Source organism: Rhinatrema bivittatum, chromosome 19, assembly GCF_901001135.1.
Source record: "Rhinatrema bivittatum chromosome 19, aRhiBiv1.1, whole genome shotgun sequence".
In the NCBI taxonomy this organism is placed as follows: Eukaryota; Metazoa; Chordata; class Amphibia; order Gymnophiona; family Rhinatrematidae; genus Rhinatrema; species Rhinatrema bivittatum.
The window spans coordinates 31218101-31280342 of record NC_042633.1 but is presented as its reverse complement, the minus strand read 5'-3'; the positions used below and the strand labels follow the sequence as shown (position 1 = coordinate 31280342).

Sequence of the window (62242 nt, the reverse complement as noted above, 5' to 3'; positions counted from 1 at the left end):
GGCAGTGGAATTTGAAGCCTGGCTTTCCCACTTTATAGCCTGCTGCTCTAACCACTAAGCTACTTCTGTTGGTCTTGTAAGGACCATCGAGGAAGATGACAAGGTCTAAAATGGTCTACCTGAGGACATGGCAAAGGCCAGAACTTTAGCAGAATATCGTAAGGCTTGTGACTGATTTTATTCAAGTTGTTATTATTTGGATTTATTACCCACCTTTTTGAATAAGAAATCTACTCAAGATGTGGGTACGACATAATAGAATACAACTTATCAGCAGCAGGTTAACAATAGAGTAAGATGCACAGTAAGCACTGAACTAGTATATAAATGACTAAACTTAAAAGAAATATACAACATCCCAATGGTAGCAGCTTATCAATAGAAAGAAAGTGAAAACAGTAAGGAAATAGACTAGAAATAAATCAGCAATAATGACTACCTTAAACAATAATCTATAAGCTTAGCATAAATACACAAACATCTGTGCAAACGAATAGGTTATTTCAGTAGGTTCAAGGCAACCAGAATTGGTGTCAGGCAGTTTATCGCAATCAGTTTGATTCAATGCATGATTTCTAGGGTGGAGGAAGGAGGGATGGAAGAGGAGAGGTAGATGAAAGTTGAGAGAGGAGGAGGAAGAATGGGAAGGGAGGAGGGTTTCAGAGAGCAAGAGTGAAGGCCCAGATAGATGGATATAGTAAAGGAAGCAAAACAAAGGAATAGATGGGTGGAGGTGCTGAGAAAGCACAATAGAGGAGAGTTTGGGAAAGTATAGAGTTTGGCTATAGAAACATAGAAATGATGGCAGAAGAAGACCAAATGACCCATCCAGTCTGCCCAGCAAGCTTTCACACTTTTTTTCTCTCTCTCTCTCTCTCATGCTTGTCTGTTACCCTTGGCATTTAGTAACCTTTTGGTTCTATTTCCCATCCACCCCCGCCATTAATGTAGAGAGCAGTGCTGGAACTGCTTCTAAGTGAAGTATCTAGCTTAATTAGTTAGGGGTAGTAAACGTCACAATAAGCAAGCTACTCCCACGTTTGTTTACCCAGCCTGTGCAATTTAGTCCTTGTTGGATGTTATCTGAATATAAATCCACTTTTCATCATTCCCCCTGCCATTGAAGCAGAGAGCTACTCTGGATATGTATTTCAAGTGAAGTATCAGGCTTAATTGATTCGGGGTAGTAACCACCGTAACAAGCAAGCTACACCCATGTTTATTTGTTTACCCAGACTGTGTAATTCAGTCCTTGTTGGTTGTTGTCTGAATATAAAATCATCTTTTCTTCATTCCCCCCTGCCATTGAAGCAGAGAGCTACTCTGGATATGCATTGAAAGTGAAGTATCAGGCTTGTTTGGTTTGGGGTAGTACCCGCCATAACAAGCAAGCTACTCCCCGCTTTTTTGTGAACGCAAATCCTTTTATCCACATTTCCTCTTGCAATTTAAGCATAGAGCACTGTCGTAGTCACATTAACCGTGTGTATGTCTATTGAATAAGGGTATTATCTCCAGGTAGTAGCAGTCTTTCCCACAAGCCTCCCTCTCTTCATTCACATCCTCTAGACTTTATGGATCCACAGTGTTTATCCCATGCCCCTTTGAAGTCCTTCACAGTTTTGGTCTTCACTGCTTCCTCCGGAAGGGCATTCCAGGCATCCACCACCCTCTCTGTGAAGAAATACTTCCTGACATTGGTTCTGAGTCTTCCTCCCTGGAGTTTTAAATCGTGACCCCTGGTTCTGCTGATTATTTTCCAACGGAAAACATGATGAAGAGATGGAGGGATAAAATCTAGCTATAAGTTTATAGGTTGATGCAGTTTCTTTAAAATGCTGCTGCTCGCTTGATTTCAGGTCTCTCTATTTGAGGGCACATTACAGTCAATGCTGTTTGACCTCCACTGACTTTCCATCCAGTGGAGGATCAAATATGAAGCTGCTTTGCTGGTAGATAAACTGCTTGCTCTTCCGTTGGCTCTCTGGACAAATGACCTGCCCAAGCCTTATAATCCATCAAGAACACTGCATTCATCTCAGAAAGCTCATTTGGAAGTTCCATCTAAATGATGTGTGCATTTGTCTGAAATTGATCAGCGTGCTTTTTCTGTGGCTGCTCCTGAATTATGGAACAGCTTCCTCTGGAGATGCATTCCCTCCATTGTTCAAAGACATTTAGAAAACAGCTTAAGACCATTTTATTTCAACAAGCATATTGTTAGACTTTTGCTTGTTTTATTTTTCTTTATTAATGTTAATTTATCTGTGAATTATTGACTTTTACCATGTAATTTTAAATATGTATTTGTTTTTTAAGCTACTGAGAATCTCCATGCATAGGTGGGATATAAAAAAACTAACCATAACCATATTGTGAGGAAGATAAAAAAATGAGATGACAGGGGAAGAGCAATGTCAGAGATGTAAGGGAAGAACTGAAGAACACCGGAAGAGAGAGAACAAATGGAAAATGGACAAGAGACCATGGAAAAGATGGAGGATCAAAATGATTAGAAAATATCAAGACAAAGATAGAAAGATGCATTTTATTTTTCGTATAGTGAATGGAATGTCAACTTTGCATGTGTGTCTACTTATAAGTCATATATAACAATGGCATTATATTTTAAATTTAGAAACATTTAACTGAGTCTCTCAGCATGTTACATTGCTCACTTTCCCACATGGCCATAGGTGCCAAATTATCTGGGTATGGCTCTGGTGCCTCCTAGAGGTCTCAATATATAACCACACAAAAGGACTCACCAGATGAGTGAAAAGGATTTAAACCATATAACATTCTTTTAGGAACAGGGTCCATATTAATGTAAAGGCACCTGGTCACCTGTGTTGGAGGCTACACTAGGACTATGGGACTGGACTCTCCATGAAATTAACTGTAGCAAATTTAAAACAAATTTAAGAAGGTATATTTTTCATCCAGTGTAGAATTTGTTGCCAGAAAATGTGATCATCTAGTAGTATACTTGAGTTAAAATAGATTTTATCAAGTGTAACCTTGCAATAGATATAGAACTGGGATTTATTATGTGGCAACAGTCAGACTGTATAATGTTCAGGATGTACGATAGCTTTCATTTTCAGTCACAAACCCAGCTGTAGGCCTGTGCAGACTTAAAAAAATAGTAATTACAACTGAAAGGGACATTTTTCTTTCCCCAAAACAATGCAAATACAAATAAAATGAACCAAACCCTCTTAGTTTAATAGCCTCCTTTCTCCCTTGTCAGCCCTGACCCTTAAAACCTCGCCAATCTATCTATTTGTCTTTATTGTTTAACTTGCCCGTCATCCATAGCAGAAGTACAATTACGCGGCTGGGGACCCCGGCGCTTACCTGTGCGTGTAAGTCTTTACAGGTTAATTTCAATGTGAAACCCAGGAATGCCCATGTCCCTCCCAGACTGCACCCACATCCCACCCTTTTTTGGAGCTTTTCATTTGTGCGCATAGTGGCACACACATGCATACTCGGGCAGGTATGATCCCAGCATGCTCAAAGGCAGCAGGAGCAGTGAAGAGTGATAGATTGAAGATGGGACAGGTGGAAGGGATGACTACAATGAGAGCTGAAGAACTGGGTGGGAATAGAATCAGAGGAACAAGTAGTGAGTTTGGAGGAAGAGAGACGATGAGCAGTTTCCTCCACTGTGACTGCAGGAAAGGAGGAGAGAGTGGGTGGAGGCTAGGGGAAGGGTAGAGGAAAGAACTGGGAGAGAGGGAGGTAAAGGTGATCTGGCTGAGAACTCAATCTTGCTGGGTGCTTGCTTCTATCTTTACTTGCTTCTATCTTTACTTCTTTAGAGCTTTTCAAGAGACCACATAAGTTAGCAGCCCTGTATTGTTATGAGTAACAGAATTCACATAATTTCATTGTCTTTTACTAAATGTGGATTTCACAAGTTTCTAGAGGACAGGTCCATTAACAATTATTAGCCAAGTAGACTTAGGGATTATAACAGGAAATGGATATCTTCAAGTAAAGCTGCTAGGTACTACCAAGAAACTAACATTGCCATTGTCAGAGACAGGATGCTGGGCTTGATGGACTATTAGTCTGGCCCATTATGGCAATTCTTGTCTTCTTATTTCATGTATGTATGTATTCCTGTCCCCATTCCCTTAGCCATCCAGTTATAGAGGTGATAGATTATGTGTGAATGTGCCTGTCTCTTGAGATATCCGGCCATAGAGGTGACAAACTCTGCAATCATGCACCCAGAATCTGAGCCATCCATCCCCTTGTGTCCATCACCTGAGCCATCTAGGCTTAGTGGTGAACGGCTTTATGTCTTTATTCTCATCTCGTAAGCCATTCGGTCCTAGAGGTGACGGGATCTGTATCCTTGTACCCATCCCCTCAATGATCGGCAGGCAAAAGGCTTCATATCTCTGTACTAATCCCATGAGTTCTCTAATCCTGGAGATGATAGACTTTGTACTCTGTGCCCGTTTCTTAAACAGTTTAGTCCTGGATGTGAAAGGTTCTGTCTCCCTGTGCCAATCCCTTGAAACATTCAGTACAAGAGGTGACCAAGAATGTGAATTAATTTGCAAATGAAACAAAAAAATCCCATTTCTTTTGTTTCAGGAAATAGGGCAAGCTATTTCACTTAAAAAAAAGGAAACAAAAATAATGAATGGAAATCCCCAAATGAAATGAAATTTGGCTGGAAAAACTCCTGAATTGGAACAAAGGTTGTCAGCATGCACATCCCTAGAGATGACCTGCAGAACATTCTTGTACCCATTCCTTGAGTTATCCAGTTCCAGAGTTGACATGCTCTATATCTGTGTCCATCCTATAAACCATCCAATCCTACAGGTGAAACATTCTGTATCCTTGTGCCAATCTTATGAACCATGCAGTCCCAGAGGTGAAAGGCTCATAAGAATTTAAGGACATAAGAAATGTCATGCTGGGCTTGACCAAGGCCGATCGAGCCCAGCATTCAGTTTTGACTGTAGCCAGTCCAAGTCACAAGTACTCAGTAGTTGATCTATTTCTTGAATCTCATTCCCAGAGATAAGCACTGGCTTTCCCAAGTCTACCTGGCTAATAATTGTTCATGGACTTTTCCTTCATGAACTTGTCCAATCCCTCTTTTGAACTCCACTATGAGGTGAAACTTAAGACCCGCGCGAGGGTGCACGTAAGGCTCGCACACATGGACGCAGCAATTTTATAACATATGCGCATACATGTGCACACAATTTTATACTTTGGGGTGAATACCATCCAGTCCCAGTAAGGGTCGATAGGGGGATAGGAAAGTTCCCTCCCAGTACGCTCTTTAATTGGAAAGGACTGGGAGGGAACTGGGGTAGGCCCGATCGTGTCACCATGTGTTTTTTTACTTAAATCCCCCCCTTGTGTGCACGATTTGCAACCCGACTGCACATGCGTGCGCCAATATAAAATTGGCGTGTGCATTTGCGCGGTTATCGTATTAAATCAGGGCGTTCATGCATGCGTATCAGGAACCACACACACATGGATGCCAGCTCGGACGCTTTAAAATCTATCTTCAAGTGTATAAGGAGAAATAACAGATAGGGAGAGAGAGAGAGCCTGCTCCAGATATGATAGCACAGGCTGATCCTTTGGAAACATGTAAGCTTTTTATGTATATGTAGCAATTGTTATTATCTACCATTACTTCTTCTGTATGATCTGATTTTATTTGTTCTATCCTCCTATTGCTGAAATAAACTTACTTTCTTACCTGGAACTGTGATGTACTGAGTCAAAGTTTGTGTGTGGCTCTTTGTGTTGGGAATCTGCTCCTGGGTTCAAGCCCACAGGTATAATCCCAGTAATTGTGTGTGTTTATATTGGGTAAGCCCCCGAGGTAGTCCTGTGTGCATGCAGGTGATAAGCCCCTCAGGTAGCCCCCAGTGTAGACCTTGGTGAGATTAGCCCCCCAGGTCAGAGCCTTTGGGCAGAATGCCAGTGTGCACGGTCTGAATCTGGAACACTCCAACACCTGGAGTGCCCCTCCTTAATGCACATAAAAGTACTCAAGAAAAGTGGACATGAGCATACTTTTATGTGGCCCTGATTGATTTGTGAAATGCCTCTTACATGCATAAAACAGGGTTTAATGTGTGCAACTTGCCTTGAAAATCAAGCCCTAATTCTCTGGATCACAAGCAGATTGTGATAAATTGCAGGAAGACCTTGTGAGACTGGAAAATTGGGCATCCAAATGGCAGATGAAATTTAATGTGGATAAGTGCAAGGTGATGCATATAGGGAAAAATAACCCGTGCTATAATTACACAATGTTGGGTTCCATATTAGGTGCTACAACCCAAGAAAGAGATCTAGGCGTCATAGTGGATAACACATTGAAATCGTTGGCTCAGTGTGCTGCGGCAGTCAAAAAAGCAAACAGAATGTTGGGAATTATTAGAAAGGGCATGGTGAATAAAATGGAAAATGTCATAATGCCTCTGTATCGCTCCATGGTGAGACCCCACCTTGAATACTGTGTACAATTCTGGTCGCCGCATCTCAAAAAATATATAATTGCGATGGAGAAGGTACAGAGAAGGGCTACCAAAATGATAAGGGGAATGGAACAACTCCCCTATGAGGAAAGACTAAAGAGGTTAGGACTTTTCAGCTTGGAGAAGAGACGACTGAGGGGGGATATGATAGAGGTGTTTAAAATCATGAGAGGTCTAGAACGGGTAGATGTGAATCGGTTATTTACTCTTTCGGATAGTAGAAAGACTAGGGGGCACTCCATGAAGTTAGCATGGGGCACATTTAAAACTAATCGGAGAAAGTTCTTTTTTACTCAACGCACAATTAAACTCTGGAATTTGTTATCAGAGGATGTGGTTAGTGCAGTTAGTATAGCTGTGTTTAAAAAAGGATTGGATAAGTTCTTGGAGGAGAAGTCCATTACCTGCTATTAAGTTCACCTAGAGAATAGTCACTGCCATTAGCAATGGTAACATGGAATAGACTTAGTTTTTGGATACTTGCCAGGTTCTTATGGCCTGGATTGGCCACTGTTGGAAACAGGATGCTGGGCTTGATGGACCCTTGGTCTGACCCAGTATGGCATTTTCTTATGTTCTTATGTTCAGTATCTCCAATTGGACTCTTTCCATATCTCAGCGGTGGACTTATTCCTTTGTGAATGTAAAGAGTTAATCTTCCTATGTCTAAAATGAAAAAAAAATAAATTCTGAAATTAGAACAAATGTGTGTGCTTCCTCCCATACATCCCAGAAGATACGTCAGGCTGTGATTATCACCAGCACTCGTTAACTCACGCACCTACTCATCATGTAATGAGCGTAGGAAGGCACCTGAGTACCACACTGAATAATTGTCGCTGCACCACTGCAGGGTCAGTGAAACAACCCCCAGGCAGAGAAGATATAAACTCATTGCCTCTAGTCAGAGACAAGTTGCACAGTTATTTGTAAATGAGAATTTTTTCAGACTCCTCTTCTCTCCACATTGCAAACCATGTTTACTTAACCTTTCTCTTCTTCTTTCCTGGGGTTTCCTTCTCCAGATCCTGATCTCTGTGCTGAATCTTTCTAGAACTATTTTATTATCATACCACTCTTGCTTTCTTTATAGTTTTCATCTTTTTTGAGCCTTTTCCTTGTCTCTTCTCTTTTGATCTCACTTTGTGTATTTGATTTCTTTCTGCTTATGCATCAAATTGTTTAATTTACTCCAATCCCTTTTCTATGCTTCCCATAATCAAACTAGGGGCTTTGTGAATGAGGGCAAGGAAATGAGACCTTTTGATTGGTTGAGTTTTCTGCTGCTTTCTGCTGTCATGGGAAAAGCCTCAGTGCCAGGATGCAAGCTGGAGCTCCAGAAGATGACCCCGTTCACCATGGATGGAGACTTCGTCCTTGGAGTGATTGCTTTGGCTCATACTAGGGTGGATTATCCAAACCGTGACTTCAGAGAGACCCCTAAGCCAGCACGCTGTGAGGGGTAAGACACTCCAAATGGGAAATGAATGTTTTTATTTAATTGCCAAGCAGGAAAGAGACCTGGTATTTAATTGGTAATAAACTGGGGTCCAGTTCATAGAGCCAAGCAGCATATTATGAATATCTTCAGATGATTTTTAGTTTAGTTGTGTTTATATTATCAGATATAGCAGCATTTGGCACAACCAGATAATTCATTGAGCATGATTTAGAATTTATTTCAAGTAATATTCCTAGATTATCACATTGCCTATCCATTTTTTTTGCTTGCAAAAAAATATCTCCGGATTCACCCACTTTTTGTGTGGCTAGGTCTGTCCTAGAAAATTTACGTGTAGACTTTATAGATACACTCTACATGTATTATTTTCCTAAAACACCTTCCTGTGGATGTCTCCCTTAAATATGAATAAATGTGCACATAGATGGTAACTTTTAAACAGGCGTGCAGGTGCATATGTGTATGCATCTGCTGCCTCGCGTCCAGAGATGTATCCAATTTATAACATACGTGCATATATGCACACACATTATAAAATAGCCTGGATGCATGTACATATGCACACAATTTTAAATGGACGTACGCATGTGGACACAAGTGTCACTTCTACTGCGTAAGAGAGGGACTTTCATAAGGGACATGTGCCAATGCCATAGCTAGTTTTCCCAGTTCATTCCCACTTCAGCCAGCTAAGGGAAAGGTCTTTGGACCCCCCCCCCCCCCTACTTTAATAGGTTCCCTTCCCCCATCTCAGTCCTTGTTCTGATAGATATTTCTAAGGGGAGAATCGTCATTAACGGATTACCCATTAAAAGTTACTCTCCTAGCATTAGATACATCATGTCACATATTTTAACACATTCTGTCTCCTAAGAGTTGATGCATTTATTGAGCTCAGTTAATTATTATGAAATCAGAATCACTCCTATATAAACTAGACATATTCTCTAAAGAAGAATATATTTTATTTTACATGATAAATTTAATTAAGTGAGATCAATTCAGATAAATTCAGACTAAGTCTGTTTAAATCAAATTAATTCAGATCAAGTCAGTTAATATAAAAAAAAAAATATGACAAAGTGATTGCTTACCAAGAGTTAAAATTATTTGCCAAAGCCTCAGGCATGCTGTGATCAGAATAGAACAGCAGCAGCCCAAAATATCTTGAATGTATGGTAAATATTTTTGCTGTATACTTTTAACAGTTTATAATTAGTGTGTAATTGGCTAACATAGCAATTCTTTATCCTCGTGAGTTACTAACTACTAAATGTGCAGGAAAATATTGCTTATAAAATCAAATACACTACATCAAGACATCTGTGTGCTTTGATCTAGTATATTAATTCCATCTAGTTGACAAAAGAAACACTTGATTTTACTTTTCTAATTTTTAATATATATATATTTATATGTGTGAAGCTTCTAATACTTCTGTTTAAATATATTGTAATAAATGTAATAGTAAGGTACAGTATCTTTCTTCTTAGGTGAAAAAGGTTATAAGGAATTATTTATTTATCTAGGTCCGGTGTTAATTGTAAAGCAATGCCTAGAAACTCTCCTGTGCCTGGGACATAAATCACTCCTAAAGCACTGGCTGGCTTCCCAAATCTGACAACTGAAGAACAAAAACAAGATGTCTTTTAAACTAGAGCCTGCTTCACATTTAGGGACATTTTGTGCACTGGTCATTTTAGATTAAAAAATGATTCAAAACAATTTAAAATAATTCTGAATGGGTCAGAGTTTATTGGTTTTCATTTTTTTAAAGGTAAACGTAAACAGATACCATGTCATCCCCTCTTAGCCCCCAGTCCTTAAAACCCCACTGACTAGCCCAGATTTGTTTGTTTTTTGACTTACATGCCATCCATGGCAGTATACAGTATACAGTTACATGGCAGGGGACACTGGCGTGTGCCTGTGCATGTAAGCATTTACACGCAGATCTCTTGGTTTTACCCGACATGCCGGTGGCCCGCCCAGACCATGCCCACACCTGCCCTTTTAAAAAGCTTTTGACTTGTGCACATAGGAGATACGTGCATAGACAGGTGACTTATAAAATCAGCTCGACATGCACTGGCCTGGCTTGTGCACATATATCCTGGCTTTGGCACGTGCAGGGTTTTTAAAATCCACCTAAGATTGTAGAACCTCCACTAAATTGAGGTAAAGCAATTTTCAGACAACAAATTGATGCAGGTCAATCCCTACTAACCGATGAGCTCATAAACTACTACTTGCACATACACAGCAGTGACCAGACATGCACAAGTATATGATAGCAGAGGGGCTGATATTCACAGATGTAGCTGCATAATTTAAGGAGCTGGGTACCAAGAATTTCCTGAAAGAAAGTTATAAACACCTTTCTTTCACTTGGTTCCTACTTTTAGACACCTAAAAAATGAATGGAGAATCCAGTATGAAAACCAAATTGAAACTGGTCGAGAAGTACATGATCATTCATAAAATCATTTAGCTATTTTAATGCAGCTCTTCAGTCACTTTCACAAGAAATGGAAGCGAAGAGATGTTGGGGAGATACCCGTACTGGAGATTTTCATGAGTAATGATTCAGATGGACTGAACCAAATCACGGTGAACCTAGAAGATGTGGTAGGCCTGATTGACAAACTGAAGAGTAGTAAATCACCTGGTCCGGATGGTATACACTCCAGAGTTCTGAAGGAACTCAAAAACGAAATTTCAGATCTATTAGTTAAAATTATCCATTGTACCTGAAGACTGGAGGGTGGCCAATGTAACCCCAATATTTAAAAAGGGCTCCAGGGGCGATCTGGGAAACTATAGACCAGTTAGCCTGACTTCAGTGCCAGGAAAAATAGTGAAAAGTGTTCTAAAGATCAAAATCACAGAACATATAGAAAGACATGGTTTAATGGAACAAAGTCAGCATGGCTTTACCCAAGGCAAGTCTTGCCTCACAAATCTTCATTTTTTTTGAAGGGGTTAAAAAACATGTGATAAAGATGAACTGGTGGATGTAGTTTGTTTGGATTTTCAGAAGGCATTTGACAAAGTTCCTCATGAGAGGCTTCTAAGAAAAGTAAAAAGTCATGGGATAGGTGGCGATGTCCTTTCGTGGATTACAAACTGGTTAAAAAACAGGAAACAGAGAGTAGGATTAAATGGACAATTTTCTCAGTGGAAAAGGATATATAGTGGAGTGCCTCAAGCATCTGTGCTTTTCAATATATTTATAAATGATCTGGAAAGAAATACGATGATGAGGTAATCAAATTTGCAGATGATACAAAATTGTTAAATCACAAGCGGATTGTGATAAATTGCAGGAGGACCTTGTGAGACTGGAAAATTGAGGATCCAAATGGCAGATGAAATTTAATGTGGATAAGTGCAAGGTGATGCATATAGGGAAAAATAACCCATGCTATAGTTACACAATGTTAGGTTCCATATTAGGAGCTACCGCCCAGGAAAGAGATCTAGGTGTCATAGTGGATAATACTTTGAAATCATCGGCTCAGTGTGCTGTGTTGGTCAAAAAAGCAAACAGAATGTTAGGATTTATTAGTAAGGGAATGGTGAATAAAACGGAGGATATCTTTAAAATCATGAGAGGTCTAGAACGGGTAGATGTGAATCGGTTATTTACTCTTTTGGATAATAGAAGGACTAGGGGACATTCCATAAAGTTAGCATGTTACACATTTAAAACTAATCGTAGAAAATTCTTTTTCACTCAACACACAATTAAACTTTGGAATTTGTTGCCAGGGGATATGGTTAGTGGAGTTAGTGTAGCTGGGTTTAAAAAAGGATTGGATAAGTTCTTGGAGGAGATGTCCATTACCTGCTATTAATCAAGTTGACTTAGGGAATAACCACTGCTATTACTGGCATCAGTAGCATGAGATATACTTAGTTTTTGGGTACTTGTAGCCTGGATTGGCCACTGTTGGAAACAGGATGGTGGACTTGATTGACCCTTGGTCTGAACCAGTATGGCAATTACAAAAAAAAAAAAAAAGGCTATAACTAAGGCCAAACAGAAGGCCACACAAGACCAGAACACGAGTCACATGGAGGATCAGAATTAGGACCCAACTTGGACCCAAGCCAAAGCGAGTTGCATGATGTGAGGCAGGCTCTTAACTGTGGCAGTACTGGAAGAATATGGCTGCCAACAGGACTTCCAACCCAAAGAGCTTGGAGATTAGACAACATGTAAATATAACCCAATGAGGCCCTTGCTAATGGGAGGCAGGAACAGACATTCACAATTTGATGATTTGATTTATTTTTAATTGCGAACCACTTTGAGCCTTTCTGGGTAAGGCAGGATGAAAGTTAAAATAAATAAATAAATGGCAAAATAATATGATGACAGCAGGTTGATTTATTCCTAACAGATTTCAGATCAGGAATTACCGTGACATATTGGCCATCATGTTTGCCATTGAAAAAATTAACCAGAACCAGCATCTGTTGCCAAACCACACCCTAGGTTTCTGGTTCATGGACTCCTGTTTTTCAGAGGTAGTTGCTCTCCAGGACACTCTCCTGCTGCTGTCTGGTGGGAACCGAACACTCCCGAATTTTAAGTGTGAGGCTCACCTGACTCTTGGAGGAATCATTGGGGACCTCTACTCTTCAGTATCTGAAGTCATGGCCAGGATACTAGGAATTTACAGGATCCCACAGGTATGAAGTTTTCTGACTATGTTTCTCTTAAACAGCCATTGGGTTACCACTTGATTCCATCTCATCTTCACTATCCTAGATATTCCCTCATTGCATTCATGGATTTCCAATTCCTTCTTATCTTAGAAACTGGAATTACAAGTCCATATATCTAAGAAGAAAAATCACAGGACAGGCTCAGACTGCAGATGAAATGGAAACCTTTAAAATACTCTGAACATTACTTACCCAAGTCAATGGTATGTGTTATGCTGCCTGTATACATATATATGTATATATATGAGAGATATGATGGAAATCTTTCTTTTTAGATCAGCTTTGGAGCACAGCATCCAATGCTGAGTGATAAGCTCCACTTCCCATCTTTCCTACGTACCTACCCTGCAGCCAACCAGCTGCCCCGGGCTATTACCCAGCTGCTTCACCACTTCAACTGGACATGGGTGGGGATCTTGTTTTCCAATGCAGATATTACCAGCCTGCATTTTCAGAAGATTCGGCAGCAGGTGGTGGAGAATGGTGGTTGTGTGGCTTTTCTTGAGAAGATTGATGATCGCTACCCCAGTGAGAGGCTGGTGAAAGTGGCAGAAGTGATTCATCAGTCTTCAGCAAGGGTGATTGTGTGCCATTGCTATGAAATGCACCTCATGCCTATCCTGGAGCTCCTTTACCTCTGGAACACTACTGCCAAGGTCTGGGTCTTCTCAACTTCATTTACCATCAACCGTTATGTGTTCACCATGGAGTCCTGGAGGCTGCTCAATGGTAGTATGGCGTTCATTGGATCCACCAGTGACATCCCCCACTTCACTAATTTCCTCTACCATAGGGGATCTTCTGCATATTCATGGGGCATGTTCACCAAGCTCTTCTGGGAAAAGGCATTTGGGTGTCAATGGAAGGGACAGAACTTGACTCACGTGGTGACAGAGGATTACATCATTCCATGCACAGGTGAAGAGGACTTCAAAACATTGGACCCAGCGATCTTTCAGTTCAATGATTTAAGCATTTCCTATCATGCTTACCTGGCTGTTTATGCTTATGCACATGCTCTGCACAACATGATTTTGGTTGGATTCATGGATGACCCTTTTGGAATAGATGCCAACATTCATAATATCAAACCATGGCAGGTATTGATGATAATAATTTGATATTTATAATGTTAATGCAAACAAGATCCTGATGGTATTTAGAGGTTTGGAAATATATATGCAAATAATCGGATAATAAATTCTGTTTTCTTCACTGTCTGAAACTTTCAAAGGCCAGGGGAAAAGGCATAAAGTTACTATTTAATTATCAAATTATAAATTGGTAAAACTGTTAAAATATACTTGGTCAAGATCTTCCAGAGGATCACTGGCAAACATAAGAGCTAGAACACAGGAAAGCTAAGTGACTCCCCCATGATCACACAGACAGTCAATGAATAAACCAGGATTTGAACTGAGACACAGGGAAATTAAATGACTCTCCCAAGGTCACATAGGGGATGAATGGCGAATGCAATTTTTAAAAAGAAGCTCAGGGATTTGATCAAAGTCACACAGGGATTCAGTGGCTCAGTTGGGATTAGAACTGAAGAACAGAAGGATTAAGCGATTTGTCTAGGTCAGATTGTTGTAGCCATCTCAGTCAGCTCTTGGGGCAGATGGGAAGGGTCATAGACTATACAAGGCCCCATAACCTTGTAAATTACTAGGGAAGAACATACTGGGGCAGATTTTAAAACCTGCGCGCGGGTGCAGATTTGTTCGCGCAACCCGGTGCGAACAAATCTACTCCCGATTTTATAACATGCACGCATGTTATAAAATCCAGGGTTGGCGCACGCAAAGGGGTGCACAATTGTGCAGCTTATGAGCACTGAGCCACGCAGCCTGCCTCCGTTCCCTCCGAGGGCGGCTACGCGCGTATCTTATAAATCCAGCGTACTTTTGTTCGCGCGCGCGTAAATTTATAAAATCTACCCCCAAGTGATTTCAGACAGTGACCAATATAAAATAGATCTACATTTCTCAGAGAAATCAGGCATGCAGTGTGGCATAATCAGGACTGGATCAATTTGTTTGGGATGGTAAGTTGGAGGCAGAACAGAGGGAAAATGGACATCTGGTGGGGTAGAAGCAGAAGTGATTGTCTATAGGGAGATCCATAAAGGTAAAATAAAGTTGCAGAGATTATCTCTATTCAGCATAATGTTTTTATTTCATCACTGAATTCTACAGGTCCTCCATTATCTGAAGGCTGTGCGTTTCAGAACAGAGTCCAAAGAGGAAGTCTACTTTGATGAGAATGGGGATGTGCCTGCTGTCTTTGACATCATGAATATCCAGATACACCCGGATGACTCCTATAAAGTAATAAAAGTGGGTAGATATGATGCCAGGGATTCCCCGGGGGATGAAATCAGTCTGAATATCACTGCCATCTTATGGAACCAAAATAACCAGGTGAGGAGTGGCAACTAATGCAGTTGATGATGGCAGATGAAGACCAATTGGCTAACATTAGAAGGTACATTATCAGAATATCTGACATAAGAACATGCCATACTGGGTCAGACCAAGGGTCCATCAAGCCCAGCATCCTGTTTCCAACAGTGGCCAAACCAGGACATAAGAACCTGGCAAGTACCCAAAAACTAAGTCTATTCTATGTTACCGTTGCTAGTAATAGCAGTAGCTATTTTCTAAGTCAACTTAATTTATAGCAGGTAATGGACTTCTCCTCCAAGAACTTATCCAATCCTTTTTTAAACACAGCTATACTAACTGCACTAACCACATCCTCTGGCAAAAAATTCCAGAGTTTAAATGTGCGTTGAGTAAAAAAGAACTTTTTCCAATTAGTTTTAAATGTGCCACATGCTAACTTCATGGAGTGCCCCCTAGTCTTTCTATTATCTGAAAGTGTAAATAACCGATTCACATCTACCCGTTCTAGACCTCTCATGATTTTAAACACCTCTATCATATCCCCCCTCAGCCGTCTTTTCTCCAAGCTGAACAGTCCTAACCTCTTCAGCCTTTCCTCATAGGGGAGCTGTTCCATCCCCTTTATCATTTTGGTTGCCCTTCTCTGTACCTTCTCCATCGCAATTATATCTTTTTTGAGATGCGGCGACCAGAATTGTACACAGTATTCAAGGTGTGGTCTCACGATGGAGCGATACAGAGGCATTATGACATTTTCCGTTTTATTCACCATTCCCTTCCTAATAATTCCCAACATTGTTTGCTTTTCTGACTGTATCACTCACAGAGAGCACAGATAGATCCTCAACAAATATAGAATAAGTGACCAAAATTAGAGCGAGAAACATGCCAGCAGTAACTGAAATGGAAAACCAAGATTCTGTATGCAGAGCAACACCAGAGAAAAAGAAACAGAAACACATTTCCTCTTGTATTGTGAAAAATACAAACATATCAGAGTAGCACTTTTTGAAAGCTGACATATTCAATTCACCAAACTGAAAATAAAATGCTTTTCTTTTCCTATGTTGTTGGGCCATTTTATTTTTCTAATCCCATTGGTCCTCATCTCTTTTTTCTGCTTTCCTGTTATTGGTCTAATAATTCCTTTTTCCTGTCCATTTTCAACATCTTCTCTCTCCTCCTGCCCTTTTCACTTCCTTCTTACATCTTTCTCTCTCACTAATCTTTCCCTATCATCTCATTTTCTCTCTCTCTCTGCCTCACTAGAAAGTCATAGATAGATTTCATCCCTCATTTCCCCCCTCCACTTCTACGTCTCCCAAACCTACATTTCCATACTCTGCTTTTCTGAATCCTATAGCTTTCTCTTGTTGGGGTGCTTCCTTCAAGATCTCTGGCTATATGATGCCCTTGTCTTTACATTTATAGCTTCCTCCTTTCTTGCTCTCTGTTAGCCAGATTACAATCCCATCTTCTTGTCAACAGTTGTTCTCTCATCTGCACAGCTGTGCTGTTTGAACCAAACCACACAGGAAGGAGTGGAGATGGTGGAAGGAGGAGAAGGTTAGGAACACTAGCTGCTGCTTCCAATCTCCTGTGTATTGGGACACATGATAAGTGGGGATCACAACAGTTTATCTTCAGTCCTGCAGCATAGGCCATTTTGGGTGAGGGAACAGAAGTAGCAGGAGCAGCAAATTATTCTTTAGCCTTGTAGGCCACGAGAAAGCAGGCAGGGCCTTTTCTTTGGCCCAACAGGCCAGAAACGTCTATGACCATGGGGCTGCAGGAACTCCTTTGCCCTATGGACAGTATCAGAAAAAAGCGAGGCAGCTCTTTTGCAGCTGCATTGGCAGGGGTGCATCAGCGCTTCCTACTAGATGGCGCCCTGTGCCAATTGCACAGGTGGTACACCCCAATGACTGCTACTGGCAGCAGATAATGACCATGATAATGTTCCAATCCTCATGTAATTCACAGATGCCTCGCTCTATCTGCAGTGAGAGCTGCTCTGTTGGGTTCAGGAAATCTACCAGAATGGGGCAGCCCGCCTGTTGTTTCGACTGTGTCCCTTGCTCCACTGGAGAAATAGCCAACGAAACGGGTGAGCCACCTCTTAATTATTTATTTATTTGATTGATTTATATACTGCCGCCTATATTGATAACTATCATGCTAAGCAGATTACAGAAAGTGCAAAATACAATACACTACCACATAAAGAATAGAAAATATAAAACAATATACATTACAATCTAGATTTCGAATTAAACATTTTTAAATGCCTCAGTAAATAAAAATGTTTTTACAGCCTTTTGACATTCTGTGAGACTCTACCATGCAAAGGCTTTGACCAGGGGCGGACTGACCAGGCAGGTAGTTAGGCAGAGCCCAAGGGACCTCAGCACTCTCCCCTAGCCAGCGAACCTTATTGCCTGGGGGACCAGATTACTGTCAGTCCGTCCCTGGCTTTGACTTACTAAAGCTATGATGCAGTATATGCTGGACTTGTCATAAATGCACTTGCTTGATTCATTTGGATTCCATAATTGCTGCGTTTGCCGATGAACCAGTCCTCATTTTAAACTTATTGAATGCTAGGAATTGCAGTTCCAACTTCTGTAAGAAAGGAATGCAAACATAGAAGGTTCATAGTTACAATGGGTCAAGGACAGATAATTTAACCTGTCTGCAATTACATGAAGCATGTTGATCACCCTAGCTGACCATCAAAGTCCATGTCTCTCTGTTCCTACAGTCAGGACAGCCAACCACAGAAATGTCGAAAGAGGCCAAACTGGGCATTCAATTCTCACTGTTTTCTTTTATTAATTTGACTTAAGTTCCACCAACTCATTTTTATGGTCCATTATTGTATAATAGGGCATCTCTGCAGGCTGAGATACTTTTATAGGACCAACATAAGACATACACTGATATATTAGAAAGAACCTTGAGATTTTGGTATTTAATATACACGAGTATCTCAGGATAATTGTTAAGTTCTTTTAATAAAAGACATCTTAACAACTTTTATTCAAATACTAAAGGAAACCCAGAGTCACTATTTGGTGCTCCGGTTTTGTGGCATTGAATCTTGACCTCAAAGTTACATAATATTTATTTACGCGGCTTCCAGGCATGATATTTGTAATTCATATGGGACATGAGCAGGGCAATTTTCAAACAGCCTGCACAGGCTGAAGTCTGGGGGTGCTTTATATGCACAGACTTTAGCCAGAATTTTCAAAGCAGATTTACAGACTTAAATCAGCTTTGAAAATTCTTGGTTGCTCACAGGACCCCACACAGAGAGCAGGGGTAACTTTGTACATGTGGAATGAAAAGCATACTTTCAAAAATCACAAATATGCATGTAAATCTTGATTCCCCCCCAATCCGCCTCCTAGAACACCTATATGGAATGTATTTAAACGTTTGAGCAAAATCTGGTTCCGTGCATGCTTTTATGTGCATACCTGCAGGGATCTTTTTAAAGACCCACTTATGTGCATAAAATTGCTTTATGTGCATAAATGTCTTTGATAATTACTGCCTAAAAGCTTGGAAAAGTTATTACTTGGATGGACAGAATCTGTCCATAGCTTGGGCTTGTAAATGGAGTTATTTCTCTCTTCCAGATACAACCGAATGTTGGACGTGCCCAGAAGACCACTGGCCCAATGAGAGTAGAGAAAAGTGCCTTCCAAAAGTCATTGAGTTCCTTTCCTACCAGGAACCCTTGGGAGCAGCTTTGGCTGCTGTTGCTATCATATTGTCTTTGATCACCATCATTATCCTCTTCATCTTCTACCTGTTCCAGGAGACGCCGATTGTCAGAGCCAATAACCGAGGCCTCAGCTACCTTCTCCTCTGTACCCTCACACTCTGCTTCCTCTGCTCCTTGACATTTGTTGGATTTCCCACGAAGCTCACTTGCATGATCCGCCAGCCCGCCTTTGGACTCATCTTCACTATTAGTGTCTCTTGCATATTGGCAAAAACAGTTACGGTGATCATTGCCTTTAAGGCTGTCAACCCTCACAATCAGCTCAGAAAATGGGTTGGGCCAAAGATTCCCAACTTTATTGTTATTTTCTGCTCTCTCATCCAACTGTTTATCTGTATAATTTGGATTGCAATCCACCCTTCCTTTCCTGAGAACAACACCAGATCTGAAAGTGGGAAGATAATCGTTGAATGCAATGATGGTTTGACCATACTCTTCTACTGCATGCTGGGATATATGGGCTTCCTGGCCAGTATTAGCTTCTTGGTGGCCTTCCTTGCTAGGACATTGCCTGACAGCTTCAATGAGGCCAAGTTTATCACCTTCAGTATGCTGGTCTTTGTGAGCGTCTGGCTGTCTTTTATTCCCGCCTACCTCAGCACACAAGGGAAGTACATGGTTGCAGTGGAGATCTTCACTATCCTGTCCTCTGGTGCAGTGTTACTCTTCCTAATCTTTCTTCCAAAGTGTTATATTATTCTCCTGCAGCCAGAGTTGAACACCAAGGAGCACTTAGTAGGAAAAAACAGAGCATAGATACGCTCTGCCTGCTGCCTGCCTCGACCCCAGTTCGTCCCTGACTACGCTCTGCCTGCTGCCTGCCTCGACCCGGTTCGCCCCTGACTACGCTCTGCCTGCTGCCTCGACCCCGGTTCGTCCCTGACCACGCTCTGTTGCCGCCTGCCTTTGATCCCGGCTCGTCTCTGTTCCTGCTTCAGCCTTCAGCCTTGCCTTCACCTGCTGGCTGCGGACCCCGCTCCAGGTTTCTACTTGCTCCTACTCACGTCTGCTCATTTAGAGACTCTATTATCTTTGGACTTCCTGGTTCTCTATTGCTGGACTCTCTCTCTAGTACCCAAGTCCCAAGGTGCCAGAACCCTACGGGCCCCTCCTGGGGGGTTCTGTGTACCCGGGTGAAGATCTTGTGCTAGACTCAATTACATTTGGACTTCCTGGTTCTCTGTTACTGGACTCTCTCTCTGGTACCTAAGTCCCTAGGAGCCAGGACCCTACGGGCTCCTCCTGGGGGGTTCCTGGTTTCCGGGCAATCACCTGGTGAACACTTTGAGCCTTGGCTCCGCCTCCCGGCCTACCCCGCCTCTCGTGGTAGGTCGGCCCAAGGGTCCACTATTCCACAGCAGTACCCAACTGCAACAGTTGCTAACTTTTTAGCATATGAACTCATTCATTTTTACTGGAAGAGAACAAACTTATTAACTTGTTCACAAAACACATGTGTAAAAGGTTTGCAGATTCATACAACTGAGTTTATTTGCTATTTACAAAGAGAGCAGGCATGAACATGTGATGGGTGCTAGCCTGTAATTTTACAGATCTTAAAGACACCGAAGAGTTTGCAGCCCTGTATTCCCATGAGTAATACAGCTCACATAATTTCATTGCCTTTTCCAAAAAGTGGATTACACAAGTTTCTGGAAATCAGATCCATTAATAATTATTAGCCGGCTAGACCTAGGATTACTGCACTTAGATCTGGGTGCTAGTAGGAATCCCATATTGGCCATTGTCAGAGACAGAATGCTGGGTTTAATGGACTATTGGTCTGACTCAATATGTAATTATTGTTTTCTTATGTATTTATGTATCCCTGTCCCTATACCCTTAGCCATCTAGTTATAGAGGTGTTGTGTAACTCTGTATCCATGCACTCAGAATCTGAGCCACCCGTCCCTAGAGATAACAGGCTTTGAATGCTTGTGTTCATCATGTGAGCCATCCTGGCTTAGCGGTGAACAGCTCTGTGTTCCTATGCTCATCTCCTAAGCCATCCAGTCTTAGAGGTGATGGGATCTGTATCCTTGTACCCATCAACAAGCAACAGGTTTCATATCTCTATGCCAATCTCTTTAGCCATTCCAGGATTTCTAGACTGTGCCCATATTCTAACCCATCTAGTCTTCAAGGTGAAAAGTTCTATATCATTGTGCCAATCCCATGTGCTCTCTAATCCTGGAGATGATAGACTTTGTGCCTATTTCTTAAACAGTTTAATCCTAGATGTGAAAGGTTCAGTATCCCTGTGCCAATCTCTTGAATCATTCAGTACTAGAGGTGACCAGGTATATGAATTAATTTGGAAGTAAAAGAAAAAAAAATTCCATTTCTTCTGTTTCAGGAAATAGCGCATACTATTTATGAATAATGTACACTATTTCCCATAACAAATGAACATGTTATGCTACTCTTATACTATATACTATCTTCCTCAAACAAAAGCTTGTCCTAAAGTGGTTTACAACAAACAAATTAATAAAATAATCAAATATATCATGTAGTAATAATAATACATAACATCAATAAAATACAATACATCAAATATATAGGACACATTCCTAAAATATAAACACTGTTTCTCGTATGTTAATTGCTTATCATGGTTTAGTGAATGAGGTCCTAAATTTGATATAGGCATTAGATAAACATTGAATTATTCATTTGTTCTCTCTGAACACTACCAGAAAGCCCCAAAATGTGTGTTTGCTTCATTTTTTTTCTTTGTTAAATGTTTTATGTCATTTCAGTTCTAATGCACACTAATATATATTTTTTAAGTGCAAGCTGAAACCCATTTAGTACACATTAATTTGCTTTTTTAGTGTGTGATAATTTGTTTAATGCATACTAATTTGATGTAGCGCACAGTAAACCTTAGCATGCACTAGTCAAACAAATGACAGATCCCTATAAGGCTTACATCACTCGGCTTGCCTTGTGGGCACCCCATACAAAGAAGTTCCTCCTCAATTTTGCATGGTGAAAAACATTTTATAACAACCCACAGATAGACTTTACCAAGTGTTTTCAAAGTGGACTTAACGTGCAGAAGTTTGCTTTGAAAATCCTTGGGCAATTGGCCCAGTATGTGCACAGGGACGGTGACTTTTAAAAGTTGCACGGGCTCACATTGCACATGTGTTATAAAATACACTGGGCGCATGCTGCTTCTACTGCGAAAGTCAGAAATTTTAAAACGGCTGCGCGTCCACACCCTTGCCAGTTTCACCAGTTCATCAGCCAGTTCACCCGGTTATGAGTTAGGTCCTCCAAACCTCCCTGGTTTAATATCCTGCACAGCCCCCCGTTATCCCAGAACCTTTGAACCCCTCCGAAGTGGCTGTTTTCATTGACATTGTCTTCATTGACAGAAGACAATGTGTGATGGTAAATGGAACTCTCTCTGAAGAGAGAGCGGTGTTGAGCGGAGTGCCGCAAGGGTCGGTGTTGGGACCGGTCCTGTTCAATATCTTTGTGAGCGACATTGCGGACGGGATAGAAGGTAAGGTTTGTCTTTTTGTGGATGACACTAAGATCTGCAACAGAGTGGACACGCCGGAAGGAGTGGAGAGAATGAGACAGGATTTAAGGAAACTGGAAGAGTGGTCGAAGATATGGCAGCTGAGATTCAATGCCAAGAAGTGCAAGTCATGCATATGGGGAGTGGAAATCCGAATGAACTGTATTCAATGAGGGGAGAAAGGCTGATGTGCACAGGGCAGGAGAGGGACCTTGGGGTGATAGCGTCTAATGATCTGAAGTCAGCGAAACAATGTGACAAGGCGATAGCTAAAGCCAGAAGAATGCTGGGCTGCATAGAGAGAGGAATATCGAGTAAGAAAAGGGAAGTGATTATCCCCTTGTACAGGTCCTTGGTGAGGCCTCACCTGGAGTACTGTGTTCAGTTCTGGAGACCGTATCTCCGAAGAGACAGAGACAAGATGGAGGCGGTCCAGAGAAGGGCGACCAAAAAGGTGGAAGGTCTTCATCAAATGACTTATGAGGAGAGATTGAAGAATCTAAATATGTACACCCTGGAGGAAAGGATGCAGCTCCAGCACTGCTATCTACGATGGTGGGGGTGGAAGGGAAATAGAACCAAAAAACTTATTGAAAGGGACAAGAGTAACAGAAAAGTATGAAAAAAAAAGTGTGAAAGCTTGCTGGGCAGACTGGATGGACCGTTTGGTCTTCTTCTGCCGTCATATCTATGTTTCTATGTTTTTAACTTTCACCTCCTGCGCAGCAGAAGTAAATGTATGCAGCAGTGGACCTGGGTGTACGCCCAGGCATGTAGGTAGATACGTGCACCTCTTGGCCCTGTCCTGTCCTGGCATGCCCATGCCCTTTCTTGAAACTCAATGAGACGGCAAACAGCCTGAGATGCGCATGTATCGCTGAGTTTTGAAAATAGGGTGGGTGCACATCCCCTAACTGATGTGTGCTCTGGGCTTTTAAAATTCACCTAAAATTACCCCACGCAGTGTTCTGCCTGTTCCAAAGCTTAAGTTGCATGTGGTAACTTCTGCGAATTTTAAAATCAAAAAGCATTCTCGTATGTTATAACTCTGCCCCAGCACCATCATATGTCAACAGTGGACGTATTCTTTGTTGAACACAAAGACTTAATCTTCCTATTTCTAAAATGACAAGAAAAAAAAGAAAGAACCTGAAATTAGAACAAATGTGTGTGCTTCCTCCCATAGGTCTCAGAGGACACGTCAGGCTTTGGCACGCATAGGGCTTTTAAAACTTGTCTCTAATTCATTGGATCCTTGGTATCTCATTGTACTCTGTCCATATATCAGTGGTGGACTTATTTCTTGTTGAACTCAAGGAGTTAATCTTCCTATTACTAAAATTAAGACTCTGTAAGTAGAACAAATTCCCAGAGGACACGTCAGGCTGTGATTATCACCAGGACCCGTTATTATAAGTCGAGCACCTACTCATCGTGTAATGAGGGTAGGGGATGCACCTGAGTACCACCTTGTATAATTGTAGCTGCGCCACTGCAGGGTCAGTGAAACAACCCCCAGGCAGAGAAGATATAAACTCATTGCATCTAAACACAGTTCTTTGCATGTGTGGACAATTTTAGAATCCTCCTCTGTCCAAACCATCTTTATTGAACCTCTCTCTTCTGCTTTCCTGGGTCTTTCTTCTCCAGATCCTGCTCTCTGAGGTGGATCTCACTACAGCTATTTCATTGTCACTTCTCTCTTGCTTCACTTTGTTTTTCATCTTTTTTGGGCCTTTTCCTTGTCTCTTCTCTTTAGATCTCACTTCATGTGTTTGATTTCTCTCTGCTTATGTGTTAATTTGTTTAAGTTTTTCCCCTCCCTTTTTCTTTGTATCTTCTGTGCATCCTGTAAGCTTTGTGAATGAGGGCAAGGAAATGAGACCTTCTGATTGGCTGAATCTTCTGCTGCTGGCTGCTGTCATGGGAAAAGCCTCAGTGCCAGGATGCAAGCTGGAGCTCCAGAAGATGAGCCCTTTCACCATGGATGGAGACTTCGTCCTTGGAGTGATTGCCTTGGCTCATACTAGGGTGGTTTTCCCAGTCCTTGACTTCAGAGAGACCCCTAAGCCAGCACACTGTGAGGGGTAAGACAACCCAAATGGGTGTCAATTTGATTTCAATTTGATTTCTAACCAGGAAAGAGACCTGGTGATATTTAGTTGGTAAATACACTGGGACACAACCAAGCAGCATATTAATATGAATATACTCAAATGAATTTAGTTTGGTTGTGCTTTTGTCACAAGATATGGCAACATTTGGCACAACCAGATAAGTCACTGAGCGTGATTTAGAATTTTTTTCAAGTAACATACCCAGCTTATCACATTGCCTATCCATATTTTTGTTTGCATAAAATAACTCAAATAACACCTACTTTTGTGTGGCTACATCTATAATAGAAAATAACCTGTGTAGACTTGAATATACAATGTACCTGTGTTATTTACTACAACATACTAGCATGAGGATTGGCTCCTCCCCAAATGTAGCTACAAGTGTACACGTTATAGAGCACTGTTCAAATTTTAACTGGATTGAGGTAAAACAGTTTTCAGACAGCCAGTTGAATGTATATTAGTTTAAAAACTGTCCTCATAAACTACTAGTACTGTTACTACTACTACTTTTTATCATTTTTAAAACACTACTAAACATACAGAGACATACATACTGTAAGTATATGATAGCAGAGGGGCTGATCCAGCTGCCTAATTTAATGAGTTAGGGGAAAGAACGTTCTAGGCATCTATTTTCACTTGATTCATACATTAAGACACACAAAATGTGGGTGAGGGAATCATTACAGAAAACAAATTGAGCGAGAAGTGCACGATCATTCAAAAAATCATTTAGTCGTTTTGAGGCAGCTCTTCAATCACTTTCACAAGAAATGGAAGTGAGGATATGGGGCGTCAGTTGGTCAAATCAATAGGATCTATCGAAGCTCAGCTTCTTTAAAACAAAACAAAACAACAAAGTTTAAGACTCATATGCTTTAACTGAAAAGGGAAATAACCTCCAGTGCATGACAAACTGGTTGTAATAGATGTTGCTTGCTGATATTAGGGATGTGCATTCATTTTAAAGTGAATGGCAATCCAAGAGACAACTTGTTTTGTTTCATTAAGTCCCGGAAACCATGAAAAATTAAGTTTTTATTGGGATAGGTCGGGGGCGGGAAGAGCGCTCATCAATTTATATATTTTCGAAACTGTCCACATCGATTTGAAGGAGAAAAGTCCCCCAGAAAAAGTAGGCACAAGGAATCATGGGTGGGTTTGGTGGCTGCAGGATTGGGAGGTCATGGACATCATCTCCACCTTGTTAAATGTTAGCACGTTGAACTTCTTACTCTACTAGCATTTAACTAGGAGGTGTAAATCGATTAATGTGGTTTACATGGCAATGGTATGTAAATGTGCACACCATTGTAAATAGCATGGTAATGAGCTCACTACCATAGAACTTGCAGATTTCAATTAGCTGTCCATATTGAAAAGGAACACAATCATGTTATGTTTCATGCAGTCACATTTGAGGATGCTAACGCTGCATTTGCAATGTTAGAAAATGTGCATTACACGAATGCAAGCATTAAAGGCATTTTTAGCTCATTTTGACACATGCATTAAACATAATGTACTTTAGTACACGGACCCCTAAATAGTTCACCTTTAATGTAGCATGTGTTCAGTTATTAAATGTTAATCACCAACCAATCTTCAATAGCTAATCAGTTAATGGATAAATAAGCAATAAATTCTGAAAAAATTATCAATAAACTATTAATTGACCTTTAATCCAACAAGTATTCATTAAACGTCAATCCAACATGACATTAGAATCTGAGGAGCAAGATCGGCAAATACATTTTCATGGTGGAAATGTAGATTGTCCTTCCTGGAACTATAACAAAGTTTAGGAAAGCAACGGATAAACACTGAAGATCAATAATTGCTGAAAGTGGACTGAAAAAGAAGCCTAAACATAGCAACAAGTGTTTAAGTGTTCACAGTGGCATACTCAGGCAGTAAGTGTTGTGGCTTCCAGAAAGAATGGCAATGTGGTTAATATAAAATATTCTAGGGGAAAACCAGACAACCACATGGCCAGTTCGGTCTGACAGACTACATAGGGTTTGTCTGGCAGGGTACTCTGTAGCGGTAGCTATTTAGATGAGATCGCTGGGACTCTGGCTGATTGCTACAATAGCAATAAGTTGTAGTGGAAACACAGGCACTGACGTAGCTGGGTCTGTCTGCCAGGTTACTCAAGGGCCCTAGGAGACTGAATGTTCGGACAACGGCCACAACAATATTGCTGGCTAGTGGCTTCTTAGATTACTACAGAGTTTTGGAGTTAGAATTAGGAAAGTGCATTCTGCAGGGAAATAAGTGGGGACCTTGTATGCTTTTCTATTCAAAATGATGGAATAGGAATGAAGAAGACAAAAGGACTGTCCTGGATAAAGAGAAATCTGTGGCTGACAGCAGGGATGTATCCTTAATGTGGACAGAATAACCAAGCAATCATTTATTAATTAAACTGGTTCTTAGTTAGAGAGGTAAAAGTGATGCATGGCCCCTGTCAGAGACTGGATGTTGGGCTTGGTTTGGACAGGACTTATCTATGCACCTGTGAAACCTCTGTAATAAGACCACATGCCAATGAAATAGCTAGTCCATGTTGTGTTGTATACAACGGTTTTATGGTTATTAGAAAGCGGGAGGATTCTATTGACACAGCATCTTCTAAATGTGGCTGTTTTATGCAGCTTTTAAATACATTTTATGAGCTTTTACCAATGACTTTGTTTTCCCCATAAGAGTTTTGTCTTCAAACTCAATGCATTTTACTGGCAGTGTGTTTAACTGTTTGGGATGTTTTTGTGTTTATATGTTTTTAGTTTGACTGTTTTCATTTTGTTATGAAGTTTTATGCAGGGGAGGATGTTTTCTGGCTTTATCTGTTTATTATTTGACATTTATTTTAGGGTTCTGAAGTTTACTTTGAGTCATGCATGGTATACTGCTGGTGTTTTAATCCCTGGGACCAGAGTGAGAATGGCTTGCACAGAACAAGAATCAGGCTCTTCTGCATGTACCGGCCACCTTCTCCTCAGACTGAGCCCTCAAGTTCTGGTGGCCAGAAGGACTTAAACAGGAAGAGAAACACATCAAGGGCTGGTATTTAAGGGCACCGACTATGGCAGCACCGATGCAAAAGTAGAAAACCAAAAGGTTCTCACTAAAATAGGCAGAGAGAGGCCGAAACAGACAAGACCCAGAATAAAGAAAACATGAACAGGACAAACAACTAAAACTGTGAAAGGCCACAGGTTAGCGCCACAAACAAGTAAACAAACAGGACAGAAGGCCACACCTAAGGACAAACAGAGAGGAAAACACAAAGCAGAAGTTCCCACAAGATTAGGGCCACACAAGACTACACAAAAGTCACACGGAGGACCAGACCTAGGACCAAACTTGGACCCAAGCTGAGGTGGCTGGAAGAACATGGCTGCCAACAGCACTTCCAAGCCAAAGAATTTGGAGGACTAGACAGCAGGTAAACATAGCCCACTGAGGGGCCCTCCTGGTGGGAGGCAAGAACTGCCCACTGACCCTCACAGTTTGATGACTTGATTTCTTTTTAATTATGAACCACTTTGAGCCTTTCTAGGTAAAGCAGGATAAAAGTTAAAATAATATGACAACAGCAGGTTGGTTTCTTCCCACCAGATTTCAGATCCGGTATTACCGTGATATATTGGCCATCGTGTTTGCTACAGAAGAAATTAACCAGAACCAACGACTGCTGCCAAACCACACCCTGGGCTTCCGTTTCATGGACTCCTGTTTTTCAGAGGTAGTCGCTCTCCAGGACACTCTCCTGCTGCTGTCTGGTGGGAACCGAATTCTCCCGAATTATAAGTGTGAGGCTCACCTGACTCTGGCAGGAATCATCGGGGAGCTCTACTCTTCAGTGTCTGAGGTCATGGCCCGGATACTTGGGGTTTACAGGATTCCACAGGTATGAAATTTCTCTATGTTTCTGTCAAAGAGTCATTGAGTTACAAGTTGATTCCATCTCATCTTCACTGTCTATTATTCCCTCATTGCATTCATGGACTCCCAGTTTCTTCTTTTTTTAGGGAAAATGAAACTAAAGATCTATTGATTTAAGGAGGTAAAACCCAGGACAGGTTCAGACGGATGAAATGGAAACCCTTAAAATATTCTCAACATTCCTTATCCACTTCACTAGTATGTGTTATGCCCCTTGTGGATATATATGAGAGAGATGATGAAAATATTTCTTTTCAGATCAGCATTTCAGCACAGCACTCAATGCTAAGTGATAAGCTCCAGTTCCCATCTTTCCTACGCACCTTCCCTGCAGGCACCCTGCTGCTCCAGGCAATTGCCCAGCTGCTTCACCACTTCAACTGGACGTGGGTGGGAATCTTGTTTTCCAACATAGATATTGCCAGCCTGCAAAGTCAGAAGATACGGCAGGAGGTGGTAGAGAATGGTGGTTGTGTAGCTTTCCTGGAGAAGATTGATGATCGCTACCCCAGTGAGAGGCTGGTGAAAGTGGCAGAGGTGATTCACCAGTCCTCAGCGAATGTGATTGTATGTCTTTGCTTGGAAGTGCACCTCAAACCTATCCTGGAGCTCCTTTCCCGCCAGAACATTACTTCCAAGGTCTGGGTCTTCTCATCTTCATTTGCCATCAACCCTCATATGTTCACCAGGGAGTCCTGGAGGCTGCTCAATGGCAGCTTGGTGTTCATTGGATCCACCAGTGACATCCCCCACTTCACTAATTTCCTCTACTACATTAGACCTTCTGCACACCCATGGGACACCTTCACCAAACTGTTCTGGGAAAAGGCATTTGGGTGTCAATGGAAGGGACAGAACCTGACTCATGTGGTGACAGGGGATAACATCATCCCATGCACAGGTGAAGAGGACCTCAAATCACTGGTCCCAGCGATCTTTCAGTTGAATGATTTAAGTGGTACCTATCATGCTTACCTGGCTGTTTATGCCTATGCACATGCTCTGCACAACATGATTTTGGTTGGACCCATGGAAGACACTTTTAGATTAGACTCCAACATTCATAATATCAAACCATTGCAGGTATTGGAAATAGTAAATAGGATTTTTATTATGCTAAATACAAATAAGATCCTGGTGATGTTTAATTTTAGATGTTTGGAAACAGATATGCATTTGGTTAGATCCTGTCCTACATTTCTTACAGATATCAGAATTACAAAACCAGGTATGCAATGTGGCATAACCAGGACTGGATCAATCTGTTTGGGATGCTTGGGAAGATGGAGGCAGGGTGGGGTAGAAGCAGATGTGATTTTCCATAGGGAAATCCATAAAGATAGAATAAATTTGCAGAGATTATCCATGTATTCAGCATAATGTTGTTCTTTCATCACTGAATTCTACAGGTCCTCCATTATCTGAAGGTTGTGCATTTCAAAACAGAGTCCAAAGAGGAAGTCTACTTTGATGAGAATGGGGATGTGCCTGCTGTCTTTGACATCATGAATATCCAGATACACCCGGATGACTCCAGTCAAGTAATAAAAGTGGGTAGATATGATGCCAGGGAATCCCCGGGGGATGAAATCAGTCTGAACATCACTGCCATCTTATGGAGCCAAAATAACCAGGTGAGGAGTGACAACTAATGCAGTTGATGATGGCAGATAAAGACCAAAAGGCTCATTCAGTCTGCTCAGTTTTTCAGGTGTTCTGTGCCTCTAAGCTAAGGAAATATATCCCAGCAGTCAGCTGTAGAAGTTTGACTGTTGCATATCAATTCTTTTCTAAGTCAGCTTTTTGTTGACTTCCTCTTTGGATCTCTGTGATGCTGGGTAGATGAGCAGACAAGTTCCCACAATTAAACCAACACCCTCCTCCTCTGATCCAATATGTCCTACCATCAAATTCTGTAACAGTTTAAATATTCTGCTTCTTATGACCTTTCTGTATAGTACCTGGCTAACCCCAACTTATTTCTTTTCCGAGGAGCTGCAGTTTCCTAGTTCACTTCCAGGAACCACATGGCCTTCGATGTTTCTAGCTCATGCCTCTTTTACCCATTTTGCCACTGTTCTCTACATCTGTCCCAAGACTGATTGAGTTCTGTCATGGTCTTGGTTGTTATGACCTCTGCTGGTAGGCTATTCCAGCCATGGGAGGGGAGGGGTCAAGGCATCAGTAATTTACCATGATACTGTAAAGTTTTACCAGCGTCTGAGATCCTGCACCTAAAATCTAGAAAACAAAACTCATGGAGTTTGGTTGTAATTTCTCATGCCCCAGAGGAGATTGATTCTTCGACTTATCAGATTTGCCTGCGAATTTGAAACTTGATTTTTATAATCATTTTTTTATTGGGGAAGTGACACCTTCAGTTTTTTTATTGAATTCTGATGAGATTAATATAGGAATATTGGCAAATGATATGATCATATCCCTCTACCTTGGACTGACATTTTTAACTTAATTTTGTGCTGACAATGATTTGCTCACTGCTTTGAGAACTTGAAAGATCAGTTGTGACCCTGACAAGAGGTTAAATAATCCCTGTAAAATCTGATGATGCAATAGGAATTACAGACCTTGAGTAAAGCAAGGAATCAGCAGCTGCCGTAGGTAATACATGGAATGACAACATGAATTAAACACGGGATTCAATTTTTCCCTTAAGAAATAGCAGAAAGTAGAATCGGATTTCTTTGTTCTCTGTTGATATTTGCTCCTTTAAAACGATAACCAGATATCTAGAACATCACTGGCATAAATCTAAACTAGACACATTTAAACCTTCATATTTAGAACTTATGCTAAAAAAAAACAAACCAACTATTGCTGAGACCAAGAGTCAATCTTTCTCCTCTAGAATTAAGCAGCATTGAACAATAATAAGGAATTCTTCTGTGTGGCTATTGATCTTCTGCATTCCACCGCTCATGGACAGAGGGGTAGGTAAGCAGATCTTGAGAGTGAGAATTTAGCAAGGTTCTTTGCAAACAAAAGAAGTTATTCATACACCGACATCTGGAATACACAGTTCAGCAACCGTCAGAGAATATTATGGAACAGGAAGTGCCGTCTACTTTCCAGTCAGTGGACATGGAGAAGGCTGCCTTGATTGGGGGAAGAATAACTTCGTCACTTGCCTAAATAATCCATGCCTGCTCTGGTTCATAAAGGCAGACACCCAAAGTTACAGGCTTGTGGAGTGGGCGCGGTCTTGCCCAGGGTTTTGCATTAGGGATATTTGTTGCTTTCATTTCCTTCCTTCCCTCTTTGGCCATTTTTGGCCTGAATTCCATTTTGGGAAGGTTTTGTTTTTTTCCATTTTATCTAGTTTTTATTTGTTTCACAAAATAGTGCATGCTGTTTGCAAATCACTTGCACCATTTCCCCCCCCAAAATATAGAAACTAAAGTTTTTGGGCATTTTCGGGTCCATTTTCAATTTGTGCCAGCTTTAATGATATGAAACAGAAATTGCCTTTTTCGGTTTGGATTACGATTTGCTTTGAAACGAATGGACATTTCTTTCTGCTCAGAAAAAAGGGAAGCATGAGATTGCTAGCATACAGGATCCCAGGTGCAGACCCTCCCTAATAAGAAAATACTGAAAATGCTAGCAGGTTTTGTTGGCCAGTGCCAAGGCTCTGCACTTAAGAAGCCTTTTGTTGAAGAGAAGCAGTGCTGGAGAAGCGGAAACTGCATAGTGGCAGGAGAGAGGAGTCGGCAGTAAGAAGAGGAAGTCTGAAGCATCCACTCTCCTGTGAGCCGGGCTGGGTGGTAAGTGGGGGTCGCAACAGCTGACCTTTGGCCCTTCAGCATGCACCATCTCAGGAAAGACAGCAGCAGTGGCACGACAAGAAAACTATTCTGGGCCACAAGGAAGCCAGCTATACCTGCTCTTGTGCTCTGAAGGCCAGCAACTTCTCTCTGTCCTGTGGGCAATATCAGGGAAGAGAGAGGCAGCCATTTTGCGTTAGGAGGGGGCACTGGCAACCACTAAGGGGACAGCACAGGTCACGCACCCTAAAAGCTGGCCCTGGCAGCACATAATGATCACAAGCCTATGTATCTGTGTTCTAATCCTTTTATACTCCACAGACTCCTCGCTCAGTTTGCAGTGAGAGCTGCCCGGTTGGATACAGGAAGTCTGCCAGACTTGGTCAGCCCAGCTGCTGCTTTGACTGCGTCCCTTGCTCTGCTGGAGAAATAGCCAACGAAACGGGTGAGAGCCAGCTCTGGTGCATCTGTGAGATAATGGGAGACTCTAACATGCCAAGGCTTTGATTTACCAAGGCTATGATGCAGTACATCCCGGACTTTTCATGAATGAGTTTGGCTGAATCATTTTGGGTTCCATAATGAATATTGTTTGCCCATGAGCCAGTCCTCATTTTGTACCCTGCAGTTTCACTTTCTGGAATAAAATTGGAAGGTTACAATGAGGCAAGAACAGATATTTAGACTTTCTCCAATAACATGAAGCTTGTTGGTGACCCTAATTGCCAATCAAAGCCCATGTCCCTCTGTGTTCCTGAACTAACTCAGATAGCATTTAATTAGTGGAGGACCTTCATATCAGGTACAAACAAACTGTTGTGACTTCAAATGGTATGACCTTAGACTTGTAATCATTGGTCCAATATCATTAGTGAAATCCAAATGATGCTTCAAACGAACTATTAAGTCTTACCTTTTTTTTTTTTAAATGCTGTGACATTCATGAAGGGAGAGAATCTTAGATGAAACCTTAGATGAAAAAGCAAACCACTTGACTTACTGATAAGGCGATATAGCTGACAGGTTCATTGGGGGTGTGTGGGAGCAGCAGTTTCTCTGGAATATTTTGGGGTTTGTATGAGAGCTGCTTTGCATTCTTGCTCCTTTTCTTTTTCGATGCTGGTCTTTTGGCAGGCACTGTAAGTTATGAGAGTTTCAGGTGATTTTATATCATGCATAGATTTTATGTTTTATTTGTAATGGCAGGTGTGATTCCTGTTGTGTTAAATCAAGGGCACTATGTGGGGCCTTTCAACCCCTGAGAAGAGTTTATCTGCCAGGTGATTTTTGAGTTACACACCCAGAGTCTCACGGACTGGAGTTGGAAGTAAGGAAGATGGTGCAGTTAGTACCATAAAGAGTGGGATATATTATTGACTGCTCTGTGAGGGGAAAAGATGGATTATATAGGTAATATAATTAATCAGCATTGCCTGGCCATCCTATTGATCACCGAATCATGGCCTTATAGTTTTGACATGATTTGTTAAATCAGCTTTGCCCCACAGGTTTTAGCTGTATGGCGTAGGCGTGACCAATATGGAGTGCTGGTGAGGTGCTAATCAGCTATAAAGAGTTGTTTCATCTTGGAAGAGTTTACATTCCAGATCTCCTGCTATGTGAGATATTAGCCATCACTATGTCTAGTTGGACATTTGTGTACTTTAATGTCCTCTAGGAGTATCAATTAACACCATGGGACAAGGGACCGATTTCTTACCTGGATTAAATATGCAATTTTCAAGATTGCTTGTAATTGGATAGCTTATTCTGCAGATTACTGACAGTTTTTCAACTTGTTCTAGGGTCTTTTTAAGTGCCCTGGATGCCATTCACTGAGTGCAGCTCATGCAGAGTCCTGGCCATATATTGGATCTTTTACTCTGTCCTTGTCAGTGAGTGGGGCGGGGAATCCTGCCAAAATAATCTGAAGTGCTTTTGTCTAATCATTATTTCATTTCATTTGAGAGATTCTGTGTGCGAGTGTAGCGACCACTCACTCGGCAAACACAAACTGTCCGTCCTCTGGCTGAAACTGCTGTGTTTGCAACTGAGTGGCAAGCTAGCATTGATGGGGAGAACTGTTCAGTTGAGGAAGCTGTAAGTAACTGGAATACCAGTTTAGCTTCCACATAAGATAAGGTTGCAACCCGACGCGAGGTTTTATTGAGATGTGATGGCAAAAGGACTCTATGATTTACACATGAGCTTCTTTTACTGAGAAGGATACTGAGGAGAGTAGAATGAAAATGAAAGACGAGAAAGACTAACCTTTGCGAGATTATTGTTTAAGCTGCCAGACAGCTAAGAGGGAGCACTATGCGCAAAGGCTTAAGACATCAATGAATCATCCTCTTGGATTGTTTTTATTGTAAATGCTGATTATTTTGAAATCAAAATAATTAGTATTCGGAGTCATCTCTTTATATCCACCACTGCCTGTCCTAGACAGCCTTAGGTAACCTGTATAACTTCTATGTGGGTAACGTTTGCATCTCTGACCCTGCAGGAAATAGAGTCAGTTATAAATAGACTGCATTCTACCACGTCAAAGTTGGACCCCTGCCTTTTTCCTTATATTAGGGGATGAAAGCATCACTCTTAAAGACTATTGTTAATAGATCTGCAGGAGAGGTTATTGTGCCTGAGAGCTTAAAAGTTGGCTACAGTTCAACCTGTACAAAAGAATGATGGTTTTGCTTATGGATGACCTTTCCCATTTTCGCCCAGTTTCTAATTTACCTAAGATCTTGGAAAAATGTGTTCTAATTCAGCTTGATGAATGCGGTGATGTTCAAGGTCTTTCAGATGATTGCCATTTTGGATTCTGGAAGGGTCATAATACTGAGCTTTTATTGCCTTCCCCTTCTAGATTAATTATATTGTATGTTGGAACAAGGGGTTGCTGGATTATTTGTCAACTTGGTGTGCTGGTGTAGGGGTAAACCACAGGACTGGAGCAGCAGGTAGGTTGGACACAGGGCCAGAACAAGAAGGAGTCTTCACCTGTACTGGCCACCTCCCTCTCAGGTTAAGCATTTGGGTTCTGCTGGCTGGCAGGACTTCGATGGGTGCATGCAAAAGTTTGAATAGAATTGTTTTCCATGCATGCTTTTATCTTCATACCCCACAGGACTCTTTTCAAAGAGCCACTTATTTGCATATGGCTTTGATAATTACTCCCTAGGAGCTTTGTAAAGATATTAAATAGATGGTCAGATTGTGTCCATAGCTTGGGCTTGTAACTAGGGTTGTTCCTCTCTTGCAGATACAACAGAGTGTTGGAAGTGCCCAGAAGACCACTGGCCCAATGAAAGTAGAGAAAAGTGCCTTCCAAAAGTCATTGAGTTCCTGTCCTACCAGGAACCCCTGGGAGCAGCCTTGGCCGCTGTTGCTATCATCTTGTCTTTGGCCACCATCCTCATCCTTTTCATCTTCTATCTGTTCCAGGACACACCGATTGTCAGAGCCAATAATCGAGGCCTCAGCTACCTTCTCCTCTGCACCCTCACACTCTGCTTCCTATGCTCTTTAACATTTGTTGGATTTCCAATGAAGCTCACTTGCATGATCCGCCAGCCCGCCTTTGGATTCATCTTCACTGTTAGTGTCTCTTGCATATTGGCAAAAACAGTTACGGTGATCATTGCCTTCAAGGCTGTCAACCCTCGCAATCAGCTCAGAAAATGGGTTGGGCCAAAGATACCCAACCTTATCGTTACTTTTTGCTCCCTCATCCAACTGGTCATCTGCATGATTTGGATTGCTAGCCACCCTTCCTTTCCTGAGAACAACACTAGATCTGAAAGTGGGAAGATAATCGTTGAGTGCAATGATGGGTTGACCATACTTTTCTACTGTATGCTGGGATATATGGGCTTCCTGGCCATCATTAGCTTCATTGTGGCCTTCCTAGCTAGGACATTGCCTGACAGCTTCAATGAAGCCAAGTTTATCACCTTCAGCATGCTGGTCTTTGTGAGCGTCTGGCTGTCTTTCATTCCCACATACCTCAGCACTCAGGGGAAGTACATGGTGGCAGTAGAGATCTTTGCCATCTTGTCCTCTGGTGCGGGATTACTCTTCCTAATCTTTCTTCCAAAGTGTTATATTATTCTCATAAGATCAGAGATGAACACCAAGGATCACTTAGTAGGAAAAAAATGACACAGAAATAAAATCTAAGTAAAATGTCCTGAAACTCAATGGCCTAGTGGACTGACACAAGGGCTACAGAACCTTTCACCTCTAGAAATGAATAAATCAGTAGATTATGCACAGGAACACAGAACCCACTGCCTCTAAGAAGCACCCCCATGGAACTATGGTTTTGATTCAAACAGTACTGGCAAAATTGCATTGGGCTTCCAAGAATGATTTGGGGTAATTTTCACAGAGCAGTGGTTATGACCCTAACAGCAATGGTTTATCTGCAATTGCCTTCTGAAGGCACCCGGGTGACTTTCATGGAGTGACTGTGTTTAAAAAAACCAAACCTGAAAGAGACTAGAGAGCCTGAATATTTTGAACAATGGTTCATTAGTTTTGGTATGATTGGTAAGGGTGGGAAGAAGAAAATATTCATTTTGTTTTTATTTCATTTATGGGGGTTTGGTTTTTCACTAATTACATTTCATGCCAAAAAAAAAAGAAAAAAGCGGAATATAAAAATATTAAATAAAGATAAATAAATAAATACATAATTTGGTCTTTTGATGCCATTATTTGCTATGTTACTATAACTGGATAGCTAAGAGGATGAGTATAGCAATGCAGGGTCTTTCATTTTAGTTCCAGAGTTCTCCATGTTATACACGCAGACGCCTCCCTGTGCAACATGCTTTTACAGTTATAATTGACTATAAATAGAATTATGCTAGTGTGTTACTGTATTTTACATGCACAAACCCTTCATTTTGTGATATATTTGTATTTTGTACAGCAAGACTTTCTCGTGTGTTAAGCATGATCTACACATTTCATTATGACACTTTGCTGTCTACATTATATTCACCTGCAAGTGCTCCATTTTACTGTGCACATGCAAATAAGCGAATGTCATGTGCTGCTTGGGCAACCAGCTGCAGAAAAGCATGGACGATGTCACAGTTGTGAGCCCTTGTATGGTGGCGTGGTTGTCGCAGTCTAGTAGGCGAACCCACTAAGCCCATGCCGACAGCTAGCGGACACGCCCTTGGCTGGGACCAAGTTGGAACTTCACCTATACCAACCCCCTTCCCTGCCGGTCGAGCTCTTGGGATCCAGGAGCTGGCCAGACTTAGGTGAATGTCCCAAAAAGCGGTCAGAATGAGAGAGTCCAGAGTCAGACTAGGGTCAGGGCAGGCAGTGATCAAGGCATAGTCAGGGTCTGTAGCAATGGTCAGTGGCAGGCGGCAGCCAAGAGAGAGGTCCGGCTTCTTAGCAGTAGTCAATACCAGGCAGAGGTAGGACTGAAAGGAGGAAAGGCAGGAGGCTGGATGAGGAATGGTAGGCTGGACAAGGCAAGACAGGCTGGATGAGGCAAGGTAGGCTAGATAAGACGAAGCAAGGCAGACAGGAACAAGGCTTGAACATGAACTGGAGTATGATAGGGTCTGGAGAAGCATCACGCAGTTCAAGGCTGAAGGGGACCTGTTGCTGAAGCATTGGTCTGGAGAGTGGCTGGGGCTTAAATACCCAACTGCGCTGACATCATCAGGGAACACTGGCTTGAGATTTCCTGCCATGGAGCCTTCTTACTCTAGCATGCAACATGCATGCCTGCCTAGAGAGGCCAGCGTTGGGGAGCTTGGCATGGGGCTATCGACACTGCTGGAGGAGACTGAGCAGTATGCTGGGGTCAGAGTACATGAGGCTGCTCGTGAGACCATCCCAAGAGGGGCCAAACATTACACCTAAGCCCCCTTCCCAGCCCTCTAAAATTAGACTTCTGGGGAAAATTTCTTTTACTATTTGCGGTGCTTGGAGGTTGAATACTGGCTCCCAAGAGTTTTCTTCCAGGTCAAAGCCCCACCAGGAAATGAGATATTGCAAGTTATTTCAAACTCTTCTGGAGTCTAAGATCCCTTGGACCTCATACTTCAGAAATTATTTCCACAGGTTTAGGAGGAGGTCTTGATAGCCAAGACAGAACTGCTGGTTTAAAAGGAGGTTCCAAGGAGTTTTTGGTTTTGAAAAAAACATGAAAGGGCATCAGTACATGAGTCCTTTTTTGTGGGAGTGAACCCTTTGGGAAAATAAAAGCATGGCACATCGATCCCTTGGTCGCACAAAGCAGACCGGAAGACGGTCTGTGGAAGCCAGAAGGCAAACAAGCAAGACAGACCAGTCGCCTTAGCTGGAAGCTATTTATTGGCACATAGATTCAAACAGAGCCCAACTCTGGCCTCGTTTTTCACAGCAGCTGCGTCAGGGGCCTTTTTAAAAAAATCTGTATGAATCAATTTTGTTAGATGCAATTTCTGATCTTTTTTTTATCACTAGATAGGTTTCCGGCAAGATTCAACTCCAAATATTGTGCTTTTTTTCAACCCTGCCGTTCAAAAGATTTTGCACAACAGAAAGTACCTCCACCATAGCTTTACTTCTGTGGACTGGTGCGAAACTCGGCCAGAGTTGGGCTCTGTTTAAAGATACATTGAGAACCCGCCTGCATTCCTTGGGCTTGCTGCTGTAGCTGGGGAGGCAGTCGGAGAATGCAACTTGGGGCCTGGGAGTCGGGCAGGCGTGGCAGTAGGAGCAGCCCCAGGGGGAAGTGTAGGTGTTGGTAGTGGGGCCTGCGTGTGGCATCCGTGTGAACTGCAAGGCCGTGAAGCAGGTTAAGGAGGCTCCTGCTGGGCTTGCTGGGGGGCCAAACCTTGGAGGAAGCCAGCTAGGAAATTCAACTGGTCCTATTGTTGTTGCTGCAACTGGGGTGCCAACCCAGCAATGGGTGTGTGGCGCAGTGAAAGGAAAGAGCAAGTGTATGGGAGGGCAGTGAGAGAGAGAGCAGGAAAGTGTGTGATGGGGGGGGTCAAGTCTGTCCCTCCCCCCGGATTCTAAAAGCCACGCAGATACACGCATATCTCCCACAGAGCACACATCTCACTTTGATTTTAAAAAAAGGGGGCGTGGTCTGACTGGGCATGGGCATTTTGGGGTGGGGCCAAGAGATGTGTGCATAAAGACTTACACGTCCCGCCGCGTGCCGAAATCCACCGCTGTATAACGTTATTTCTGCTATGGAGGATGTGCGACTTAAAACATAAAATAAATCAGCCATTTCTGCTGGGGTAAGTGAAGGGGAGTGCAGGCTATCAAACCAGGGGGGGACTGGAGGACTTAAATCTTAACTGGGTAAACTGGTGGAGGAACTGGTGAAACTGGCAGTGGCATGGATGCACACCTAGGCTTGCACCCTCATAAAATTGTATATTAATTCACTAAACAGAGGACCAGCTATGTGATGTTGAACACAATGTTTATGTTATATTAAACAGAAATGTTGTATAAGTATCAAATATATTTATTCATTTTATACAAAGGTCAATACAAAAACAAGTTCTTTAAAAAACCACATCCAGTGTAATAGAATATATACTATATAAGGTAAGGGGCACCACAATACTACAGCATCCCAAGTCATTGAGGGACCAGTTTCAAGAATCTGGTTTTGTAACTATCATAAGTGGTGCTGGACCGTGCCAGGTAAGTTCAGACACCGCTCTTGGCAGGGATTTTTAGTGTTTGGGGAGGGTCTGGTGGGCAAGGGGAGCATCAGGGAGCAGATTTAGACTGCAGCAGGGTAGGGTAGGCAGCTTGGCGGCATCCATACCTTAGAATCCGAGGAAGAGGCTGGTGGAAGGAGAGGACCAGCAGTGGACCCCCAGGAGGGAATGTGGGGTGGGGGAGATAAAGAGAAAGTTATTCAGCCACACAAGGCCAGAGAACTTGGGGTCTCCTCTGAAGCATGTTTAAAAGTTATCCAGCTAATTAGACGGTTAGAGTTAAAAACCGGTTGCACTAACTGGATACCGTTTCCCGTCCGGCTAGATTTTAGCCAGATAATAACTTATCCTACTAAAATCTGGCCAGAGAAGGTGCTGAATAGCTCAAACCTTGCATGTTAAATGGATAAGCTTCTATTTAATGGCTTTTGGATATTGATCTCCTACTTAATACCAACCTCCTGAAAAAAAGAAATTTTGACCTAAAATGGTTTACAACAAAGAAAATAATACAATAATCAAGTAAATAATAATAATAATACATAACTTCAATAAAAGACAATACATCAAATATATAGGACACATTCCTATAACATAACTACATCAGTAAATACAATATTACATTAATGGTCAGGAAATGTATCCCTCTCTCGCTAAGGAGGGAGAAGCCCATACTTCACTTCATAGTTTGCATGTATGATGTAAGTCAAAAAGCTTTCATCATAAAACCTGGAAGTTTATGTTAACCTTCCCTTCCACTGGGATTCATGCTGAAAATGTTAACAACAGATATGTGTTCTTTACCTGAATTCATGATTCGATGTCATTAGTTTGTGACTAAGAAACTAGAAAATCTGAAAAATCTCCTATTGGGAATCTTGTACACTAAAGATTTCACCCTCACTGTTCTCCTGGGTAATGTGATGCCAGTATGCACTATGAAGAAGACATAGATTGACTTGGCTAACATCATTGGATCAGTTAAACTGGACTGGAGCCGTGCTTTCTTCTCCATTTTCTACATCAGCCTCGCGGGTGGCCCAGCTATTGCAAGTGTTGCAGAATGCACCTTCTGGGATATCCTGTTTATTTATTTATTTCAAACATTCATTAATTGTCCTACTGTTAAGAAACACCCAAAGTGATGTACAACAAAAATATCATCTCTCCTTCCTTATGAGAAAGGCGAATAGTTTCCCCTCCTGTGTCACACGTTTTTCCAGACTCAAACATTAACCATGTTGAATCGCAGCCACATCACCTCAAAGAACCTCAAAGACCTCAGCGGCCATATAACAAACTGTACATTCCCCATAGTTATTTAGATTTGCTCTAGGTATTAGTTAAACATTGAGTTGTTCATTATGGGCCAAATTTTAAAAGGTGCGCGTGGGCGTAGATTTGTTCGTGCAACCCGGCGCGAACAAATCTACACCCGATTTTATAACATGCGTGCGCTGCCGCGCACATTTTATAAAATCCAGGGTCAGCGCGCGCAAGGGGTGCACTATTGTGCAACTTGCACGCACCGAGCCGCACAGCCTTCCTCCGTTCCCCCAAATGGAATGGTTAATAAAACGGAAAATGTCATATTGCCTCTGTATCGCTCCATGGTGAGACCGCACCTTGAATACTGTGTACAATTCTGGTCTCCGCATCTCAAAAAAGATATAATTGCAATGGAGAAGGTACAGAGCGGGGCTACCAAAATGATAAAGGGGATGGAACAGCTTCCCTATGAGGAAAGGCTGAAGAGGTTAGGGCTGTTCAACTTGGAGAAGAGACGGCTGAGGGGGGATATGATAGAGGTCTTTAAGATCATGAGAGGTCTAGAACGAGTAGATGTGAATCGGTTATTTACACTAGAAGGACTAGGGGGCATTCCATGAAGTTAGCAAGTAGCACATTTAAGACTAATTGGAGAAAATTCTTTTTCACTCAACACACAATAAAGCTCTGGAATTTGTTGCCAGAGGATGTGGTTAGTGCAGTTAGTGTAGCTGGGTTCAAAAAAGGTTTGGATAAGTTCTTGGAGGAGAAGTCCATTAACGGCTATTAATCAAGTTTACTTAGGGAATAGCCACTGCTATTAATTGCATCAGTAGCATGGGATCTTCTTAGTGTTTGGGTAATTGCCAAGTTCTTGTGGCCTGGTTTGGCCTCTGTTGGAAACAGGACGCTGGGCTTGATGGACCCTTGGTCTGACCCAGCAGGGCAATTTCTTATGTTCTTATGTGCTTACTCTTTAAAATCAAAAAGCATGTGCTTAACTCACAACTCTGCCTCCACCACCTGGATTGCCCCTCTTTAAAGATGAATTTTAAAAGCCCAGTGCGCGCCAAAACCGGGAGATGTGGGCACAATTTGGGCTCACGTGCGCCCACCGAATTTTTAAAGGCGCCCAGATGCCTGCGTATCTCCCGTTCTGCACACATCTTACTTGATTTCAAAAAGGGGCGTGGCGTGGGTGTGGCTTGGACAGGGTGTGGCCAAGAGATCTGCTCGTAAATACTTATGTGACTCCGCGCACGTCCAGGTCCACTGCCGTGTAACTTTACTTCTGCTATAGAGGAGCTGTAACTTAAAAATGAAAAGAAATTAGCTATTTCTGCTGGGTGTAAAGGGACTGGGGTAACTGGGGGGCGTGCAGACTATCAAAACTTGGGGGTTTGGAGGCCCTAGCTCTTAACTGGGTGAACTGGTGGACGAACTGGTGAAACTGGCAATGGCGTGGAAGTGCACCCGTTATAAAATACCCTGACTTACGCAGTAGAATTGGGATTTGCGTGCCTGGTGATTTGCATGCACATGTGCACCCAGCCAGGCTATTTTATAATGCCCACGCATATTTATGCACAAATTATAAAAAGGCCTTGAATCTGGGCACACGCCAACACACACATGCCAAGGCGTGCTCATGCGCCAGTTTGAAAGTTCCCATCCCAGTGCGCACAAAGGTATTCATGAAATGTGGACATGCTTGTGCTTTTGTGTTCCCCCGGCTGATTTTCAAAATGCCACTGACATGCATAAAACACGGTTTAATCTATGCAACTTGCTTTGAAAATTAAGCCCTAATGCTTTGGATACTTGATATCTCCAAATATCTCACTGAACTCTTTCCATATATCAGTGGTGGGCTTCTTCCTTGTTAAATACGAAGAGTTAATCTTCCTAATTCAAAAATGACAAGAAAATAAGAAAGAACCTGAAATTAGAACACATTTGTGTGCTTCCTCCCATAGGTCCCAGAGGACACGTCAGGCTGTGATTATCAAGGTCAGGCACCTACTCATCATGTAATGAGGGTAGGGATGCACCTGAGTACCACGTTGAATAATTGTAGCTGCGCCACTGCAGGGTCAGTGAAACAACCCCCGGACAGAGAAGATATAAACCAAACCCATTGACTCTAAACACAGACACGTTACAGTTAGCTGCAGGTGAGAATGTTTTTAGAATCCTCTCCTTTCCTTGATCTTTTTTCTCTAGACCTTGATGTCTGTGGTGGATCTTTCTGTAACTATTTCATTGTCACTTCACTTTATAGTTTTCATCTTTTTTTTTTTTAGCCTTTTCCTTCTTCTCTTTAGACCTCACGTTGATTTCTCTCTGCTTATGTGTCAGTTTGTTTAATTTGCTCCCTTCCCCTTATGTGCATATTTTCTGTGCTTCCCGTAATGAAACCAGGGGCTTTGTGAATGAGGGCAAGGAAATGAGACCTTCTGATTGGCTGAATCTTCTGCTACTTGCTATTAACATGGGAAAAGCCTCAGTGCCAGGATGCAAGCTGGAGCTCCAGAAGATGACCCCGTTCACCATGGATGGAGACTTTGTCCTTGGAGTGATTGCTTTGGCTCACACTAGGGTGGTTTACCCAACCCGTGACTTCAGAGAGACCCCTAAGCCAGCACACTGTGAGGGGTAAGACAACCCCAAGTGGGTTAAATGTATGGTTTTGGTTTGATTGCTAACCAGGAAAGAGACCTTGCATTTAGTTGATAATAAACTGGGTACCAGGTCACAGAGCCAAGCAGCATATTAGTATGAATATGTTCAGATGACTTTTAGTTTGGTTGTGTTTATGTCACCAGACATGGCAACAACTTGCAGAACCGGTAGATATAGTAGATATAGTATACTTGCAGAACCAGTAGATATAGTATACTTGGATTTTCAGAAGGCGTTTGACAAAGTTCCTCATGAGGGGCTTCTAGGAAAAGTAAAAAGTCATGGGATAGGTGGCGATGTCCTTTCGTGGATTGCAAACTGGCTAAAAGACAGGAAACAGAGAGTAGGATTAAATGGGCAATTTTCTCAGTGGAAGGGAGTGGACAGTGGAGTGCCTCAGGGATCTGTATTGGGACCCTTACTGTTCAATATATTTATAAATGATCTGGAAAGAAATACGACGAGTGAGATAATCAAATTTGCAGATGACCAAAATTGTTCAGAGTAGTTAAATCACAAGCAGATTGTGATAAATTGCAGGAAGACCTTGTGAGACTGGAAAATTGGGCATCCAAATGGCAGATGAAATTTAATGTGGATAAGTGCAAGGTGATGCATATAGGGAAAAATAACCCATGCTATAATTACACGATGTTGGGTTCCATATTGGGTGCTACAACCCAAGAAAGAGATCTAGGTGTCATAGTGGATAACACATTGAAATCGTCGGTTCAGTGTGCTGCGGCAGTCAAAAAAGCAAACAGAATGTTGGGAATTATTAGAAAGGGAATGGTGAATAAAACGGAAAATGTCATAATGCCTCTGTATCGCTCCATGGTGAGACCGCACCTTGAATACTGTGTACAATTCTGGTCGCCGCATCTCAAAAAAGATATAATTGCGATGGAGAAGGTACAGAGAAGGGGCTACCAAAATGATAAGGGGAATGGAACAACTCCCCTATGAGGAAAGACTAAAGAGGTTAGGACTTTTCAGCTTGGAGAAGAGACGACTGAGGGGGGATATGATAGAGGTGTTTAAAATCATGAGAGGTCTAGAACGGGTAGATGTGAATCGGTTATTTACTCTTTCGGATAGTAGAAAGACTAGGGGACACTCCATGAAGTTAGCATGGGGCACATTTAAAACTAATCGGAGAAAGTTCTTTTTTACTCAACGCACAATTAAACTCTGGAATTTGTTGCCAGAGAATGTGGTTCGTGCAGTTAGTATAGCTGTGTTTAAAAAAGGATTGGATAAGTTCTTGGAGGCGAAGTCCATTACCTGCTATTAAGTTCACTTAGAGAATAGCCACTGCCATTAGCAATGGTTACATGGAATAGACTTAGTTTTTTGGGTACTTGCCAGGTTCTTATGGCCTGGATTGGCCACTGTTGGAAACAGGATGCTGGGCTTGATGGACCCTTGGTCTGACCCAGTATGGCATTTTCTTATGTTCTTATGTTCTTAGATAAGTCATTGAGCGTAGTTTAGAATTTCTTTCAAGTAATATAACATATAGAGAGTGAGACAGGATGGAGGCGGTCCAGAGAAGGTCAGGATCGGAAGACTTATGAGGAGAGGCTGAAGGATCTAAATATGTATACCCTGGAAAAGAGGACGCGCAGGAGAGATAGGATACAGATCTTCAGATACCTAAAAGATTTTAATGATGTACGAACTTTGAACCTTTTCTATTGGAAAAAAAATCAGAAGAACTAGGGGTCATGAAATGAAACTCCAGGGAGGAAGACTCAGAACCAACATCAGGAAATATTTCTTCACGGAGAGGGTGGTGATTGCCTAGGACATAATGGGTTAATAATGAATGGCAGTCCAATGGCCATTTGGCTTCCTTTCATTAAGTCCAAAATGACTAAAAAATGGCCGAGAAAAGCCATTGGTTTTATTCCTTTCAGAGAATCGTATGTAATATTTGCAAATAGAGTACACTATTTTCTGAATGGAATAAACATGAATGTAAACAAAAGCAAATCCCCTCAAAATGAAATGTGGGACCAAAAACGACCCAAAAATGGAAGAAACACAAAGAAACGAATATATTTGGGCCAGCCACATCTCGAGCTAATATTGTATCCTTTGCTTTGTTTATGTTCTTATCTATGCACATGTGAAACCTCTACATAAAACCACATGCCAATGAAATATCTGGCCCAGGTTGGTTTCTATACAATGTTTTTATGGCTATTAGAAAGGAGGAAGAATTCTATAGTCACAGTGTATTCTAAATTTGGCTGTTTTCTGCAGCTTTTAAAGAATTTTGTCTTTAATTCCTATGTATTATCCTGGGTACATTTTAAGTATAATGTTTTATGTATGTACATTAACAGTTTGGAAAGTTTTTGTTTTATGTTTTTAGTGTTTTTTTGTTTTGTTATGTTTTATTCAACGGAGGATGTTTGCTGGCTTTTATTTTAGTTTTCTGAAGTGTATTTTCTTGTGTCACAGTGTACTGCTGGTGTTTTAACCTCTGGGACCAGAGTGGGACTGGAATCAGGCAAGAATGGCTTGCACAGAACAAGAGTCAGGATCTTCTGTCTGAACCGGCCACGTTCCCCTTGGGTTGAGCCCTCTGCTGCTGGTGGCCGGCAGGAGACCCATACCAAAGTCTGGAACTAAAGGGCACCCATAAGGCAGAAAGGATGCAAAAGTGGAAAACAAAAAGATTCACAATAAAACAGACAGAGATTGGGAAAAACAGACAAAACAAGAACAAGACAGAAGGCCACAGATTAAGGCTACAAACAAGTAAACAAATAGGACCAGACACCCAGGATAAGAAGGCCACAATTAAGGCCAAACAGAGAAGGAGAAGGCCACATATTAGGGCTACACAAGACTAGAAAAATAGTCAAATGAGGGCCAAAATTAGGACTAAATTTTGACCCAAGCTGAGGCAGGTTGAATGATACAAGGCAGGCTTTTAACTGTGGCAGTGCCAGAAAATCAAGGTCGCCAACAGTACTTCCAAGCCAAAATGTTTGGAGTAGAAAGCATGCATATACAGCCTACTGAGGGCCCCTGCTGGTAGGAGGTAAGAACTGCCCACAGATTCTCATAGTTTGATGATATGAGTTATTTTAAATTGTGAACCAATTTCTGGATAAGGCAGGATAAAGGTTAAAATAAAAGGCAAAAGAATATGATGACAGAAGGTTGGTTTCTTCCCACCAGATTTCAGATCCGGTTTTACCGTGACATATTGGCCATCATGTTTGCTATAGAAGAAATTAACCAGAACCAACGACTGCTGCCAAACCACACCCTGGGCTTCCAGTTGATGGACTCTTGTTTATCAGAGGTAGTCGCTCTCCAAGACACTCTCCTGCTGCTGTCTGGTGGGAACCGAACACTCCCGAATTATAAGTGTGAGGCTCACCTGACTCTGGCAGGATTTATCGGGGAGCTCTACTCTTCAGTGTCTGAGGTCATGGCCAGGGTACTTGGGGTTTACAGGATGCCACAGGTATGAGATTTCTCTGACTATGTTTCTGTCAAAGAGCCATTGAGTTACCAGTTGATTCCATTTTCTCTGCCCAGTCCTAGATATTCCCTCATTGCATTCTTGGACTTTGTTAGGTGGAGATATTCAGCCGCTGTCCGGCTCAGCTAGTTAGGCAGATAAACTTATCCGGCTAACATAGCCCATACATTCAATAGTGCAGCTGCATCACTGAATATATCTGGCTATCTTCAAGTTAGCCAGGGTAAATTTATCCGGCTAACTTTAGGACAGGCCTACAGGCCAACCAGAGTTAGCCAGCTAAGTTATCTGGTTAACTGAATATCGGAGTTAGCTAGATAATTTATCCAGCTAACCCAACTGCTCCTATTTATACCTCAGGAATACCCCTAATTTATCCAGCTGTAATTTAGCCAGATGAGTGACTGACTATAACAAATTTGTCATTTAGTATTAGACTTTCAAAAGTGTCCAATCTTCAGCAGGGCTAACTCGAGCAAAATTTTATAATGCATACAATGATTAAAATGCTGTAAGCACATATACAAGCAGAAGAATGTGCGGCAATCAATTAAACTGGACAACAGCACTATAAATGAAGCATAAACAATTTAATAAGTGCACACACCAATAGTGCACAAAATGTAAATACTAAACGTAAATACGTAGTTATACAAAGCCCCGACACGGCCATGTTTCGCGTCAGGCTGCGTCAGGGGGATGAATTCCAAAGGTCTATGAAGACAAAATCCATACAGATATTGTACAGTGTGGCAGGCACAATGGTAACATTAGTAAAAATATATATAAAAAGGTTAGAGATATACAAGGCACTGTCAAAAGCAACAAACAAACTAACAACAAAGCAGTCTGAGGCACAGAAACAATCTGATAACATGTAAGTGAACCCTGTGTGAATGGGGGAGGGGGGGAAGGGGGGAAAAGGAAAAGAAGGAGGGGATTGGAGGGGGGAGGGGGGAGGAGAAGGAAGGGGGAAGAGAGGCAGGATGAAAATAAGGGAGAAGCAAGGACAAGAAGGACCAAAGGAAAGAAAGTAACAAAGACAGATCAAGAAGAGTGTTAGAACAAGCGCAACATTTCTGTATAGCACCTTCAAAGAGATAAGGGTGAAGCTCTGTTTGCAGCGAGGATCGCTAAATGTCAGACACTAAAATAAAGAACAGGCACAGAAGCATTAAAGTTTCAGAGTGTTGCCAAAGCTTCCAATATCTGATGAGATTGCACAGGCAGCAGAATTACCTTCATACATGGAGTCCCAAAATGTTTTATCGGTGACAAGCGTCTGAAAAGTAAATTGAGTCCACCGGGGACATCGCGACAGGTTGTGGAAACTTCAAAGAATGGACCCGAAGGTCTCAACCACTGCAACGCAAAGTGAAGATGAATACAGCAGTAATTATCCCAGCAGAGCTGAGTAATGAAAAAGCACGGAATATTGTAAAAGTGAATTACCATGTAATTCTACCAGGCAAAAGCGCGGGTTGGAGACCAGCTTCTCACACGGTGCTTGTGCCCGACATCATAGAGAGCTCGAAAATAAACCCGAGGGAAAATCAGCTTGTAAAGAAGATATTACAGCAAGGCAAGGAAAGGGTGAACTTACCAAATGTACTTGAGGAGGTTGTCAATAGTGTAATCGCGATGTCCCAGAGGGATACGCTGAAGAATTGAGTGTGTAAAAAGGCTGGCTCTAAAAAGAACATGCGCGGGAAGATCGTCTTGTGATCAAGATTGACAGGTTGCCGAGGAGCAGGGGATCCCCGAACGGGTTCTCATTCATATGTAATCAATCAAAGGGGGGGGGGAAAGGAAGGGAAGAAAAAGGACATGTGACCGGAATACTTTATTACAGTACTTGAGCCATCATCCACGTCCCCTCAGAGATAACATTCCTGTGGGTCAGTTTTTACGTCTTCGGAGACTATGTTTCTCTCGCCAAGAATATATTCATCAAGCTCAAATTATGACGTCACGCTTTTTGGAACGGGGGTATCCCAGAAAGATTATAAAACGGGATTTACTCTTTTCTCCACGTCATATTGAGTCTTCATCTCAACTCACTTGTGTCCTACCTTTCTCTGTTTACACTCATGAAGTCATCAGTATTATCAAATCTCATTGGCATCTGCTTTCTCCCCATGTAATTTTTCAGGATTTGCCGCGGTTTGCTTTAACCCGAGGTCGCAATTTGCGAGATAGTCTCACCGCTTCTGAACTTAAACTACCTTCCTCTGATGTTAGTGATGAAGAAAAAGGCCATAGGCCGTGTTCTCACTGTTCTGTGTGCACTCATTCTATGACGATTCATACCTTCCAACATCCTTGTTCCCTTAAACAGTACCACTTTCATCCTCACACTACGTGTGCTTCCAGTGGCGTGGTATACGCCATATTATGTCCTTGCTTGAAAATTTATGTGGGTAAAACCACTCAACCTCTTCGCACCCGGATTATTGAACATCGCTCTTGCCTAAGATCAGGCCGTTTGGAGGCTCCTTTAGTTTCTCACTGGCAGACTGCTAACCACTCTATTTCTGACCTCCGATTCTTTGTTTTAGAACACATTCCTAGACCCACGCGAGGTGGCAATTGGTCTCTTTTACTTATTCAACATGAGCAAAAATGGATCTATGAGCTTAACTCACTAGCCCCGCTAGGCTTGAATAAGGAAATTGAGTGGTCCGCTTTTTTCTAGTCCACACACGGCTCTGTCTTCTCATTCCCATGTAGCTTGGTTTTGACTTAACGTTTGTGACTCAGTATTGGGGTCTCTAAGTATGTGTGATAATTAGGTCTGGCGTGTTCATCTTAGCTTCTTAATATTTTTTTCCCTTCTCCTCTTTTCCCCTTCTCCTCTTCTTTCTTTTCCTTTTTTTCTCTTTCTTCTTTTTTTTCTTTATAGTTTCACCATTGTTTAGGGGTTAGACTACCCCCCCAACCCCCCTTTTTCTGCCCTCATTTATTTTTATTTTTATTTTTACTGTTATTTTTTTATTATTTTTTTATATGTACATTTATTTCCAATTTTTTAAAATAGTGCACACAATCCTTTACCAGTTGTTATCTATTCAGTTCACTTTATCTGTCATTTACAGCTATTTCCAACTTGGCTCTACCCAGGTTCTTGCGGTTAGTTATCAAATATCAGTCTTTTTGGCTAGTGTTTCATCTCACACTATCTATTCATTTCACACACGTTCTTTTTCTTCCCTTCCTTTCCCCCCCCCCTTTGATTGATTACATATGAATGAGAACCCGTTTTCCCGTCCCCCTTCCCTTCCCCCCCTTCCTCCTCCTCCCCCCCTCCCCAATCCCCTCCTTCTTTTCCTTTTCCCCCCTTCCCCCCTCCCCCATTCACACAGGCTTCACTTACATGTTATCAGATTGTTTCTGTGCCTCAGACTGCTTTGTTGTTAGTTTGTTTGTTGCTTTTGACAGTGCCTTGTATATCTCTAACCTTTTTATATATATTTTTACTAATGTTACCATTGTGCCTGCCACACTGTACAATATCTGTATGGATTTTGTCTTCATAGAACTTTGGAATTCATCCCCCTGACGCAGCCTGACGCGAAACACGGCCGTGTCGGGGCTTTGTATAACTACGTATTTACGTTTAGTATTTACATTTTGTGCACTATTGGTGTGTGCACTTATTAAAGTGTTTATGCTTTATTTATAGTGCTATTGTCCAGTTTAATTGATTGCCGCACATTCTTCTGCTGTGATTAACCTAAATGTGTGTGCCTTTAACTCCGCCCTTTATGTATGCTAGCACATATACAAGGACAGAAGCCAATAAGTTGAATGATGCTGTCCCATTGCTATGATATGATGGTCATTCAAATATCTTATAAAGAGGTTATTAATATGATTTTATCCACAGTTGATAAGTATCTTTACTGTCTTAAGGAGTGAGCTTGTAATTGTACAATATGCTATTTTTTCGCTCTTAAGTTTTCTATATTTGAGTTGAAATTTGTCATTTAGACAGATAACTTTTGAGTTGTCCGTCTAAATGGCTTTTGAATATGGACTTTCATATTCTTTCTTATCCTAAAAACTGGAACTACAGTCCCTTGATTTAAGAAGGCAAAACCCAGGACAGGCTGAGAGACTGCAGATGAAATGGAAATCCTTAAAATGTTCTCATCATTGCTTGCTCAACTCACTAGTAGGTGTGGATATATGAGATAGGTGAAGGAAATCTTTCTTTTCAGATCAGCATATCAGCGCAGCATCCAATGCTGAGTGATAAGCTCCAGTTCCCATCTTTCCTACGCACCTTCCCTGCAGGCACCCTGATGCCCAGAGCTATTACCCAGCTGCTTCACCACTTCAACTGGACATGGGTGGGGATCTTGTTTTCCAACACAGAAATTACCAGCCTGCACAGTCAGAAGTTACGGCTGCGGGTGGTGGAGAATGGTGGCTGTGTGGCTTTCATGGAGAAGATTGATAATCACTACCCCAGTGAGAGGCTGTTGAAAGTAGCACAGGTGATTCACCAGTCCTCAGCGAATGTGATTGTATGTCTTTGCTTTGAAGTGCACCTGAAGCCTATCCTGGAGCTTCTTTCCATCTGGAACATTGCTGCCAAGGTCTGGGTCTTCTCATCTGCATTTACCATCAACTCTCATATGTTCACCAGGGAGTCCTGGAGGCTGCTCAATGGCAGCTTGGCGTTCATTGGATCCACCAGTGACATCCCCCACTTCACTAATTTCATCTACCACATTTGGCCTTCTGCACACCCATGGGACACCTTCACCAAACTGTTCTGGGAAAAGGCATTTGGGTGTCAATGGAAGGGACAGAACTTGACTGATACAGTGACTGGAAAAGACATCATCCCATGCACGGGTGAAGAGGACCTCAAAGCACTGGACCCAGCGATCTTTCAGTTGAACGACTTAAGCATTTCCTATCACGCTTACCTGGCTATCTATGCTTATGCTCATGCTCTGCACAACATGATTTTGGAAGGACCCATGAAAGACACTTTTGGAATAGACACCAACATTCATAATATCAAACCATGGCAGGTATTTATAATAATAATTGAACTTTTAAAATGTTGAATGCAAACAAGATCCTGGTAGTGTTTAAACTTTAGAGAGTAGAAAATATATGTGCATCCATCACTAAAGCAGATGGTTGAACAGTACATTACTGATTTGTTCACAACATGAAAGCTTCCAAAGGCATTCCATGAATCAAATTCATGGGGGGAAAACCTCCCAAATACAAATGTTTTTCTCCTGCACACCCCTAGTAAATGATGGCAGATAAAGACCAAAAAGGCCCAGCTGGTCTTCTCAGCAGTAATTTTATGTGTTTCTTCCCAGTCCCCTTTATGGTTGCACCTGCCTCTCCATGCTGGTTTCCCCAGGAAGCCCAGGGCAGCCATGTTACTGCTGCCCTGGGCTGCAATGGTCGCTCAGTGAAGGTTGCCTGGTGCTTCATTACCATTCTCTTGTCACTAGGATATCTCTGTATTTATTTCATGCTTTTTTTTTAAATCTGCCACTGTTCTTCTCATCATACCTCTTCTGGAAGGGCATTACAACTATCCCCCATGCTCTCTGTGATATTATTCCAGAATCTATCCTGGTTCTATAGCTTCTTTTACACTGAATGTTCAGGGAAAGGGGAATGTCTCCATCATGTGTTCTTTCTACTCCCTGTATCCCTTTTATCCTCACACCGTGACCTCCTACTGTCACCACTGGGGATCCAAACAAGCCTTCCTCCTCTTTTCTCCCTTATTCTCTTAAAAAATCTCCTCTCATTTTCACCTCTTCTTGCCTCACTTCTCATTAGCTTTTCTTGTATCTTGCAGAACCCTCACCTATACCACCACGCCACACTTCAGTTCCTTTTCTTCTTCTCATTCCCCTGCTTCTCCACTGTGACATCATTCCTCATTCCTATAATGCCTCATACCCCTTCCCCAGCATCTGCCCCTGCCTCTCCCACTCTCCTTCTTCAGAATCTTCCTGTCTTTCTCCTCTTCTCCAGCATTGCTCTACCCTTCCTGACTCTTCCCCCCCCCTTGATCAATATCTATCTCAATGCATACATTCCTCCCATCATCCTCTTAGCACACTGGCCACACTTTCCTCCTTCCTCTCCCTATACTTGGAGGCAGGAAGCACTAAAATCACATTTGGGAAACAAGCTCCAACCCTTCCCACCTTATCAAGGCCATGGGATTGAGGACTCAGATGACTGGCCACAGGCAGGAGGAAGAAGTAGAAGAATGCTGGGAAAGAGAGCAAATTATGTCTCTGCTCTGCCCCCTTCCATCTACTCTTCTCCCCAGAAATGCAGGAGGATGTTGCAGAGGTGGACTCTTAGCCCGAGGTGGAGTTGGCGCTACCTGTGGGGAAACCCCCTCAGGTCCCCACCGTCAGGAGGCAGAGCAGAATGGGAAACAGAGGCTGACTGGAGCTTCGCCAGTACCAACCCTCGTTCCCCGCAGGTTGAGCCCTTGGGTACCGGGGCCGGCTGGTCTTAGGCGGGCCTCTGCGTGGTTGATCCCATGAAGGATGTTCAAGGCAGGGAGCCAGGAAGCAACAGAGACACAGGGTCTGAAGGAGATAAGTTCGGGACAGGGCCTGGATCCAAAAGCCCGGACAGGCTGAAGCAGGCACAGATTAAGTCCAGGTTTGTAAATAGGCAAGAGCCTAAGAAAGGCCAAGTCCAAGTAGTCAGCTGGAGGCAAGGTCAGGTTCAAGCTGGAGTCAGGGCAGGCGGCTGAAGACAAGGTCAGGTACAGGCAAGGGTCAGAGCCAGAGAATCCGTCCAAAATGTGGTCAGGAACAAGCGAGGGTCAAAGTCAGGAATCCGTCCAAAGGGTATTCAGGAACAAATAAAGGTCAGGAACAAGAGACTGGAACTTGGGAACTGGAACAGGAACGCAGTACTGGAAAGGTACAAGCACAGGAGGAGGAACAGGAACACGAAGGAGTAGCAACTAAGCACACGACTGGAAGCGTGGAGACCTGTTGCCAAGGCAAAGACCGGATGGTGGAGCCTGCCTTAAGTAGCAGGGCCCGGAGATGTCATCATCTGGGGCCGCGGGAAGGTTTCCCACCGTGGCCCCTTTAAAGTCAGGGAAGGCGCGCGCACGTGTGCACCTAAGGCATACTGACTGGAGTTACGTGGTGGTGGCGCACGTGGGGAGACCCGACTGGGATCGGAGGAGGCTGCAGAGCTGCCGGAGGAACCTGCGAATATGGCAGGAGCACGTGCACGTAGGCGACTGCCTACCACTGCCAAAGAGGAAGGGCCAGAGCGGGACCCAGGCGTCGGGAGTGAGTAGGGCTGGCCGGGGCACGCAACAGAGGACACACTCTGGTTCACAAGATTGGCTGCCGGAGGCAGATAGCGCATTAGATTGCTGCAAGCAAGCTTGAACTGAAACTAGAAAGTGGTCAAGTCCTGACTTACTTAGAGATACAGAAGTTGTGTTTTGATTAAAAGTTTGGTTAGCCTCACGCCATGTGCTTAAAAGGAATCTTGCCGAATACATGAGTGGGCCAGGATTCTCTGTCTCCTCTCTTAGGCAAACATAGGAACAAAGAGTCCTGCCGTTCCTCATCATCCCCATGGCCAGTATTCTTGCTGCTCTGAAAGTAGTAAGTGGAGATGGAGGTAGGGTTACCAGGTAAGATATAATAGAGGCATTTAAATACTGTATCTCAAAAGTTTCTATACACAGGAGGTGAGCCTCTTTCAATGGAAAGCAAGTTCTAGAAGAAGGGGTCATGGGACGAAGGTGAAATGGGGGAAAATCAGGAGTAATCGTAGGGAATATTTCAATACAGAGAGGGTGGTAGATGCATGGAATGGCCTCCCAGTGGAGGTGGTAGAGGCAAAAACAGAATCTGCATTTACGAAAGCATGGGATGAATACAGGGGATCTCTAAGGTAGTGATGGGAATTATAAAGGCTAGATAAATTGACCGGATGGGCAGACTAGGATGAGCCATTTAGCCTTTTTCTGCTCTCATGTTTCTATGATTCTAACTATCCCAGGTCAGTCTAAACAAGCTGATTCACTCATAGTTTAGCCCAATTGCATACAAGAAAATAGTTTTTTATTTGAATGGTTTTTTTTTGATAATTTTATATAATTGAAAAATTTTGTAAAGTATATTTTGATTTATATATTAAAACTTATGTCAGAAGTTGATTTGTATTAAAATTGTATTAAGATAAATTTATTGTTAATTTGAACATGTTCTTTTTATGAGCCCTTTATGTAATTTTGGTGAGTTAGTGAGAATTTAGCCAAATATTTGTTCCCTGAAAATATAGTCTTGCATATCTCAGAGAAATCAAAATTACTACTCCAGGTATGCAATGTGGCATAACCATGAATGGATGAATCTGTTTGGGTTGATTTGGGTGAGGTGGCAACTCTAGCTGGATGCCTTGGGAGTTGAAGGCAGAATAGAGGGAAAATGGACATCTGGCAAGAGAGCATTTTCCATAGGGCATAATGTATTTCTTTCATCACTGAAATCCACAGGTCCTCCATTATCTGAAGATTGTGCGTTTCACAACAGAGTCCGAAGAGGAAGTCTACTTTGATGAGAATGGGGATGTGCCTGCTGTCTTTGACATCTTGAATATCCAGATACACCCGGATGACACCTATGAAGTAATAAAAGTGGGTAGATATGATGCCAGGGAATCCCCGGGGGATGAAATCATTCTGAATATCACTGCCATCTTATGGAATCAAAATAACCAGGTGAGGAGTGACAACTAATGCAGTTGATGATGGCAGATAAAGACCAATTGGCTCATTCTTTCTGCTCAGTTTTTTCTAGTCTGTACTTCTTAGGGTATATCCTAGCCGTCAGCTGTGGAAGTTTCATTGTAAAATATCGATCATGTTCTAGGTCAATTTTGTGTTGACTTTCTCTTTGGTTCTTTGCCATCCTGGGTAGATGAGCAGAGAAGCTCCTCCTCCCATCCATCATGTTTTACCACCACCTATGACCCTATGACCTTGCCATCACCAGCTTGCCAGATTCGACACCTTCATTTCTGAGGAGCTGTAGTCTTCTGGTTCACACTTGGCCACTACATGGCCTTCAATGTCTCTAGCTCCTGCTTCCTTTACCAATCCTCTAAATCTGTTCCAAGCATGCTTGAATTCTGTTATGTTTTACTTGTTAAATTACCCCTTCCAGCCATGAGAGGAGGGTGGTTGAGGTAGGAGTAAATTACCCTGATACTGTAAGTTTTCCCAGGGTCTTAGGGCTTGTAGTTAAAGCCTGTGAATCAAAGCCAAGTTTGGTTGTAATTTAACTTGCTCCAGGGGAGGTTGGTTTTTCCCTGTTTCACGTATCTGATTTGCCTGTGCATTTGAAACTTGAATTTTATAATTATTTTGTATTGGTAGATTTTAGCATTCATGAAGATATACATCGGACTGATGCATTAACTGATTTTATTGCTGCTACATCTATATTAGGTCTTTCTCAGCAAGTGGTAAGCTGCACCCAATTAGCTGGAAACACCTTCAGTTATTTTTTATTCTGATGAGATTAATAGGGAATATTAGTAAATGATATGATGACATCCCCTCTATCTTGGACTGACAACTATTTACTTAAATTGTTGCTGATAATGATTCGCTCACAGCTTTGAGAACATGAAAGGTCAGTCATGGCCCAGACCAGAGGTGAAATAAACCCTGTAAAATTTGATGAAGCAGATAGAGGAATCAGGAGCTACCACCTCTCTCTCCTCTCTCACCTTCCATCCCCACTCAATTTACACAATCCTTTCCCAACTTCTTCCATCCTCCCCCTCCCTCACCTTCCAACTCGTCTCACCATCCATCCTATCCCCTCCCTCACCTTCCAACCTCATCTTCCATTCATTACTTTCCATCTTACCTTTTCTGTTATATTTCCATTTGTCTCCCATCACCTTCCGACCCTTCACCTTCCACACTCCACCTCCCAACTGTCTCACTCCCTTCCCTCACCTTCCTCACTCCCTTCCCTCACCCTTATCTTCAGCCATGCAGGATGGGCTATTTAGGGATAAGGAGCAAAAGTGGCAGGAGAGAAAACTCTTCTTCTTCCTATGGGTCATGAGGAAGCTGGCAGTACCTGCTCTTAGGTCCAGCAGACCAGCAATTGCTCTGACCCTGAGACTGCAGCAAACCTTCTGCTCTGTGAGTAGCATCAGGAAAGAGAAAGGCAGCCATTTTGTAGCTGCTTTGGCAGTATGTAATATCGCCACCTAGTGGATGGCACCTTGTGCAACCTCAAAAGTTGGCCCTGACAGTAGTTAATATCCATGATAAAGTTCTAATCCTTTTATATTTCACAGATGCCTCGTTCTGTCTGCAGTGAGAGCTGTCCTGTTGGGTACAGGAAATCTGCCAGAATGGGACAGCCTACTTGCTGTTTTGACTGTGTGCTTTGCTCCACTGGAGAAATAGCCAACGAAACAGGTGAAGTACTTTTATCCTTATGTGAGATATCAAGATTATCATGCAGTACATCCCAGACATATCATGAATGAGTTTGACTGATTCATTCACTTGAGACGTTTGCTGGCTAACATTTGTATTGTATTGTCATTGCGGTTCAATTTTTATTATGAATGTTTTATTAGAAGCCTCTTAGAACTTGGAATCATGCGGCCTATACATTTTTTAAATAAATAATAAAATTACGTTCCTTAATTGCTAGGTTTGCCCATGCGCGAGTCCTCATTTTACACCTATTACATGCTAGGAGTTGCAGTCCCAATTTCTTTAAGAAAGGAAAAAAAAGGAAAGTTCATAGTTGCAAAAAGGCAGGAACAGAATAATTTTAGCTTATCTCCAATGATATGTAGCTTGTTGGTGACCCTTAGTGCCCATCAAATCCCATTTCTCTCTGTTCCTGAACAGGTGATTCCCACAGTCAGGACAGCCAGCTACTGAAATGCTGAAAGAGGCAACACTGGGCATTTAATTCTCAATTTTCTCTTTTATTAATTTGAATCAAGTTTCTACAACTCAGTTTCTATAGTCTATTATTGTGTAATAGGGCATCTCTGCAGCTGGGATTCATTTATTGATCGAACTTAAGAAATACACTGATGTGATGGAAAGAATCTTGTGATCTTGGTATTTCATAAACTAGAATCTCGGGATAATTTTTATGTTTTTTTTTTTTTAATAAAAAGCATCTTAATAAATTTGATTTGATTAGTGAAAAAAATCCAGAGTCATTAGGTGATGTTTCCTGTTTATTGCATTGAAGTCTTAATTTCAAGGCTGCATAATATTTATGTGGCTTCCAAGCATGATATTTACAATTCATATGAGACATGGCGATGGTAATTGTCAAACAGTGCACATAGGTACTTTATAACCACAGACATTATCCAGAATTATTAAAGCAGATTCATACCCCTAAATCATCTTTGAAAATGTATGGGTGTACACAGAATCTCCAAGGGCACAGATTCTGTCTATAATTTGGGCTTGTAACAGGTTATTTCTGTCTTTCAGATACAACCGAGTGTTGGAAGTGTCCAGAAAATCAATGGCCCAATGAAAGTAGAGAAAAGTGCCTTCCAAAAGGCATTGAGTTCCTGTCCTACCAGGAACCCTTGGGGGCAGCCTTGGCTGCTGTTGCTATCATATTGTCTTTCACCACCATCCTCATCCTCTTCATCTTCTACCTGTTCCAGGACACGCCCATTGTCAGAGCCAATAACCGGGGCCTCAGCTACCTTCTCCTCTGCAGCCTCACACTCTGCTTCCTCTGCTCCTTGACATTTGTTGGATTTCCCATGAAGCTCACTTGCATGATCCGCCAGCCTGCCTTTGGACTCATTTTTACTGTCAGTGTGTCTTGTATATTAGCAAAAACAGTTACGGTGATCATTGCCTTCAAGGCTGTCAACCCTCGCAATCAGCTTAGAAAATGGGTTGGGTCCAAGATACCCAACTTTATTGTTATTTTTTGCTCCCTCATCCAGCTAATTATCTGCACTTATTGGATTTCTAGTCACCCTTCTTTTCCTGAGTACAATACCAGATCTGAAAGTGGGAAGATAATCGTTGAGTGCAATGATGGGTTGACCATACTCTTCTACTGCATGCTGGGATATATGGGCTTCCTGGCCATCATTAGCTTCATTGTGGCCTTCCTGGCTAGGACATTGCCTGACAGCTTCAATGAGACCAAGTTTATCACCTTCAGCATGCTGGTCTTTGTGAGCGTCTGGCTGTCTTTCATTCCCACTTACCTCAGCACGCAGGGGAAGTACATGGTGGCAGTGGAGATCTTCACCATTCTGTCCTCCGGTGCAGGGTTACTCTTCCTAATTTTTCTTCCAAAATGTTACATGATTCTTCTGCAGCCAGAAATGAACACAAAGGAACAGTTAGTAGGGAAAAAAACCAACAACATGAAAAAAAAAATCTAAATAAAATGTTCAGAAACGGAATGGTCTATTTGTTTGACATGAGAGCTACAAAAACTTTCACCTCTAGGTCTGGATAATTCAGTAGATTATGCACAGGAGCACACGCCCACTTCATCTAGTACTGTAAGGAGCAACTTCCATGGTGTTATGGTTCTGATCCAAACGGCAGTGACAAAATTGCACTGGGCTTCCAAGAATGATTTTGGATAAACTGTGCAAAGCAGTGGTTTAAGACCATAAAAAGCAGTGGTTTAGCTGCAATTGGCCCCCAAAGGCACTGGTATGACCTGAATGGGAACAGCTAACTTTTAAGGTTGTTATAAAACATAAACTTGAAAGAGCATGGAAAAACTGCAATATTTTGGAGAATGGTTTCATTAGTTTTGGTAACTGTGTGTGATTTAGTGTTGGTCTTACAGGAACCACTAAGAAAGATGACAAGATCTAAAATGGGAATTGACACTGAACTTTTATTTATATTTTTATTTTTTTTTATCCAGATTTGATTACTCACCATATCAAAATCTCCATAATAATGAGATACAATAAAACAATTAACAGTATTGTTAAACATAAAAATGATGCACATTAATTACAAGATTCTGAGACCCGCCTCCTCCCCTGACATCATCGCAAATGGAGCCGGGCAGTTTGAAAGGCGCCAAGCCAGCAGGCGCCACATGCCGAAGGGGCGCAACAAAGGGGCACTCCCCTTTGTGCACCCCTTCATGCAACCCTTTGTGTTATTTCTTTAATATGCTCCTTGTTATACCTTTTGCTTAATTGTTAAGAACTTTGATTCTGATGGTTTTATTTTTATAATCTCTTAGCCTCAGGTACAAAAATTTTAGATTGTAAGCCCTTTTAGGGGATAGTGAATTACCTATTGTACCTTATTGTAAACCGATGTGATATCTCTTTTTGAAATGAACGTCGGTATATAAAAATCGTGAATGAATAAATAAATAAATAAATAAGACAACACACTGGATGGACCAATTTGGTCTGTCTATATCTTTATTTTCTCTGTTGCTATGATGCCATGAGATAAATCTGAATGCACTGCCCTCCCCTCCCCTCCCCCAATAGCACGAAAACTGTATCTCATGCATATTCATTGTGGATATCCTGAAAACCCGACTGGCTGGGGGTCCTCAGAACAGGTTTGGGAACCTCTGGAATAATCTACAGATAGAATTATGTCAATGCATTGCTTTATTATACATGCACACACACTTCCTATTGTGGAATCTTTGAATTTTGTTCAGTAAGTCTTCCCAGTGTGTAAAGCCTGATATGAGCACACATCTCATTGTGATACTCTGCTGTCTGCATTAAACCCACCTCCCAGTGCTCCACTTTACGGTGCACATACAAATAAGAGAGGCTCATGTGCTGCTTGGACAACCAACTGCAACAGCACACTGCATGAGGTGTCCTTCACGTGAAGAGCATAGGTGACAGAAAGTAAGAAGGAAGAGATCAAGGTTTCCCAATAGATGTTATCCTTTCCACTGTCCTACAGAGCACACACACAAACCCTATCATCTGAGGGCCTCCCAGCATATCCTTGAACTTCTCTGCTGGGGAGAGCCTGGGAGGAAGCCCTTCCATTGTCCCAGTCCACAGCAGGGGTGCTGACCTGCGGGAGTTGCCACCTCTTGACCCCAGCTGCAGGAGCCAGATAGAGGTAAAGCTGTGGTATGCAACAATGTGCCACCACCGACATGCTGAAGCCTCGTGCCAAAAAGGCCATGTCCCTTTGGCAGTTTTTTTTGTAGGCTTTCTCCATTAATTTGTTGGCTTTGAATATCAAATGGGGAAGAAGGAAGCATGAAGTAATTCCCATCTATGCCTCAGGTAACCCCCTCGTCACCTGTACAACAGGTTCTGGAAGCCTTTACTTTCTCAAGGCAAGCTTTGGGCTCAGTGGAACCAGTAGCAGATTGCGCCGTTCAACAGGAGGCCTCCGTCTTTCTGAGCCCTGAAGGTCCTATAGCACCTGTGGCTCCAAGTTTATTTACTTATTTAAAATTACTTTTACTTCGACTTTAGTGCTTACCTTTTAAAACTTTTATTGTAAATGTCTAGCCGAACGTTTTATAATTTGTGATGCAAATGATTGTTTGTTTTTAAAGATTGTCTTTTGTGTATTACATTGTAAACCAATGTGATCTTCCTAATGAACGTTGGTATAATAAAAGCAAATAAATAAGTAAATAAAATACTGCATACTGAAATAAGTGTTGTAGCGGTTTATAGGTACAAGATCACATACATAATTTAAAATATAC

At 42.1% G+C, this 62242-nt stretch overlaps 1 protein-coding gene across 1 annotated transcript; it reads left to right on the top strand.

The window, feature by feature from the left end:
- The first annotated feature begins 43793 nt into the window (after positions 1–43793).
- On the top strand, positions 43794–59948 carry LOC115080356 (extracellular calcium-sensing receptor-like). Its single transcript, XM_029584500.1, has 6 exons — positions 43794–43957; positions 47180–47471; positions 51710–52534; positions 56029–56253; positions 57852–57975; positions 59026–59948. Exons 1-6 carry the CDS (start codon positions 43794–43796, stop codon positions 59946–59948), a joined length of 2553 nt encoding a protein of 850 aa, XP_029440360.1.
- Positions 59949–62242: the final 2294 nt, after the last annotated feature.

Excerpts from the sequence above, each read along its gene's own strand:
- LOC115080356 (XM_029584500.1), top strand. The coding sequence starts at position 43,794 with ATGGGAAAAGCCTCAGTGCCAGGATGCAAGCTGGAGCTCCAGAAGATG. Across the intron at positions 47,472-51,709 it reads GGGTTTACAGGATGCCACAG|ATCAGCATATCAGCGCAGCA; the intron begins GTATGAGATTTC and ends CTTTCTTTTCAG. Across the intron at positions 57,976-59,025 it reads AGAAATAGCCAACGAAACAG|ATACAACCGAGTGTTGGAAG; the intron begins GTGAAGTACTTT and ends TCTGTCTTTCAG.